Source organism: Amphiura filiformis, chromosome 4 (assembly GCF_039555335.1).
Source record: "Amphiura filiformis chromosome 4, Afil_fr2py, whole genome shotgun sequence".
NCBI classification, from domain to species: domain Eukaryota; kingdom Metazoa; phylum Echinodermata; class Ophiuroidea; order Amphilepidida; family Amphiuridae; genus Amphiura; species Amphiura filiformis.
In genome coordinates, this window is record NC_092631.1 from 23019041 (window position 1) to 23091129 (window position 72089).

The 72089-nt window shown below is 37.4% G+C and overlaps 9 protein-coding genes across 12 annotated transcripts; 3 read left to right on the forward strand and 6 right to left on the reverse strand.

Moving 5' to 3' along the window:
* Positions 1-886: 886 nt before the first annotated feature.
* On the forward strand, positions 887-1300 carry LOC140149731 (histone H3, embryonic). Its single transcript, XM_072171789.1, has one exon. It carries the CDS (start codon positions 890-892, stop codon positions 1298-1300), a length of 411 nt encoding a protein of 136 aa, XP_072027890.1. The 5' UTR covers positions 887-889.
* A 2481-nt stretch (positions 1301-3781) lies between these two features.
* On the forward strand, positions 3782-4147 carry LOC140149733 (late histone H2B.2.1-like). Its single transcript, XM_072171792.1, has one exon. It carries the CDS (start codon positions 3782-3784, stop codon positions 4145-4147), a length of 366 nt encoding a protein of 121 aa, XP_072027893.1.
* Positions 4148-6064: 1917 nt separating this feature from the next.
* LOC140149732 (histone H4-like) lies at positions 6065-6376 on the reverse strand. Its single transcript, XM_072171791.1, has one exon. The coding sequence runs from the start codon at positions 6374-6376 to the stop codon at positions 6065-6067; it is 312 nt and encodes a 103-aa protein (XP_072027892.1).
* A 2893-nt stretch (positions 6377-9269) lies between these two features.
* LOC140149734 (histone H1-beta, late embryonic-like) lies at positions 9270-9918 on the reverse strand. The gene has a single exon (XM_072171793.1). It carries the CDS (start codon positions 9866-9868, stop codon positions 9284-9286), a length of 585 nt encoding a protein of 194 aa, XP_072027894.1. The 5' UTR covers positions 9869-9918; the 3' UTR covers positions 9270-9283.
* Positions 9919-14587: 4669 nt separating this feature from the next.
* LOC140149735 (late histone H2A.2.2) lies at positions 14588-15019 on the reverse strand. Its single transcript, XM_072171794.1, has one exon. The coding sequence runs from the start codon at positions 14948-14950 to the stop codon at positions 14588-14590; it is 363 nt and encodes a 120-aa protein (XP_072027895.1). The 5' UTR covers positions 14951-15019.
* A 1093-nt stretch (positions 15020-16112) lies between these two features.
* LOC140149736 (histone H3, embryonic) lies at positions 16113-16526 on the forward strand. Its single transcript, XM_072171795.1, has one exon. The coding sequence runs from the start codon at positions 16116-16118 to the stop codon at positions 16524-16526; it is 411 nt and encodes a 136-aa protein (XP_072027896.1). The 5' UTR covers positions 16113-16115.
* Positions 16527-22424: 5898 nt separating this feature from the next.
* On the reverse strand, positions 22425-22736 carry LOC140149737 (histone H4). The gene has a single exon (XM_072171796.1). The coding sequence runs from the start codon at positions 22734-22736 to the stop codon at positions 22425-22427; it is 312 nt and encodes a 103-aa protein (XP_072027897.1).
* Positions 22737-25176: 2440 nt separating this feature from the next.
* LOC140150711 (histone H1, gonadal-like) lies at positions 25177-26075 on the reverse strand. The gene has a single exon (XM_072172801.1). It carries the CDS (start codon positions 25896-25898, stop codon positions 25302-25304), a length of 597 nt encoding a protein of 198 aa, XP_072028902.1. The 5' UTR covers positions 25899-26075; the 3' UTR covers positions 25177-25301.
* Positions 26076-26796: 721 nt separating this feature from the next.
* LOC140150709 (2-Hydroxyacid oxidase 1-like) lies at positions 26797-52804 on the reverse strand. 4 transcript variants are annotated; one of them, XM_072172798.1, is made up of 9 exons: positions 52603-52804; positions 37226-37348; positions 36777-36928; positions 34809-35070; positions 34312-34478; positions 33037-33128; positions 32029-32205; positions 29973-30042; positions 26797-29372 (listed from the first exon to the last, which is right to left on the reverse strand). In XM_072172798.1, the coding sequence occupies exons 1-9, from the start codon at positions 52632-52634 to the stop codon at positions 29296-29298; spliced, it is 1152 nt and encodes a 383-aa protein (XP_072028899.1). In that variant the 5' UTR covers positions 52635-52804; the 3' UTR covers positions 26797-29295. The 4 variants fall into 4 exon arrangements, with proteins under 4 accessions (XP_072028899.1, XP_072028900.1, XP_072028901.1 ...); XM_072172799.1 differs by lacking the exon at positions 52603-52804 and adding an exon at positions 39779-39912 and having other exon boundaries at positions 36777-36922; XM_072172800.1 differs by lacking the exon at positions 52603-52804 and adding an exon at positions 39779-39912 and having other exon boundaries at positions 32044-32205.
* Positions 52805-72089: the final 19285 nt, after the last annotated feature.

The following is a 72089-nucleotide window of genomic DNA, read 5'->3' on the forward strand; positions in this document are numbered from 1 at the left end:
ACTTTTTAAGACATTTTGAGGGGGGTATGTTAAGACACCCCCTAGAGCCAAATGATAGGGGTTGGTTGAATGTCAATTGTTCCCTGTAATGCCCGGGGTAGATGTTTCCTACAAATACTTAATTTACTTAAATAACTTCAACCACTTGAGAAAAAATGAGAATACAAAATTGGCTTAAATTCAGGAAAAATTAATCCATTTTTAAGGGGGTAGATTGTACCAAAACAAATAAGGGCTATAAACCCTTAACAAGGGGGGGTCAGAATCCTGGAAAAGTTTCAGTGAGAACATTTCAACAAACACCCCTACTACACCCAATATGGGCAAATTCGGACAACCTTGATGTTCCTACCACTGCCTGGTTTTCTCCGGCATGATCAATTAAAGCTTTCATCCTGCAGTCAATATCTTGTCATGGTAGGAGAATTAAGGGTTAACATGTGGCTAATGTGTTTTCAAGTTAATCATGTTAACAGACCAGTTTGAAAACCTTCCTTTTGAAATATTTTATTTTTTTGCAAATTTTAACTAAGCTGAGGTACAGGAATTTGGCCACATTGCTATAGAAACTCCTCTTGTGAGGCATATGTCTACAGTTTCAAATATTTCTATTTATTCTTACCTAAGTGTGATATTTCCATCAGAGCAAATATTTAACTTTTGGTATCGACTTTTCAATCGACTCATCCATCTTTACAATAAGCGCCAACGTTGTAGACCAATCAGATATCTTTCCTAGTTGTCCAATCAGGTTGCTGGTTTAATTGGCCAATCACATTGCTGATTTCATTTTTGCGCAATATTCGGACTCCGGAGCCTTTATTCACAAAGTGTATAAAAGGCAAACTAATTTAGAATTGAAATCATTTCGTGAAAACGATTCAAGAAAATGGCACGTACCAAGCAAACCGCACGCAAATCTACTGGAGGCAAGGCTCCACGCAAGCAGCTGGCCACCAAGGCAGCTCGCAAATCCGCCCCAGCTACCGGTGGCGTCAAGAAGCCTCACCGTTACAGGCCCGGTACCGTGGCTCTTCGTGAGATCCGTCGCTACCAGAAGAGCACCGAGCTCCTCATCCGCAAGCTCCCCTTCCAACGTCTGGTTCGTGAAATCGCCCAGGACTTCAAGACTGAGCTCCGCTTCCAGAGCTCTGCCGTCATGGCTCTCCAGGAGGCTAGCGAAGCTTACTTGGTCGGTCTTTTCGAGGACACCAACTTGTGCGCCATCCACGCTAAGCGTGTAACCATCATGCCAAAGGACATCCAACTTGCACGTCGCATCCGTGGCGAGCGCGCTTAAATCTTGTCTATCTGACATCAAAAAACCGGCTCTTTTCAGAGCCACCAAAATATTCCAAAAAGAGAAATGACAATGTGCTTTGAATTTTATTCAACAAAAACTATCTTTTAAAGCAACAAGCAACCAAATAATAAGGGCTTGAATATGTATCATTCTAATCAGGGTAAACAAAGTTTCGAAACCTTTAAACGTTTTCCGTTTTTCTCTTTTTGCAAAATAAGTGAATCATTAATAGTTTGGTTAAATATCGTGTTATTTTTTAAATATTAAAAGATAACCATTCTTTATACTTTTATAAACATTTTGTTAAACTTCAAAGTAAAAGAACTTTGTTAATTTTCTCATTAAAATGGTATATCATAAGAACAGAATTTCAAATGGTATCATTAAAAATTGAGAGGAAATAAACATTGAGCTATTCCATTTTCCTTAATCTCCCACACAGGGGATGTAGATTTCAAATAGAGTCATTCATTCAGTTAAAATTCACTCTCCCTGTGTGGAAGATTAAGGTCATGTCTCCCATATGGGGGTGTATGGATTTCAGCTGGAATAGCCCATTGCTTCGTGCTTATTATACTTTTTGGCGCATCGTTTTACCTTCAAAATCGATGTTCCTATTTTTGAATAATAGCCCAGCACCTACCAAATGTTTTACAGATACCGTTTAAATGTAGGGGTTGACAAATATTTTAGTGCAAAAATGTTTGGAAAATATTTTACAATCACATTCGTCAAATTATTTTTGAGTGTTTTATCATTTATAATTATAACGCATTTAAAACATTTTTGTGTGGCTTGATAGAGGTAACATGTTCATAGAAGATTAACGCAGATTTAACATTTCGGTTTTACCTATTTCCATAATTTTACACAGTGTTTATTGTAGCTTACATGTGCTACTCTTTTGTAATGTTTCTTTGCTATGGGAATACCAATAACTGTTCGCGCTATAATTTTATGTTCTGGCACAAAAAGACCGTTATAAATCAATTAAAACTTCACAGATCTATACCGTGTACAAAATCATTACGAACATGCTCTGGGTATTGGTTTCATTCCCGGTTTTATTGTATTCAGATATCATATTATGCATTTAATATTATGTTTCATCAGTCAATTACATTTGGTAAAAGTTTTGACAATATAGGAAATTATCTTTGCAGGAACATCATCTTTTACCCTAAGATTTCTAAATCCTACTATTTATTTGATCATGGAAGGAGGTCAACAGAGTACTAAAGCAACGTCCTGTGACTTATATTTGGTATACGGTATTTACAATAATGATGAGTAATAAACTCTAAAATGCTGTAATAGTTGTACAACAAAAGTTTTTTAACATTATGCTCTTTGACCCCAGGACTTAATTTAATGGTAAAAGTCATAATAAGTCATTTTACTTTGGCTAAACTGACTTTTGTCTTAACAGGCCATACGCATAAATCAATTGTGTATTTCTGACATACGACTTGTAGTGAATGAACATTGTATGCGCGTGGGGGAGAGAGATAGGGTCCGTTGTGGATGTGTGGATGTGTGGATGAGCGGGATTGTATGTGGGTTGATTGTTTGTTAGTTTGGCAGCTTTTCCGAGGTGCATTAGTCAAAATATTTACAGGATCATGCTCATATTAAACTTGCCTTCTCCGCATAAAATTATCATGCACGAATGACGCCCCTCTTGTATACTTTTTGAAAAACGTTGATATCAACAGGGTTTTTGTTTTAAACAGATATAACTTCCCTTAATGTCTACATAGATCCTTTTGTACTTTTGTACGTCATAACCAACATGAAAAATAACTTTTGGCGCTATAATTTTATTTTATTTTCCTGGTGCAAAATGACCGTTAGAAATCAATATGAACTATATAAATCTATATATCATGTAGAGATCCATAGCCTTCGCTCTTGATATAAATTTGGTTCCATGGGTTCAATTTGCAAGTGTTCACTTGAGTTTTACTCTCATTCATATTTTATTTCTATAAAAAAGTACAACAAAAACCCGATTTATAATATTTATCAGAATGTCAACGTTTTGCTTGTATAAATGGGAAATGAAAATGTGATGAAAACACGAAAGGGTTATATTTTTACCAGAGCCCGGGACCAGAGCAAATTAAGACTGCCGAATACCAATTATTTATTTTAAGGTAGACGTATGAGCTCAATGGAGTATTAAAGAAACGTCTATAATTATTAAAAGATAAACACAAATCCAGGTCAAATCCAACAAGCTGTAAAAACTGTCAAAACATTTGAAGCTGTGTGAGTTTCAACAACATTTTTTCCTTGTATTCTTTCCTCTTTTTCCCCGGTAATAGATTAATCAATTTTGTATTTTTGGAATCAATATTGTGTTACATGTACTTGTTGCATGTAGCTGTAGGATCCCTAATTTGCATACGGAATAATATAAATACGGTGCTTATTCTAGGACGGATCATTCTGTGTTGAAGAAACTTAATCGACAACATGCCTGCCAAGACTAGCGGAAAGGGAGCAAAGAAGGCCGGTAAGGCCAAGGGTAGTTCAGTAGCTGGCAAAAGGCGTAGACGCCGAAAGGAAAGCTACGGCATCTACATCTACAAGGTGCTCAAGCAGGTGCACCCAGACACTGGTATCTCCAGCAAGGCCATGAGCATCATGAACAGCTTTGTCAACGATATCTTCGAGCGCATCGCTGGTGAGTCTTCCCGTTTGGCTAACTACAACAAGAAGGCAACCATCAGCAGCCGTGAGATCCAGACTGCTGTCCGTCTTCTGTTGCCTGGTGAGCTGGCCAAGCACGCCGTCAGCGAAGGCACCAAGGCTGTCACCAAGTACACTACCTCCAAGTAAATAGTGTACTATCAGACCCAAAGGCTCTTTTAAGAGCCACCATATCTTCCAAAAAGAGATATTGACATGTTTCGGTGATAACTCAGTTCACTTTGTATAATTATATTTTAATATAAAAGTAAACATGGTAAATACTTAGCAAGTAAATTTAGTTGGAGTGATTTTATGCAGTTGGTCGTATTTTTGTAATCATACAATGGCTAGAAAAAAATCGAAACATTTAATTTTGAATTGCCCTTACATACGAACCTTACACACTGCAAAACAAAAGGTCCCGCCAAAACATTTGGTTTGTATTGCCATAATTTGCTATCCGTAATCAACTATAGAGGTGATGTAGCTAAATCAATAATGATATTGGTATAAAGATGACATCAAGGAATTGAATCGCGGGAGAAGGTTTGAAGTACAATGTTAATAATTGATCTGGCAAAATTGAATAAAATACCATTAAAAAACTTTCTTGATAGTTTTGAACATTTTAAAATGAACTAGGAACTTTTATATAGAGAATGTCATTTTATTTTCATTGGCTTTGTGCATCTTACCTAAAATCTATCAACGAATTCAATTGTGCAATTCGCAAACCCGTAGTAAATTAAGTGTTTATTTCGTTTTCACAAAGAAGTGGAACTTTTGGTGGGATTAACAGAATATAGATTATTAAAACTACCAAAACGAAACAAAGCAAATACAACCGTGCATATTAAATATGTTTCGGTGGAAACTTTACTTTGTATTATATTTTGATATAAAACTAAACTTGGTAAATGCTTGGAGAGTAAACTTTTTGTAATCATAAATACTTAATTATCCTTACCATATGATAACCATAACAACTATAATCATTGCAAAAGAAAAGGTCCCGCCAAAACATTTGGTTTGTATTGCCATAATATGCTATTCGTAATCAATTCATGTAGTTGAATCGATAATGATATTGGTATAAAGATGACAAGAGGGAATCAAATGGAGGAAAAATTCTAAAGCAGATTATTTTTATTAATCTGGCAAAATTGAATAAAATACCATTGAAATCTTTCTTGATAGGTTTGAACATATTTTTAAATAAACTATTAACTTTTATATAAAGATTGTCATTCTTCATTGGCTTTGTGCATCTTATCGAAAATATATGAATGAATTCAAATTGCGCAATTCACAGACCCGTAGTCAAGTTATTTACACTGTTATGGAACGAACATCTACCAGAAAATGACATGCATAAATGTTAATTTCGTTTCCACAAAAAAAAAAAAAATAGTTCCCGCCAAAACAATAGTTTGTATTGCCATAATTTGCTAGCCATAATCAATTCATAAAGTTGAATCAATAATTATATCGGTATAAAGGCAACGGGAAAGTTATAAAGCACAATTAATAATTGATCTGGTAAAATGAAAGAAAATACCATTAAAAAACTTTGTCGATATGTTTAAACACATTTTAACGAACTAGGAACTTTTTATATAGAGTATCTTTTTTCATTGGTTTTGTGCATCTTACCGAAAATTAATTCCAATTATGCAATTCACAAACCCGTAGTTAAGAAAATGACATCTATGACGAAGTGTTTATTTCGTCAGTTCGTTATCCACAAAGACGCGAAACTTTTGGTGGATTAACAGAATATCTATTATATAATATTATTATCAAAGCTACAAAAACCAACCAAAGCAAAAACAACTGTGTATTTTAAAGACCTTATTGTACTTTCCTAGATTTTACATTGTATTAGTTAACATGGATACTATAATAATAAATTCATACGTGCGAATAATGTATTTGTAAAATTTGAAAATTACCTGCAGTTTTACATGGACAACATAGTTTTGACATAAATAGGCAATTGGTCTCTTTTTAGAAGTTATGGTGGCTCTCAAAAGAGCCGTTTTTGTGTTATTTAAACGTAACAATCTAACCGCCGAATCCGTACAGAGTACGTCCCTGGCGTTTCAGAGCGTAGACAACGTCCATTGCTGTGACGGTCTTTCTCTTGGCGTGCTCGCAGTAGGTAACGGCATCACGGATGACGTTCTCGAGGAACACCTTCAAGACACCGCGGGTCTCTTCGTAGATAAGACCAGAGATGCGTTTGACACCACCACGGCGAGCCAAACGGCGGATAGCAGGCTTGGTGATACCCTGGATGTTATCACGCAACACCTTACGGTGACGCCTGGCGCCCCCCTTTCCGAGTCCTTTTCCTCCTTTACCACGTCCAGACATTATGCTTTCTTGTCAGTTCAAGAAATGATGAATATGGTTCAAAATATACCCCTTTTATGGGTTCATTGTGGACGTTGTAGGGAAAATGTGTCTATCGTAGAGGGCGACTACCACGATAACAACGAATAGGCAAAAAAGATCGACTCCTTAAGGACTTATTGATCAAACTTCGATAATGTTTTATTAGCCCATGCGATTTGTATAATTTTATGTAGCTACCTATAAAAACCAAAGGACAAATGTTATGTGCAATTCTACTCATCTGATCAGAGTCCTCGCACAACCAGATTATCACTCATCATCCGAAACGTGTAAATCCAAGTCTCATAAGCTTAGCTATTTCCAGAGCACTGTTACCATGTTCCCAAGTTAAATTTGTCGCTTGGCCCATTCCATGTCAACTCCAGGGATGTGCACCGCAGCACCTCTTCAATTTTTTTTCTTTTTCTGTGTGGTGGTAGATATTGATGAGAAAGTAAAATCCCGAAAATTTGAGCTTCATACTCCATTTCGTTTTCCCGTGGCATCAATTTGAAATTTAGAGGGGTCAGCGTAAAAAATGTGTCGCAACGCGAAAGACGATGTTTGGAGGTCCATAAATGTATAAAGGGGTACTTATTTGTGTAGAATTCAAATCTGGCATCAGAAAACTTGTAACTCCTTTACTTTAAAAGATATAGGGCCCTCAAAATGCAACTTCGTCCATCCGGGACCAACTTTGGGGGGTCAAAACTCCAAAAGTAAAAATATTTTTTTGTCCATTTTTTTGCTAGTCAGAGCCCTTTGGTAGGACATTACTCTTATCCAATATTGAGCCTATTAGAATACTTTTAGCTGAGATATTACCTATGCAAAACCCCAATTGTACATTTTTTGTAAATTTTGACCCCCTGAAAACCAATGTCAGACATTTTGCCCCACCATGGGTCGCTTCTTTGTACTTAAAGCCATATTATAACATTTGCTGAGGAGGACGCCCTCACTAATTTTTTAAAGTTCATTTTTTACACGATTATATTGTACTTTATTAATACCCTGCAAAAATCAAGACTCTAGGTGCGGTAGTTTTGTCAAAATCCGAGATTTTGAATAAAACGATGGAACCGGCGTTTTATTATTACGATGGAATTATTAGTCGAACGCATACACTATGTTCATAACACACAGTACGTACACGGCGTGCGGGACGGTGATCTACACAACAAAGGGTCGTACCATAACATGACCAAAGGAGTGGTACGTATTGGCGACATATGCGCTGGTAGTAAAGTCAAAGTTTCTTTGCTTTGCCATAGTTGTTCGGCTCAAAAATAGAAGGGGATATATCTGTCAGTAAAAACTAACATTTTATGGCAAAGAAATGCTAATCTATTTTGTATGAAAATGTTATAATATGGCTTTAATCAAGTCTCAGGTTCGTGATTTTTTTTATATCCGGCAAGGTCCGCAGAGCTGACATAGTATTTTGTTCGCGGGCAACTCAACTCACTGACCTCCACGTCGTGTCGGATGGGTAACACTAACTTGGGCAATGGGGAACATGCTTGGCGGAGGATCGTGTATGAGTTTTGGCCACGTTCTAACCCTTACTCGGCTGACTCAGCCTGGTGTGACTCTGAAAAGAGACTGTTTGGTTTTTAACTACGTCTGCAAGGTAATGAAATTGGATTCACCGTACGAGTATACAGCAAGAGACATACAACGAGGCATCAAGAAGATAGTATAACTAAGATGCGGTGAAGCATAAAACGTTTTGTGATTGAACAAATATATCCAGGTGAAATATGACAAGGAGTGAGTACTGGCTGGCGCAAATAACCCTTTGAGTTGAAAGCGCCATTCAAATCTACAAAAAACCGAAAACGATTTTTTTAATTTCCGTGTTTGATTCGGATGATGTTTACAATTGCAAATACCCTAGGTGTAGGCAAACATCATTTCATAACAATTTAGACTTAAAAATGTTAGGTCTTTTGGGAAACTTCATGTATTATATTAAATACAAAAGGTCAAAATTGTCATAATGATGGTCAGCTTTTCATCCCAGCTACATACACTGTAAGTACATACATGTATCATTAGATTCATGATGTTTACTTTGAGGACTGTTAAATGTCAAAAATGTAAATTTTCCATAAAATTTGTATTATATTCGCGAATTTCAAAATATCTAAGTTATTTGATATCAGGAGGACATTCCTCGTTATTTTTTTGTTTTGTTTTTTGTTTGTTTGTTTTTTGTTTTGGATATTTGAATATTGCCGCATCCGAAATATTCCGGCGTGCATAAATAAATCTGCGTTCGGGATATTCTGAATTCCACAATATTCTAAAAAAGCCTATAGTAATTATGATAAAATGTATCTTTCTAAGTTTACCTAGTAAATAAATTTAGTGACGATTTCAACGGTCGAAAAAAATCCCTAATATCCGCTATATAAGAGCGATGATGCCCACTAAAAGACCTTGGGCCGGGATCAATATTGGCTAAATAATTGTGATCAATTTAAGATATCGGTAAATGGAGTAATAATAGATTGGTTTACATTAGTAGAACATTTCGCGCTATTGGTGACAAATTAGCGCCATTTTATTATTGCCAAAGTAGCCTGACATTATATTCGTTAAGTTTCGATATTTAACCATTGTTAATGTCAAATTAACTCAAAGGAACAGAAAAGACATGGGTTACATGCGAGATCAGTGCTTAATGGAGATGAATTGTAATTGATAAGAACAAATAAATAAATTACTTACTTAGCTATATTAACATGTATACTCTATGATGTAGGCAAAACAACTTTCAATATTTTAAAAAGCAATACAATGACACAAAACTCATTTTCTCTTTCTTGAAAATGTGGGTGGCCCTTAAAAGAGCCTTTTAGTTTGCTTGATGTAAGCTGTTTACTTCTTTTTGGGTGCCGCCTTCTTTGCTGCCTTCTTTGCTGGCTTCTTTGCTACCTTCTTTGCTGCCTTCTTTGCTGGCTTCTTGGCTGCTTTCTTTGCTGGCTTCTTGGCTGGCTTCTTTGCCTTCTTTGCTGCCTTCTTGGGCTTCTTTGCCTTCTTCGCGGCCTTCTTTGCTGCCTTCTTGGCCTTAGCAGCAGCCTTCTTTGCAGCAGCCTTCTGCTTCTTAGCCTCACGCTTCGCCTTTCTCTTTGCTGCAGCCTTGGCCTTGGCAGCCTTGCGGCGTTCTGCGGCCTTAGCTTTCTTTGCAGAGTCGGTCGTCTTGCCAAGCTTGAATTTACCGCTTGCTCCCTTGCCAGAGGCCTGTACGAGGGCGCCGCTAGCAACTCCTTTCTTAAGGGCGGCCCTAAGAGGAGCCTTCATCTTAGCTGGGTCGACCTTGTAGTTGGCGGCGATGTAGCTCCTGATCTTCTGAGCTGATGAACCACCTCTCTCCTTGAGAGCTACAATGGCTGCTTGTACCATGACAAGGTATGTGGGGTGAGCTGCTGGCTTCTTGGCAGCCGCCTTCTTTTGTTGAACCATGGTGAAGTTGTACGTGACTTGCTACTCAAAATGAGAAACGTGTAAACAGGGATACAGATAATCTGTAAATAACAAAGCTTCGGTTAGTGAGTATACTTATTGACGTATTGCGGACGTGCTTGTAATCACCTGCTGTTATCGATCACAACAGCCCGCGTTCTTTACACATCGCTGTTTTTATCAAAATCTCAAAGAAATTGTGCTAGTGACCCTGTTTAGAATGGTTTTTATGACTGCGTGGTATGCATTAATTAAAATTTTCTTTGTGCTATTTAGCTTGCTGACATCAAAAGCTTTCCAGCAACAATAGATTTTATGACTTTAAGTATGATTGCAGGAAGTTTAATTAAATTTTGTCACTTATTTGTTCAAACTGCAGGTTTTCTCCCCAAATTTGTCAAAATTTCACCAATAGATATTATTTTGTTCAATATAATGCTAATGTATGTTCAAACAAAATATATAGGCAGTATATCTTTGTAAAAGGATAATGTTGTTATGTTTGCTTTCTTGAGATGTGAAGGTCTAAAGAGGTGACTACAAAAACGCTTACCACAAGAATTGCGCCATTTCTCATGTTTCTTTATTGCCCCGTTAGTATCAGGCGGACGTCGTCTGATACGCGATATATACAAATTAGTGCGCTTTACGTTGTTTTACCTTTTTTGCAGGATAACAAACGATTTGATATTCTTCATTAAAAACATATCATCGTGATATCATAAGCAAGCGGTTCACATTGTTCAAAACTGAATAAAAAGTAAATTCTAAATCATTGAAATACATAATATGCCGACATGTGATTTCACGATATTTTAGGTGAAAAACAAACTTAAGGTTAAGCACTCACGGTTATTTTACCGCCAATTTCTCACAGTGTCGCATAGCCACATTAGCCAGGGGCAATGTGATGGATTTTAGAACATCTTGCCTCTCACTTCTTGATTATTTTGAGAATGGAAATGCTTTTTCATGATAAAAGGTCATTGTTAAGATTATGTCAAGAAATCATGATATTCGATTAGACTATGATAATGTTTACGGTACTTGGCTTGAAAAGAGGTAGACGCAGGCAGGATACGCATCTGCTTGGTTCAGAATGGTATTTAGAATATTAAATTCACGTTCATATTATAATTTCAAATTAAATTTGTAAAGATTTTGACAGCTTATGATAAAAGAATTTCTTCGTCTACTTTTGAATTCAATTTGACTATTGGATTACAAAATCTGGAAATTCTTTTAGTTCAAAATTAAAATTATTTGTAGTGGTATGTCATCTGATTGTTAGTTTTGTCGATGGGTTTTTTTCTGCCAAATTATTAACAAAGATTACAGAAGAAATTAGTATCACACAATCCGTCCAAAATGCCTTTAAAATATTATTTTATACCAATTTTTATATTTATTTATTTATTTATTTATTTATTCTTTCATTCTTTTATTTATTTATTTATTTATTTATTTATTTATTTATTTATTTATATATTTATTTATTTATTTATTTATTTATTTATTTATTTATTTATTTATTTATTTATTTCCTTAAAAATAAATTTAGGAAGAATTAAATTGGTCAATTTCTCCGAGACAAATTCGCACCGTAAAACTGATGGGCACGGCAGCTTTAAGACATTTGTTTTGCCTAACATAAATCCTTAGATATGCGTCCCACATTTTGGTATAATTACCTTTATAAATGGGTAATGTTTCCGCAGCTCGAGCAGTACACCCCATCGACCCCCCGAAATTGAAATCAATCGCACACCCCAGGCGTGTTTACAATGGTAAACACGCCTGTGCTTCTATCTATTCTAGTTACGGAAGCTAGAAAATGAATCGCGCAGAAGATCAATTAATTTTAGACAATAAATTAAATAAAACAATAGATTGTACCAATTCACATCAAAATACTAAATCATTATGAAAACTTGAATGTTGCAGGTTCAAATCTGAAATGGTCGCTATTTTTTACAGTTGTAATTTACTATACCAGTGTCCAATTTGTTTACATCAATTTGTTACGTTGTGTTTGCACAGATTAGTCAAAATATTATCGCGTCACCATCATATTGCTTTGCATGCTAGCCATACACTGCCATAGGCTTCTACTTAAAAAGTTTTGAGATATTTTCTTAAAAAAAGAGCTATCTTTAAAACCACTGAACCAATACTAGGCTTGTTTATAATCATTTTAATGCACTTTACATGCTGATTCCGCATAAAGACATGAAAATGTACAATTCTGAAATTTTTGACTTTTGCTTTTAGTTTTATTGAAAGAGTTTTGAAACAATTAATTGAAATGATAATACATGTATATCCACATGATGTGAGAACAAGAAAGACGAGAGGGGGAGTCAGTGAGTGGGGGAGAAATAGAGAGGAATTGAGGGAAAGGGGAGGGGAGAAAGACCATAAGCACCGTGTACATATTTCTATTTCATGCTTTTTTGTCTCTGCATATTTATATTTGCATATTTTTTTTATTTTAATGCAAGATTTCAAAACATTGAACAACCATTAAAAACCACAGTCAAGCTGCAATAAAAATCAGAGAAAAATAAAAAGTTGTCAAAAGGCAACAAAAAGTATTAACTGCCAGACGCATTTGAATGAAACCCACACAAACAATACAAAAGCACAAAAACAATCACACACCAAAACAAAAAACACAGCCAACTATAACAGCAAGAAATCACAACCACCTGGAAAGTACATGCAGATGAAGTATGAGAACATACATGCAAACAAAAGTATAGGGCCTACATAATATAAGCAAAAAACACATACTATAGAACGTGGGAGGCACAAGATACATCCCCCACCGGGGCCTACTCACACAAACAAAGAAAGATCAAAACACAAGAAATTAGCATTAATCGCCGGTACTTTATTGAACAGAGCACTACTGTAATGCTCCATGAAGATGAAGCATGAGAACATACATTTAAACACAAGTATAGGACCTACACACACTGTAATAAAAAAACCTACATACCATAGAACGTAGGGGCGGCACAAAATACATATGGCCCATTCCATGTCAACTCCAGGGATGTGCACCGCAGCACCTCTTCAATTTTTTTTTTTTTCTGTGTGGTGGTAGATATTGATGAGAAAGTAAAATCCTGAAAATTTGAGCTTCATACTCTATTTCGTTTTCCCGTGGCATCAATTTGAAATTTAAGTAGGGGTCAGCGTAAAAATGTGTCGCAACGCGAAAGACGATGTTGGAGGTCCATAAATGTATAAAGGAACCCTTTAAAACTTTGAAAAGTATGTATCCTGGGGTACTTTTTGGTGTAGAATTCAAATCTGCTATCAGAAAACTTGTAACTCCTTTACTTTAAAAGATATAGGGCCCTCAAAATGCAACTTCGTCCAACCAGGACCAACTTTGGGGGGTCAGAACTCCAAAAGTAAAAATAATTTTATTGTCCATTTTTTGCCAGTCAGAGCCCTTTGGTAGGACATTACTCTTATCAATATTGAGCATATTAGAATACATTTAGCTGAGATATTACCCACGCAAAACCATTTTTTTTACACATCGCCCCCCCTGAACACCAATGTCAGACAATTTGCCCCATCATCAACTTCAGATATGTTGAAGATATATTCTTGGACAACATTTCTGAGAGATATTAACTTTGAAATCTCGATGAAGCTAACACATCAGTTAGGTTTGCTTCTCCATAGAGTTGTACATTAAATCATCTACCACCACACAGAAAATCAAAATGTGTAAACTCTGAAGAGGTGCTGCAGGTGCACATCCCTGAGTTGACATGGAATGGGCCATATGCGTTTCGCCTGCTAAATCGATGTTCATAGTTTTTGATCAATAGTCCAGCAATGGGCAGCATGAAACTTGAGTGGGAGTGATCAATGAAGGGGAAACAATTGAAAAATGAATAAAAAAATGAAACAAAATAAGATTCACTCTTCTGAGATGTCATATGAAAATTTATTAAAGTGGTTTCCTAATTTAACGGTTTTTTTCTGCAACTTTATATTTAATTTTAAATTCAATTTTAACTAAATTTTAAAAGGGCTGAAAATTGGGGAAAATTTTGAAAGTTACACATGTAAATATAAAACTTGAGACAGAGTATAGAAAAGTTCAAGCTGTGTAATTCTTTGTACTAGTGTTATTAATCTCATACATTTCCTCGTAATTGGACAAAATAATATTTTCACACGTTTAATAATATAAAGAGTTGTGAGTGTGTTGCACAGAGAAGAACGACACACTATCATATGATCATACTCACAACACTTGTGAGCTAAAGATTCATTTGATTTTTTTTACAAAAGAAACACAGACGCGAATCAGTTATACCGATTTTATAGAGGAAATTATTTGTGCAAATAGTAAAAATCTCTATTTAATTCTAATTAACATTGATACTAACTCCAGAATTATATTGTACAAAAATATTACCGGAAGTAGTAGCTAAATGGGATGTTATTACCTTAAGATCCCTTCTTATTGTAATAATATTAACTTTCCTATGAAATAATTTGATAATTCAACAAACCAACAGGTATGTTATTTAAAACAAGCAAAGAATGTCATAATTTGACAAATCAAAAGGCCGTGTAGACCTAATTTAAAACAAACAAACAAAGGAAGTTATACAAGCTCAAGATCTCTTTTTGGAATGTATGGTGGCTCTTAAAAGAGCCTTTACATGTGTAAACTAGCAAGACAGTTTACTTCTTCTTTGGCAGAAGAACAGCCTGGATGTTTGGCAGAACACCACCTTGGGCGATGGTCACACCTCCGAGAAGCTTGTTCAACTCTTCGTCGTTGCGGACAGCCAACTGCAAGTGACGTGGGTTGATTCTGGTCTTCTTGTTGTCGCGGGCAGCATTGCCAGCCAACTCAAGGATCTCAGCGGTTAGGTATTCCATGACGGCTGCCAAGTAGACTGGAGCACCAGCGCCAACACGGTTGGCATAGTTGCCCTTTCTCAAGAAGCGGTGCACACGGCCAACAGGGAACTGAAGTCCTGCACGGGATGAGCGGCTCTTAGCCTTGCTCTTTGACTTTCCTCCTTTACCACGTCCAGACATGATGAATTGTATTTTGTTCAGTGTCGACACAAAATGAGTAGCTTATGCAAATTTCAAGTCGCTTATATATGTTTTAGTGGGATCCCACCGAAGTTTCACAAGGGATTAGTTCTTTGTACATCGACCAATCAGCGAGTGACATTGATCAAAACGTAGATTTAGTATTGACTGGTGCATACTGACGTATTGATAATGTAAAATGACTACACATTTGGCCAACTACTTTCATTTTTTTTAAAAAGGTTTTGGTAATATTTTTCTAAACACGTCTTCAAAGAAGCAGTGTGGTTGGAAGTGGTATAAATATACAATATACTAAAAATAATACCATGTTGATATAAATGAATAACCAACGAAATTAGAACATTTCTTTGATATATTATGATGTCTGCATGCTGAAGTCTCACAAGGAATATTAAGTAGCCTTATTTTGACCAATCAGGGAGTGGCATTGATCAAAACATGTACTAATTGACTGGTATCGGACAAAGTAAATGAATAAATATATCAATCGGAATTGGTAAGCGTTTTTATTTTTGGATATTTTGGTCCATATTCAGAAAATGATGGGATTAGTACAAATAAAGTACATGAAGTACTAGAATTTATGACAAACGAATGTTTACGTTAAGTAGACTATTTCTAAAATTATATGTTCTTATGTGTATGACTTTTGAATTTCGAAAAAATTACAGTTTCGTCCCGCAGTCAATATCTTGTCATGGTAGGAGTATTAAGGGTCAACATGTACCTAATGTGTTTTCTTGTAATAGACCAGTTTGATTTTTTTCATTTTTCTGCCAATGTTACCTAAGATGAGTTACAAGAACTTTGCCACATTGCTAGAAACTCCTTTTTGAGGCATACATCTGCCATTTCAAATTGTATTATTCTAACTTAAGTGCAATATCGTATCTGCGCCAATATTCAACGTTTGGTATCGAGTTTTCAATCGACTCATCCATCTTTACAATAAGCGCCAACATTGTAGACCAATCAGATATCTTACTTAGTTGTCCAATCAGGTTGCTTATCTAATTGGCCAATCATATTGCTAATTTTATTTTAGCGCAATATTTTGACTCCGGAACCTTTGTTTACGAAGTGTATATAAGGCAAACGAATATTCAGAATGGAAATCATTTCGTGAAAACGATTCGAGAAAATGGCACGTACCAAGCAAACCGCACGCAAATCTACTGGAGGCAAGGCTCCACGCAAGCAGCTGGCCACCAAGGCAGCTCGCAAATCCGCCCCAGCTACCGGTGGCGTCAAGAAGCCTCACCGTTACAGGCCCGGAACTGTGGCTCTTCGTGAGATCCGCCGCTACCAGAAGAGTACCGAGCTCCTCATCCGCAAGCTCCCCTTCCAACGTCTGGTCCGTGAAATCGCCCAGGACTTCAAGACTGAGCTCCGCTTCCAGAGCTCTGCCGTCATGGCTCTCCAGGAGGCTAGCGAAGCTTACTTGGTCGGTCTTTTCGAGGACACCAACTTGTGCGCCATCCACGCCAAGCGTGTGACCATCATGCCAAAGGACATCCAACTTGCACGTCGCATCCGTGGCGAGCGCGCTTAAATCTTGTCTCTCTGACATCAAACAACCGGCTCTTTTCAGAGCCACCAAATATTCCAAAAAGAGTATATGACAAGGTGCTTTGAATACTATACAAATTGTATGTCATTTAAAATAACGAACAACAAATATGTAATCAGGTCTTAATGTATATCATTCGAATCAGGGCAGAGAAAGCTTCCAAAAAATAGTAATAATCATTTTGATTTAATTAAGTGAAAGTGAAATTGTCAGAGAAGCTGGTATAATATTGTTTTGATCAAGAAGGCTATATGTAAAAGAAAAATAGCCTCATGCACACGAGTATCTATATAAATAAAAGGAAGTCGCTAAATCTTGTCCAGAAGCAGGCGCCGAGATACTTTCACTTTCAGCTCTGATTTTTGCGTACATTGATCGGGTACATATTGCCATTAAACCATCTGACGTTCATTTTTGCAAAACTATTCAATCACTATGGAAATAACAAAAAAAATGGTTGGTTGCTAGGCCGTTGAGGTCAATAACCTTATGGATCAGGTCATGACAGCAAACGCGTCAAATGCAGTAAGTGGCGAGTCACGCACCTGCGCGTACACGGCACCATAGTTTCACGCGCATTGCCGCGCATGGTATGGACGCATTTAATGTTGGCTTCCGCGCGTAGGCCTAGACAGTGGCGAAGGGGGGGGGCACACTCGAAGTTCTTGCCGCCACCTTTTTGAATGGCCACGAAGCACCATTGTGTCGCGCGCCGTGCAGGGGGTTGTGTCCCCTCAGAATTGAAAACTTGGTGAGTAAAGGCCTTGAAGCCATTTCGGGGGATCATGGGTGTAAGCTGATGAAAAGGGGTTCATTGGGTGACAGATTTGCAAGAAAGTGCACTTTTCAGAGGGAATGTTAAAATGTAGCCAACAGGGACAGAACTGTTCAGTATAGCCCGAAAAGGTTAAATGTTAGGGTGTGGGTGAATGTCCACATTTTGGAAATTCTGCGGCCCCCGCCTCACAATTAAATCCTGGCTAGAATATAGGCCTTGCTATTAACAACACGGAATCGCTTAAAATGTTTTGCAGCAACTTTTAATGTTGCTTACGATTATAACCCGAAATTGAAACGTTTTCTAGCAACCTCTTCTAACCTTAATGTTTTATGTTTGTTGGGATAAAGTTAAAATCAATCATTTTGTCACGAGCTGTTTCAAAAGTAATCTGATGGATTGAATGAGTAACAACATTATCACTGGTCTGGATATTTATGATTATCAAGCTAACATGATCATTGCTATACTGGATGAATAAGATGATCTACACCAAGACACCATGATTATCATCACCGTTTACCATGTTTATTAACCACTCCCGTTTACTAACCGCTCCCGTTTACTCAACTAGCGGGGACCCGCGCGAAGCGCGGGTCTCCCGCTAGTATTGAATAAATTAAAAGTAAAAACTTGGTATTTTATAACAAGGCGGTTTTATAATGATTTCATCGTGAAGTTGTGAAAAATTGAGAACAAATAAACATTGCAAAAACACATTGCCTTCTGCTTGTTATATAATTTTGGTCCACCGTTTAGCCTACAAAATCGATATTCGTATATTTTGATCAATAAGCGATGAGTTTGTTGGAGCATTCTAACGTATGTTTGCTCAGGCTCGTTCGTTCGTTTACTTGTTTGTTTGTAAGACAGTTATAATAATTCAGCTCTGCAGGGTTTTGTAATCTTAAGGGATGGGTTTATATGTGTGTAAATGGAGGAGAAATGGGAGGATTTTGGCATGTTTGCTGTGATTGTTTGCCTAGCAATATTGATCACAAGTACACAATTGATGGTGCATATCAAGGACCAAACTCTATAGTTTTATATTTGAGCACGATCACTTCTGTAAGGTCATGGGAAATTATGTAAATCGGCTTTTATATTTGATGTTGCATATCGGCTCACGCACTTTTTTTTTGTACCCAGTATTTCACAAAGTCCCTGTACTCTGATGACCATATGACTTTTTGCTGGTATGTTGAGCACTTTAAACAATTAATTATAGTAATTACCTCCTACTTTAGGAACATGCATATGCCTTAATGTATGTCGACCATGTCAACAACCCAGTGTAGTTTTACATGGTTGGAAAAGTCTATTTCCTTTCGCTATTTTGCCAATCATAATTCATAAATTGTCCAACTTTTTGACAAAAAGAGTTTTGCAACTATTCCGCCAGCAAGGAAACACAAATTTATGTGTATCCAGTGCGTCCTTTACGTTTAAATAGTTCAGTTTATTGTCAAGTTGTGCCCCTATACGCCATATTTACGGAATTGATGATACGAGCTGATACGGAATTTTTGAACCCAAATTTCTTGAAACATACATTACCTTTTTAACTTCTCGTCACGAAATTGGATTCATAAGAAGGTCAAATACAAGCCTTCCATTATGGCTGGTATCATCATCTCGATTGGTGTCTTGTGTTAGTATTATTCCATATTTTGCTGGTAGAAGTTCAATGAAACCCTCCATAATTCACGACTTCTGTCACTTGTGTTATAAACTCGATGTGTTTACTATATATTGTCGCTCGGGTCCGCGACTAATCGCAGGGACCGGTCTATCATTAGCTATTCTATACACTTTTCAATAGCCTTATTGTGATGTGTGGGAGTTTTAAAAGCCGAGCCATGAACAAAATATAATGCGAGCACCCGGGGGGCATCAACTTTAGAGGTGACGGTATGTGCCTGCCAATATATGCCCCTCTTTGAAGCCGACTATACCCGATGACCAGGCACCTTCAGTTTTCAAAATATTATACCCAATGACCCCTTTTTCATTTTGATTGTACATACTGACCCTTTTTAAATAAAAAAAACCCCAACGTTTTGTACTGATATGCGCCTACTTCGCGACGCTTGTAGGCACAAACACCCATCAATTCTAAAGTTGAGTGCCCCGGGGCGAGCGCATACTGCGGGCCAATGAACAATGAGATAGTGGCTTTTCTGATATCGCTTTGAGGAACTGTTGAAGTATAAATCAGCCAACGAGTAGGTGTGTCCAAATTGCACATCTTGAATTGAGACCAAGACATGCCGTTATTTCAATTGTTATACCGTTCCGGTTGGTTTATTACCTACCATTGCCTACGAGATGCAGTTCTAAGGTGACAGAGGGACAGGTCTGCAATTCGATTCCACAACCATTCATACCTTTCATCTGTTTTATTGTATTATCGTGCGAATTGCTCCGTGGTACCTTACGGGTACCTGAATTTTATTTGAATGAAGATGACTCTGTCATGCTCGACGTCATATTGCATAATTTCTATACAGTATATGCAATAAACCAACCAGAACAGTATAACAATTGAAATAATAGGCAGTTCTAAGATAGGTTAAAAAGAATATAACGTCACAATTCTGTATTATTATTCAAGGTTGTAACGTGTGTCTATGCTGTCATGTAGGCCTACCTGGCAACAGACACGCCCCCGGTACAAACAGATGAAATTTGTAGAAAAGCGTGATTATGACAAAAAACATTAAAAAATGATACTTTGAGGTATTGTTTTTTTAATTTTTTTATCGAAGATCATACATACACATGTGCTGAGGTCAAAAAGGTAAACATTTTGTTTTTGACCCCTGACTCACCTGTCATTCCAAACAACCCCTTAATGTCCGTGTTTGGCATGTGTTTTGTCATTAAATGTCATCAAACTAAATATCTTCGGCAACATATTCAGTATGTGATAGTTGTATGTGATAAATGTAACGTAGAGAAGAAATGAATTTTCGCGCTATAATTTTGTGCTCTAAACAAAATGACCACTACAAATCAACAGGAACTTTTAAAATCTATACCGTGTACAGAATCATTATTCAGAGTTCATTGGTTTCTGGTTCAACACACAGAAGTACTTTTAAATTGATTCAGGCCTAACTTATTGACTGGGAATTGATGAAAGAAACATTTTGGCGTTTAAATAATCTTAATCGGACGTTTCATTCCAGAGATATGGCCTTTCGAGTGTCACGTTTTTTTTTATATAGGGCTGCTAGAACATGTTAAAAAGTTTAAATCCAAAAAGGAATACTAACAGAAAGTGCAATTTGAAGGTGCTTTTTCTTAATGTATTTATTAACTAGCTTTATCTGGAACATTATATTTGCTTATAACAACATGAAATAAGATCATCCTGAAAATTTAAGCGATTTTGTTGACATACAACAAAAAATATAAGACCTCAAAACCCATGGTTTGTTTGGTGGAACCTCAAGTATGATCATAGATGGCTGCCATGGAAAATATCTCCATAGAGGAGCTGAACAATAAGTGCATTATTTCAAATGAATAGCGGCAGTCTTAAACATTGTTCAATATTTTAAGGTCAGCACATTTTATCTTCAAAAATGACTATATTTCAACATGACATAAGTTTGGTAACATTAATCACTACAGATTTTGAGAAATTTGCTCCAACTCAAAGGTTATCTTTACTACGTTGAGTAATATACTGTGTGTGCATGGAAGGCATGATGGGTACTACCCATCATGGCTTCCATGCACACAGTATAATTATCTAAAATGGACATGGTGGTCAGAAGTGCATCTTTTGAGATGGGTTTTGGAAGGCTTAAACATTCTTTAATTTCTTAACATCCTGCACATTAATTGCGTTTCAACACCTGATGCACAGAATGGTGTCACTTCAACCTGTTGTAGTTCTCATCTCATTAATTTTTTCTTTAAAAAAAAAGTTGATCCCTTGCTAAAGGAGTGTCCTCTCTATTTACTGACCAATCAAGAAAGAGTTTGGTTAATGTTTTCTGGTGGATAAGGAATGTCTTGAAACACCGTGTTTTAAGTCTAAATTTGACTACAATATGTAACTGTGCTCCATTTATCAGCTGTGGCACTTAGAGCATGGAGCTGTATTTGCATAGAGAATACATGGATGATTGCTCACATACAATCAGTGGGAAACTGTTCTAGTATCAAACGTGTTGACGATGGATATCCCTACTATTATTCAATGATCAATGTTACTCGTACATGTTAAAATTTAATGATAAAATAGGAAATTAAAACTATATAGAGAGAAAGATTGTCAGAAAGCAGAGATATCATTTTAATCTTACCATACCAACGACTTCAAAATTTGTATTATTTACTTTGACTTGTTTATGATAGAGGAATGAGATCAACAACAAGAAACGCCCTGCGTCTTATGTTTAGAATATTTACAATAATGATGAATATAATTAACTCCATATATTTTATATTTTCCTGTTTTCTTTTCTCGGTCTCCTCAAGAATAAATTTAATGGTAAAACTTGTAATAATAATAACAATGCATGTCAATTATTTTATAAAAAAATTAAATGAGTGACAAATAGTTCTTCATTTGAGAGAGTAGAAGCAGTATTATGCAGCCGGTCGTATTGTGTAATACTAAAGTGCTAAAAACAGTTAGAAAGGTCCCGCCAAAACATTTCGGTATCACCATTGCCGTATGCCGTAATTTGCTACCCGTAATCAATTCATATAGTTGAATCAATATGATTGATATTGATGGCAAAAACAGGGAATTGATTAGGGCGATATTAAGTTCAGGTTTTATTGGTAAAATGGTATGAAATATCGTAAGGCGCACATCTTCATAGTTTTGAATGATTCAAAAATTAATTTTGAAAACAATTAATATCAAGTATGCATCATACCGAAACTCTATGAATTCAAATGCTGCATTTTACAGACGTAGTTAAGTTCTTTACACTGTAACTATGTAACAAAAATCTACAGAAACATGGCATGAAGGATAAGGATAACATAGTTTTGACATAAATAGCCAATTGGTCTCTTCTTAGAAATTCTGGTGGCTCTTAAAAGAGCCGGATTTGTGTTATTTAAGACGTAACAATCTAACCGCCGAATCCGTACAGAGTACGTCCCTGGCGTTTCAGAGCGTAGACAACATCCATGGCAGTGACGGTCTTTCTCTTGGCGTGCTCGCAGTATGTAACGGCATCACGGATGACGTTCTCGAGGAACACTTTCAAGACACCGCGGGTCTCTTCGTAGATAAGACCAGAGATGCGTTTGACACCACCACGGCGAGCCAAACGGCGGATAGCAGGCTTGGTGATACCCTGGATGTTATCACGCAACACCTTACGGTGACGCTTGGCGCCTCCCTTTCCGAGTCCTTTTCCTCCTTTACCACGTCCAGACATTATGCTTTCTTGTCAGTTCAAGAAATGATGAATGTGGTTCAAAATATAACCCTTTTATGGGTTCATTGCGGACGTTGTAGGGAAAATGTGCCTATCGTTGCGGGCAGCACACATGTATAATACTGAATGCTATCACGATATAAATAATGAATAAGCGACATGAAAAATCGACTTCTTGTGGGCTTATTGAACTTTTTCCATGTAATTGAATATATGAATACAAAAGCCACCTAAGTCCATACTTTGGCCAAATTGAGTTAAGCATGGGAAATTGTTGCTATACATAGGCCTGTCATATGCATGAAAGAACAACTCAAATTCATTCTCTGTGTCTATTGGGCATGTGAAAAATAGCATGTATGAAAGAATCACCCAATTCCATGATTTGAGTCTTGTAACACATTGATTGAAATCCAGTATGTATAAAAGTCCACTTGTAACACATTCATTGCTAGAGAATGACTTTTGAACAAAAAATGGGTTTAATAAAGGATAGTGTGTGGTTTATATTACATGGCAGAATGCTTATCAACATTATACATACCTGTGTGCTTTATTTTGTATTATCTTACTAGTGGTAATCTCATTCTAACATTGTTGTCTTTGTATATGATTCAAAAACCACCTAAGTCCAAAATTTAAAATGAACCCCACGAAGTCCCTGAAATGCTAATCGTCATACCTAATACAGGTTAATCCACTCATTTGCACGTAAAACTTACCATATTGACCAGGTAAATCTAACTGAAGGAATTAAAATGATACACGGGTTTTTCTCTCAAAATAACTTCGCATGGACTTAGGTGGCTTTTGTATTCATGTATTCAATTATTACTCTAATGCTATTTGTATATTGGTACCTCAATTTAGGATACAAACCAAAACAATTATTGATAAACCTACTTGCCTACCAGTGCCGAGCAGACGAAATTAAAATAATTTTAATTTACACTCTAAATAAATAATAGTTAAAATACTCAATGTAGAGTAAAAGGGAATAGAGCAACAAAATGAGTCAAATGGAACTCAATGTTGATTAATTTTTACTCAATTTGAGTACAATTTAATCAACATCGAGTTCTATTCACACAATTTGTTGCTCTGTTCCCTTTTACTCAACATTGAATAATTTTTATTTAGAGTGTAAACAAAGCATTCGACACTTTGATTTGCTTTCAAGATATTTTGATATTTACGTAAAAGGATTTTTAATAGTGATTATGATGAAATACGTATATCTTCTTAGGCCTATATAGTAAATAGTACATCGAGGGCTTAGAGCCAGAAGTAGCTATGTCCATAATTACATGTTACTCATTTCGGCAACAAATGGACAGTTAATTATGCCCTCTATAATATAATGTAAGTGACTTTGGGGTATGTACATGGTCACTTGCGTTTAACTAACCATGCTAACTGTTTAACTGTTTAAGTGACCATGCATATACCCCAAAGTCACTTGCATTTATAATGGAGGGCATAATTAACCATCCATTTGTTGCCGAAATGAGTAACATGTAATTGTGGACATAGCTAGTTCTGGCTCTAAGCCCTCGACCTGATGGGTTTAGTCCTTCAAAATATTAAAATTTTAAATATTGAGTAGCGAGGGCAAAGATCGGGCAGCCTCGAAGCCCGGCTTCCCGCCCCACCGAAGAACTGGATGTACTTAACCGTAACTATAATATCTTTTGGTATCAAAATCATGATACTTTTTAAATTTAATTATATATTTGTCGCTACCACGTAAATGACACTTCACTATATCACTTTGGTTCTTATCTTGTAAAAATACGTTGTCATAGCATTTCGTAACCGAACATAGATTTATCCGGTTTGCAGTGGCGTAGCCAAGGGGGGAGGGGGGGGGGGGATAGCTGCCCCCTGTGCAAAGTCTTCCCCCCCCCCCTTACGGGTCTGTCTCCTAATTTATAGAATATCATTTGGTTTGTTCCTTAGTAAAATGGATGAATTACGAAGAGTTTTTTCCAAGTACCCCTTTTATCTCTATTTATTTTGCGGCTAGTGCGATTATTCAGAGACCCTATATTTTGACGATTTCGCGGTCCGCGCTACCGGTCCAAAAATACCCGCGATATTTTGAGCAATCATTTCTTACCCACTATAGTGGCAGGGCCGGGATCAATATTGGCTATATTGTGATCAATTTGTGATATCGGTAAAAGGAGTAATAATAGATTGGTTTACATTACCAGAACAATATTTCGCGCTACTGGTGAGAAATTAGCGCCACATTGTAACTTGCCATTATACCGTATTCACGTTTGAACATTTGAAATTAATATGTATTTAATCGTTGTTAAGAGCAAAATTAACATGGATTCCATGAGATTAGTACCTAGCGTTGATGCTTCGTAAATAATAACAAATAAAAAAACATACGTTCTTACTAAGTCATGTTAATATCAACTATGGCGTAGGTTAAAATAACCCTTTTGATATTTAAAACACAATACAATGTTTATAACACAAAACTCATTATCTCTGTTTGGAAAATTTGGGTGGCCCTTAAAAGAGCCTTTTGGTTTGCTTGATTTAAGCTTTTTACTTCTTCTTGGGTGCTGCCTTCTTTGCTGGCTTCTTTGCTGCCTTCTTAGCTGGTTTCTTTGCTGCCTTCTTTGCTGGCTTCTTTGCTGCTTTCTTTGCTGGTTTCTTTGCTGCCTTCTTGGCTGGCTTCTTTGCCTTTTTTGCTGTCTTCTTGGGCTTCTTTGCTTTCTTTGCGGACTTCTTTGCTGCCTTCTTGGCCTTGGCAGCAGCCTTCTTTGCAGCAGCCTTCTGCTTCTTAGCCTCACGCTTCGCCTTTCTCTTTGCTGCAGCCTTGGCCTTAGCAGCTTTGCGGCGTTCTGCGGCCTTAGCTTTCTTTGCAGAGTCGGTCGTATTGCCAAGCTTGAATTTACCGCTTGCTCCCTTGCCAGAGGTCTGCACGAGGGCGCCGCTGGCAACTCCTTTCTTAAGGGCGGCCTTAAGAGGAGCCTTCATCTTAGCTGGGTCGACCTTGTAGTTGGCGGCAATGTAGCTCTTGATCTTCTGAGCTGATGAACCACCTCTCTCCTTGAGAGCTACAATGGCTGCTTGTACCATGACAAGGTATGTTGGGTGAGCTGCTGGCTTCTTGGCAGCTGCCTTCTTTTGTTGAACCATGATGAAGTTGTACGTGGCTTGCTACTCAAAATGAGAAACGTGCGTGTAAACAGGGATACAGATAATCTGTAAATGACTTCAGCTTCGACTAGTGAGTATATTTATTGACGTATTGCGGACGTGCTTGTAATCACCTGTTTTTATCGACCACAACAGCCCGCGTTCTTTATACATCGCTGTTTTTATCAAAATCTCAAAGCAATTGTGCTAGTGCCTCCGTTTAGAATGGTTTTTATGACTCCATAACATGCATAAAATTAATTTTTCTTCATGCTACTAACTTACTTACTTCAAAATCTTTCCAGCAATAATAGATTTTATGACTTTACCTATCATTGCAGGAAATTTAAGCAAATTTTATCAAAAGTTTGTTAAAACGGCAGGTATTCTCTCCATTTTTTGTCCAAATTTCACTGGTTTAGTAATATTTTGTTCAATATTATGCCAATGCATGTTCAAAAGTAACATATAGCCAGTATATTTTCATAAAAGGATAATGATGTTAAGATTGCTTTCTTATGTTGTGCGGGTTTAAAGAGGTGACTACAAAAACACATATCATGATAATTTCGTACGTTTTCTATATCGCGCGCGCCATCAGTCGGAGGTCGTTGGATGGGTGCGTTTTGCTTTGTTTTAGGCCTACTTTTTGCTATATATTTAAATATAACTTTTCAAAAATATTTTTGTTTCATTGAAAAAAGATCATCGTAATAGTATAAACAAATCAAAAAGTGATTAAAAGAAAATCTTAAATCATGGAAATGAAAATATGCCGACATAACATGGGATTTCACTGAGCACGATACGGAGTGGAAATATGAATAATAACATAGAATAGAATATTCAAAACATCTGTACGGTGCATAACATATCGAATTGAAAAAGAAGAATCACGTTTAATAATTTTATTTAATTGGTTTCGTTTCACAAAATGTCAATTTTATATTATTGTGAGAAAAAAATTAATAAAACTACACAAATCTTCTATATTTTGCAAGACTTGCATGTATCATACGTGTCCAGATATCTCCAAAACGTATGCTCTGATAAAAGGTCCGTGTAAATATTATTACAAAAGAAATTCGTAGAATTTATAGAATTAAACAAAAGTAAACTTGTCAAAAATATTGACATTTTAATAGGTTATCGTGATATCATCAGCAAACGATGGACTTCACTTTGTCCGAATCTGTTTGAAATAGTAAATCTTAGTAAATAGTAAGTGAAATAAAATTATTGTGATTTTACCATTCACGACAGTGGAATCTTTTTTTTATCTATGTCTCTAGAACCACCGTACCTGTTCAGCTGAAGGAAACGCTAATAAAAAATGTTAATACTTATCTAAGATTTCAACGCGTGTATTTCTTTACAATTGAAAGTATAGGAGGCGTTGCATACGATTAACACTTGAACACCTTATATAGATATATCATTAACACTTTAACATGTTAACATCAGTGATATGATCATGCAATTTAAGTGTTAGAAATATCTATTAACGGATAAAGTGTTAATACAATATCTCTATTAACTTGTTAAATGTTAATCGTACTTAACGCCTCCTAAAATTGTAAGTGTAATGTAATAAAAATTAAGGTGTTGAAGTGTTACAAAACGTATTAACACTTGTTTTTAGAGTGCACTACATTTGTACAGGTGCTGTGGTTCTGATATCTATCAACCCCTGGTATCAAAAAGCAAGCGCGAATAAAATTAAGGGTACCGTAGAATGTCCTCTTGCATGTACGGGCATATATCGTTATGAATTCGGCAGAGTGACGAATCGAGAATTTGAGCAAATTGAGTTCTTGTATGCTTATTATTATGTTTCAAGTTATCTTTTATTTCCACCAACAATTATCTTATTCACCGACGTAGCACACCGACATCGCCTGGCTAATAATTATTTGGTGCAGCAGAGACACTAAAATGAATACACGGGATCGATACACGTGAATTGCTATGCACGATTTTGATATCAGATGAAAATCTTCGGATACCGGGTTAGAAAATGATGAATATCTCCTGTAAATGATTTCGTCTCAAGAAACCAGATCTGGTCTCATACACTTGAAAATACATGTTGAACAGATATGATAGTCGCTAGTTTGCGCTTTGAGAAACGGCCGTGAGTCTTGAACTCAAAATCTGACCAAAATCGCTAATTTTATATTGCGTTGGTCCTGTATGGACTACAGCGCGCATAGGTATATTCGTCTCAGAGTGGAGGCAGTATGAATGACCATTGACCGCAATGTCGTATACAAGCTTACTCACACAGCGAGAAATCAATTACCACGGCTATTGTCAGTAGCCTTAGTCAGGTCACTTGGCTAATTATATGCGTCTCATAAGGTCGGAATAAAATGACCTTTCGTGGCTGTGGATTCAACCTACCATGGCGATTTCTACCATGGAGATATCGGGGCGATGACACTGTGCGTAGTTATTGAAATTTTGATTTGGACGAATCGCGACTAAGTGCCATAAATGAATTCGGCAGAGAGACGAATCGTATACTTAGCTGTACAAATCATGTTGATCTATAGTATTGTATAGCGGAAACCCCGAATTTTCTATATTACATGTCATATACTAATATATTTGATACCAACGTATAGCTGTAGGTATTTTCTATCCAGTGATACCAAAAATAAGTACAAACATTCCCCACATGATATTGCTGTGGTTTAATAATGTGAGTGCGCGCCCGGGAAATTGGAAAATACCGGAAAATCGTACGCAAAATATAAGCCAATATTGTTACTTTTGCTTCAAAATCCCCGAGTTTTTGCTAAATATTACAGGGATGACTATATATAACTTATATAGCAACTTAAGTCTACATAGCCTTAGGACAACCAGTAAATTCTACACAAAAGCCCCAAATCCAGAATGCGTGCTATCGTTTACACGTAGTTGAATGCGTATTCGACCTCTCTCTGCGCAGTGGTAGAGACATTTTGGCTACAGCATAAAGCCGAATAGCTGTTAAAACGCGTTTTGAGGGATATATCGATTGTTTCAGAACATGCAAGTATTGCAAATAATTAGTGTACATTCACTTCTATAATATACATTTCAAATGAGTGCTCACGAATGTTCTAAATTTTTAGAAGGCTCAATGGAATGGTACCAAGATTTTTAAACGCCGTTTACTCAGAACAGCAACTTTGCGTATTCGGCACTCTGCCGTATTCATAACGATATATAACCTATTCAGTACTATTCTACCAACCGCACCTTTGAACCTTGCAGAAAACAATTAAAGGAAAAAAAGCAGGGGGTCCTTTGGCCAAAATAACAGGGGGATCTTGTCAGCACTTGCTGACTTGCTGACAGCTTAAATCCGCCACTGATAGCGATATTAAGCTACATTATATTCATACTATTATAGTCGAGATGAAGTTAAGTATTTTGATTCATGGACGACCATTGACGGCTCGATGTCGGCTAATGATGTACAACCTGAAAAGACAAGCACAATAATCATGATAAATAGTCGTGTTTTGTTCCTCTATTGGTTAATTGATTTTGCTTCCTGCTTTTTTATACGAAACACAAATTACTACGAATCGTCCTTAAATAAAAACAATGTGAAATTTTATTTGTTACAATGTGCAGAATATATCAAATTTAAATAAATGAAATATATATTATAATGATTCGCAGAGGATGATTTAAGCACTTCCCACCACGTCACTGTGTTGACTTGCGGTTAGCACAGCTGTGTGAGTGAACATGCATTGACGGACATGGTTAAATTTGAATTTGGACTGATATATTTACAATAAAAACGCATTCACAATGCTAGTCGATTTCACATTTTATGTTACCTACAGAAGGTGTGAATTATCCTTCATGCATACATCACTTTAGATCTGAAATCGACCAAGTAATAATGACACACGCACAATTCTTAAACAACATCTTTTGCACAGAATTCAATGGGATTTGAAAAGTAAAGTGGCAGTTGAAACTCTGGTGATAACACGTTTGCAGTGCATGATGGGGGCTTCCTTAAATCATCCTCTGAATGATTCGTTAGCTGTCTTATTTTAGTCTTACCCATAAGCGCCATAGTTAAACCAAATTCTTCTTTTATGATATTAAGAACTTGGCTCACTCCATTTTCACCCTGCAAATATGAATGAGTGTAACATAATTTTAATGCATTAAGGGAATGGGGTATGAACGTTTATACAGTATTCATTGTGGGACATTAGAGCACATCAGACATATCCAATTGCATTCTGAATACGAAGAATGGCCTTCTGATATCAAATAATTTTGATTTTTTGAAATTCGCAATGTAATACTCATTTTATGGCAAATCATTAAAATTGATATTTTGATATTTAACAGTACTCGAAGTAAACTTTATAAATCTGATGATTTCTACCTAAAGTGTATGTAGGTGGGATGAAAAGCCGACGATCAATTTAAAATTTTGACCTTTCGTATTGAAGATATGGATTTTTTCCCAAAACACCAAACAAAATTAGGTCTTTTTGGGAAAAAAATCCATATCTTCAATATGAAAGGTCAAAATGTTCAATTGATCGTCGGCTTTTCCTCCCAGCTACATACACTTTAAGACTATATCATTAAATTTATAAAATTTACTTCGAGGACTGTTATATCTCCAAAATGTGAAAAATATCAAATTTTAATAATTTGTCATAAAATTTGTATTATATCGTGAATTTCATAAATGAAAATTATTTGATATCATTCTTCGTATTCAGAATGCAATTCGATAGGTCTGATGTGCTCTCATGTCCCACAAAAAATGCTGTCGAAACGCTAAAAACGCTCATTCCAGTTCCCTTAAACGCACATATAATACTTATTATGATACAAATTATTATACACATGTGCATGTACCACATGAATATGCATGTACCACCCCACACCACACAAATACACAAAATGTGCAGGTATACGGACATACACAACACCCATACAAAACCGTCATCAGAGTAGTATTTCCACTGATATTTCCACATCCTGGATACGCTGATATTACATCATTCTTCATACTCCGGGTGACCAGCCCCGCAGCTTTTGTGCGATTTTGGCCCGATAATATGGTCCAGGACCATATGGTCCTGTACCATATGGTACAGGACCATGTTTGACTTATAAATATTTTCAATTTTAATAAGTACATCCTCCGAGCACGTTTCTAATTCAAACATGCTCCTGGAGCATGCTTCTAAGTCAAAAGTGCACCTGGAGCATGTACGTAACAAGCAAGTTATTGGTAGTTAAAATAAAAATATTTATAAGTCAAACATGCATGCTCCTGTACCGTATGTTGCAGGACCATGGTCCTGGACCATAGTATCGGGCCAGAATCGCACAAAAGCATCCCCGGCACGCAGGGCGTGGTTTATAGATGAGTTGACCTCAATGTTTATCAACAAAGGCAAGGGACCGGTACATTGATATGCTTGAGTGAACCCCATGTAACCAGTACACTGTTCAATAGCTTTATTGTGATGTGGCGGGAGTTTTAAAAGCACGAGCCCTGAACAAAATACGATGCGCGCGCATACTGCCAGGCATTGACGACAGAAGTCAACTCATCTATAGTTTGTACATTATGTAATGTGATTGTTTTTTCACAATCTTTTATAGCTTTTTTTTTATCAAGTAACAATATATTGTGTGTGCAAACAAGTCTCCCACCAGAATTGCTGACGTCCGCAGAACGACTCAATGCTTGGTATATCAGCCCTGTATATGGTATCTGCCGATTTAATAATTATGGTCTGAAAACGTGTCTTGAACAAAACATCAGCTTGATACCTAGACGGTAGACCTATATGCTCTTTTAATAACCATAATATAATACTATCATGATTATTAAAAATACCTGTTGAGCAGTGGATTTTACAAAAAATACCACGCATCGTATGAACATATCATATCCTTAACACATAAACCCTATGGAACAGTTTTAGGCCAACGATGCTTTAAGACTTACGAGAATACATTCTAACTTTTTTGTAAATTCAGTTACAGGTGTTTTCTTTTAGTGTTTTATACGGTAAGTAATGTGTCACAACTTGCAACAGCTGTGGTTTCACCATTCACATATCTAAGGGCGTTTCCTTACATTTTGCCAACTTACATCACAAGCTAGTCCCCATAGTATAGGTCTTCCAAGTAAAACTGCTTTAGCCCCTAATGCCAGAGCTTTAAATACATCCGTACCAGTCCGTATACCACCATCCACGTACACCTCCACATCACTGTCTTTTACTGCGTACAGCACTTCAGATAAAGCGTCAATCTATAAAATACATTTGATTCCTATCATGCCTATATACTATTATACTGGTATAGACCAGTGTGGTATATTTGCGCGGTGGGCCCCAAATGGTTTGCACCACAAGAAAGCCACTCTAAAATGTCCATTCCCTCCCAAAATTGTAAGCCCGCGGTAAACACAAATTTCATCTTTATATTGGGGTTATACTGAAAATTGGTCCAGTAAACACAAAATTTCACTTTTTTTTGGCTAAAATAGTGTGAAATTGACCCGTATGAATTCTAACAACGACCCATGATAGGAGTGAGTTGCGGCTATACCCCCATCCCCGATCTATGACAAGCTGACACAACTTAGGCCAATTTCTACAAATTACGTCTTTCAGGAAATCTTTCTTGACAATCCTTTTTGGACGGTAGGTACTCAGTACATTATTTGCTCTAGCCTTTTGGGTATCGAGAAAAAAGTTTCTAAAACCATCTAACACATGCTAAACTGATGTCCAGATTTCCAGTTGAACTCCCAGGGTTGAACTACACAATTGTTGGTTTAAATTTTAAACAACAAGTTAAAACTTTTTAACGCACGTTATCAGAAGTTTAAACTTGTTGGTTACAAATCTTAATAAAGAGCTGGTAATCCATGCATGTTGGTTCAAATTGTAACATGTGTTCTAACAGTGCAAGACAACTGACCCTGATACACCATTATGTAAAATACGTCGACTCGCCACCCCCACTTTTTTTTAACAAAGGCAACACTGGTATAAACTTCCCTATTTATAATTAAATAGGGAACCTTCTCATGAGAAAGTATTGTCTGCACATAACAAAGATAGGGGCTCGGGCTTACCGGTGCAGGCACGCAATCTAACTGCCTTCCTCCATGAGCGGAAACGATGATTCCATCAACACCGCATGAAACGGCTTCCTTCGCCGCCTCAGCTATAAAGAAATCGTGAAATATACCAAGACAATTACAATGATAGTATGTGCCCCGAGTATAAATTTAATTTGACTATTTCGCTTTAAGCTATTTCATGAGAGGTGGGAAACCCCCTTGTTAGTTTGGGAATCCCCTCTCATATCATGCAATCAAGTTGATCAGAAAAACAAATTCAATCATATTCATTTTTGAATCTTGTGTCTCAACGTGAACAAATGTGAATGTGGGAAAATAATAGCTAGGAATTTCCAGTTACAACTTTAGTATATAAGAGAGAGAAGGTGCAGTTTCCATTGTATTGGCAGAACTGAATTAGAAAGTGGATGTAGGCTTTCCAATTTGTTGTTGTATATATGTGCCTTCACAAAAGGAGGTATACCTGGCTCACATGGATATACCCATGTGAGCCAGTCAATTTGGATAACCAATAATGTGCTATTATTCCATCAATACATCGAAGGAGATTTCAAGCGCAATAAAGTGCTCTTCTCTACCCAAAAGGGGAATACATTCTTCGGTCGACTTGCTGAAGTCTGGTTTATGAAACAACACGTCTGTCAATGTAAATGGGAACAGGTGGAGCAACCTTCTATTTGTGGCCTGTTTTCAGTGGTGAAGTGAGTAGTGAAAACGTCACCATTTTGGAGATTGTTATCTGTGCGAGAATTTCATACGCAAAGTATATATAAATTCAAGTCTTCTGTGGACTTCGCTGAACAGTGATCTTCGCAGGACAAGTGAATAAGGATATACATTAGTCATTTAGTGCAACAGAACTTTGAAATCAACAATAAGAAGACTGTCGGATAAGTAACATTCCTAAACAGTGTATTTTAGTGATTCTCAATAATCTTGTGTATTTATGTTCACTCGTAAAATTATTGTTAAATCACACTTTACTTTTCATTAAAGATTCAGATATTGTTAACTTAATCAAACAGTGTGTTTTGTTGTGCATTCTGAAGTGAACTTGGATAAAAAGTGTTTTGGCCTTGGGTCATTAACGACTCGTAACAGTGGTACTTGATTAGCGCTTGATTAATTGATTGATTATCACGATTATTGATTACTTTATTGATTGCTAGATCGTTTGATTGATTGACTGCGTATTTGATTGAATGGTTGACTGACTGATTGATATATTGATTGATTGATTGATTGATTGATTGATTGATAATATACCTGTCAGGACACCTTTGACAACCACTGGTATGTGAGAGAATCCTTTAAGCCACCTGATATCTTCCCAAGTCTCCGAGTCATTAAAACCACTAAGATTATTGGCTTTTTTGTTGATTTTCTCAACATTTGCTGTCTCCTCAGGATCATCTGTTTCTAAGTTAGGAAACCTGGACAGGGAAAAGAAACAGGTCTTACCCAAGAACATTTTCCATAAAAGGTTTAACATTAATAAAACATTTTTGAAATCGTGATGCTAAGCATTCTAACAGAATGTTATTAACTCTTTGTTATTTAACTGTTGTCAAAAAATATTTGCCTAAAATATTTTACAATAACGTTTTAAAAATGTTATTTAAAAAGTTTTGAGAACATTTTTGTGTTTGCTGGGAACGCCGATGGCCTTACACACAAACGACCTTGAAATACATTTATGATGTTTGGTGATTAATTTGAATCTGAATATGAAAGCATGCCTCAATAAACATCGTACTAAATACCTAAAAGAAATCCGTTTCATTGCATAGTCTCTTACTCTTCGCCATTCCATGCGGTTTCCAAGGACTGGACTGTCGACAGTGACAACCAGAGCTTTGAATCCACGTTTTTCAGCCCGTCGTACTAGTCTTTCAGTGATGGCGCGAACGTTGAAGATATGAACTTGCATCCAGTGAAGAGCATTAGGAGTTACGGTAGCGATGTCCTCCACGCTGGTAGTGCTGTGACTGCTTACGATCATAAGTGCGTTGGCTTTGTCAGCAGCTGAATGAGTTTGAGGAAGAACAATTATTATATACACTCAGGTTAGTGATCGGTAACCCTCGACACGGTAACCTTAAGCTAGTACAGTGATGTATACGCGCGGTTGATTTTTTTATATGGGAAAGGATAAAAGTCAAATTGAGAAAATGTATGACTTGCTGTGCTAACCATCCTCTAGACTGCTTTGCATACCCTTTTTGATAAAACAATTAACACCAGCAATGCCATTCCATAAAACATAACACATCCCACCGCCTGCCCAGCGGTTTTCGGATGGGAGCGGCAGTTGCAATCATTGTGAGATGAGTTGATATCATGAAGTATAAATTTCCAAACTGGTATGAAGTAGACTAAACATAATCCTAACCCTACTGCCATACGCATATTGAAAGGGGGGGGGAGGCAAATGTCCTTGACGAAAAAGAGGGGGGAAACTTTGACGATAATGGTCAAAATTTACATAAAATGCCTGGGGGGAAGGCTACTCACAGGGGGCAGCTCTCCCTTGCACCCCTGGCTACAGTAATCCGGTGTTTTTGAATACGTGCCGAACAAGCGGAATGTCTAACCAACTCTAATGTCTAGTGCTGGTTTCATAGTACCATGCCGCTTGCGGCTGAGCGGCGAGGCACACGCGCATTGCAGACAAACTGATACAATCAATGCTTGTCATTGGTTAATACGTCATGCCGCTTCCCGCAGCGGCTTGAAAGTCTGACCATACAGCAGTTACTGTCCGTTTTCCTTTACACAATACACAGAGCTCTCACAATTGATGCGTGGCCTCTACAAGTAGTGTATGTTAGAAGTATAGGCAAGCGCCTAGTTAACGTCACTGTGTGAAAAATAACCGGCCAATATTTTAAGTATTCTCTGAAATTCTAGAAAATATAGTTTTGTAACATGTCCTAAATTTTTAGCTAAATTAGGTGTTTGGAAATACATGTATTCGCACTTTGGTGTTTTAGTGTATGTTATAGGTAATAGGACATTGCCTAGTTAACGTCACTGTATGAAAAATAACCGGCCAATATTTAAAGTATTCTCTGAAATTCTAGAAAATATAGTTTTGTAACGTGTCCTAATTTTTTTGCTAATTTAGGTGTTTGGAAATATTCGCACTTTTGTGTTTTAGGAAGGATATGTAAACGACAGATAACACCAAAAAATATGACGAAATTATTTCCAAACCGTGTTAAGTCTGCAAACCATTATGCTTCTCATTTTCAAGAACGCTGGTTAACAATAAACACACTATTTTCTCATTTCGTAAACAAAAGCCACCACAGTATTGTTACCTTGCGTTCGCTTTATAATCGTTTACCCAACTGAAACTATAATACCAGCTCATTGCACAGGTAAAACAGAAACATGTGTTGTGTGGATTTAACCAGAGAAGATCTGATTTAGCTGTTTTCTGTGTTATCTTGGTTTAATAGCTTTTAATGGGGTTTAAGTCCTGCAAAGGTCGTGGTGAATTCTACTGTAGACATGACTGCACCATACAGGGGCATAACAAGCGGAGGAATACTCCGGGTAATGCTCATGATCGCACCGAGACAAACTGACGTAATAAGAAATTGTCAACAATAAAATCATAGCAGGTGCTGACATGAATTATACCATGTATACCAGGCTCTCACGATTGAATATATATATAGAACAAGTTCTAGCAAAATTGATATTATAGTATAAATTTGACCAACCTTTAGCTGTTGCTAGCTCTCCTTCATGATGCGCACGTTTCTGAAGGGCAGTTGGGGATATTCCTATTGGGAAACTGATAGGTTGTCCCAATACAGTTGTATCCAAGTTCCGGGAAGATACATCCCTTAAAATACGAGGTCTCAATCTGTACCTAATGAATAATTAATATAATTATGTCACTTTCTAGGGATAAAATGGGTATAACCAAATTCTTGATAAAGACAACTTTAAAACAAAAGGAACACTTTTCGTGTTCAACCGTTCAAATTAGCCCGATATGAAAAAGCCAATCTTTAAGGGGGTTAAGTAAACTTTTTGTCTGTAAGCGAATTTATTACAAAAAAGTCGGCACTATGCGCGGAGGTGAGGGTGGCGACGGTGCATTCGGCTTGCAAAATACTATGCGAGCTGGGGTGACTATGAATTTAAATAGTTAGAAATGTATAACCTTTTAAAAGCCGCCCTGCAATCCTGTATAGTTTGCTGATCATCTGCTCCGGTAGCATAATAAATATAATCGGAAAACTGCAGACGTGTTTTGGCTACACTTTCAAAATCATCCAAGCAAATCCTGAAAATAAATAATTATGATACATTAGGCCTATACATACATAATTTATTTCTAATGCGCTTTACTAACTACTGCAGAGAGGGTAGGAAGATTCATACAATACATAAACAAAAGAAAATGAACACCCAAAATGTATTATGGAAACAGATGTGGTTTTAACAATTTTTTTCAAATAACAAAAGAATGGGCTTCTCTGATGCAGTCTGATGGAAAGAGGGATGGCGTTCCAAAGCCTAGGTCCTGCCACATGATGGAGCGATTTGTTTACTGGATACCCCCTCACGCATTATGGACAAACACTCCCCACCGTGCTCCCCACACCCAATGATCATAGCTCCTAACAACTCAGTCTCACCTGATAGTGCAGAATAGAGATCATTGAAGACCCATGCAGTATCAGTGGCGTAGCGTCACAGGGGCACGGGGGGGGGGGGCATGTGCCCCCAATCGTTTGCAAAATTTAGAAAATCCCATAGGAAAATTGCTAAAAAACGGCTTGTGCCCGCTCACCCAATCATGGTCGGTGCCCCCCCAATCGGATGACCCACGCTACGCCACTGCAGCCAGTATAACTGCGATGTTGTGTACTAACAGTATTTATTTGCTTATAGTATAAAAGGAGGGTTTGTAGATTCGGAATATACCGGGTGCCAAGAAGGTACGCTTCAGCAAATTGATTTATTGAGGTCAAAGGTCACATGGGGATTAAATTTGAAAATGCTTTGTTCAAGTTTTATAGAATATCACAAGTTGTTCGTCTGGTTCCCAGGAATAAATAAAAATGCTCCAAATTGAATAAAAATAGTATTCAATTATTCGTCCTTAAAACTGATAATAATGAAAACAAAATATGTATAATTTGCTATTAGAAGCCTTATTCAAGAATATTATGGGCCCAAGTTCGGCAACCCTATGCCTATCATGTCGTAACATTAAATCTAGATTCCGTAGATATAGCAAACTATATTTTTTTGTTTTCTTTTGTCAAGACGGATACTTCAGTTTTAAGACCATTTCAATTGCAATTGGAGCATTTTGAAAATTTTACCCCTCTACAATTGTTTTGACCTTTGACCTATATCTCATTAATTAGGCACCCTAGAGATGACCATGGGACTAAAAAAGAACTTTCATAACTTAATAATCTAAAAGCATTTTTTTAGATTTATTCCCCTTGTGTGGGCCTTGTGTGACCTTTGACATCAATAACTCAATAATTTGTTCAAGGCCAGGGTGCCTTTCCGCACCCGGGGATTCTGAATCTAAATATAAAGTAGCCTATCATGTACAAATGTGACGTGGTATATCGAAAGCAGAAATTTTTGGGCAGGATCGTAAATGGAGAAATAGCCAAAATCTGCCCAGGGGTGATTTTTTTAACAGTTTGGGTTTGTTGCGAATTTGTGATGTTATTAATATTTAAAATATTGGCTGATAGTTTCAGACCGGAATATAACTGGCATCTTGTATTTTTTGAGACATTTTTCAAGGTATTTCCTACTCTCAACTTTGTCAATAATAATTTTAAAGGCCGATATCTCATTTCAAATTTTATAACTACCATAGCTTACAAACTCAATATCTTCGCTCAGGAATGCCCGATTTCATTGTGAAAAAAGTCGTTGTGGAGCAAAATAGGCCTAGTAGGCATAACCTCAAAATTGATAACCTGTCCAAAACCCGGGGGCACTCCAACTTTGGAGGTGACGCGTATGTAGGGCTGTTAAGACCCCTTTTCAGCATCGCTGTCACCCAAAGACCCCATATTTTTTACGAACACATGCTCGCTACGCGCTCTGTCACCCGAAGACCCCCTATTTTTCCATTTGATCTGTCACCCAAAGACCCTTACAAGTTCAATTTGAACAGCAACTTTCATTTATCACTGATTTTGTTACTTATTTTGAAAAAATAAAGAAATTTGAAGCCATTTAGAACTAGAAATTCGATTTTCGAGGTTTTTGTGGCGCTGTTTTGGTTCTCACCCAAAGATTCCATTTAAAAAAAAGGTCATGTTCTCACCCAAGGCCCCCATATTTTTTACATTTTGCTCTCACCGAATGCCAAAAATCATGCTCTCACCCAATGACCCCATATTTTTTACATGTTGCTCTCACCGAATGCCCCTTAGTGCGAAAGCGCCAGCCCTACACCTATATCCATTTCAAATTGAAGTGCCCCCCCCGGGTCCAAAAGTGTCTGTTTTAGACATGACACGTCAAAAATTACAGCGCGCAACTTCACGGCCGTAGCCATTTTCCTCGACTATATATTTAGTTGTTATAATTATAATAACCATGATCAGCCGATAGAAAATGATCATGTTAGACTGACTTCCGCGTAGCTTAGCCCAAGGTCATTACATGGTACAATGGTACAACCTGTAGGCCTACCCTATAATAGTAGTAGGCCTACACTGACTATACTTGCAAGTTACACTCGCACTCCGGGTTCAATTCCATCGATAGTTCGTGAAGTTTTCTTGTCCGCTTGTCTCGATACCTCGGTAGGGCGCCTGTATACCATTACTGTTGGTAATTAAGCTCAACCTTTGTACTCTACAGTAGTCCTATAGTATACATGTATGTTATGCCTGCATGTACATGGACGACCGGTCGTTGCAATATCGTTATACATAGCCCGTAGTACACGCAAGGAGACAGCACACCAAATCCTTCCGCGTCCCGGTAAACCAGGAGGGTGAAAGTGCATATAGGAACAGCGCCACAAACTACGTCACGCTATTGTTCGAGTTAAACTACATCATTCGCCATTTTGTAAATATTAACGCATGATCGTTGTCTAGAGTTAAACTACATCATTCGGTGTGTTACGTAATAGCTACGATGCCTATCCCTTTATATCCCTGGGTAAACGTAGGTCGGTAGTGCAATTGAAGTGAGTGTCCCTTGGGAGCAGGATGAGTAGCCATGATTGTTTATTATAATTAGATTAAAAGATATGCAATTGATCAATGTTCAGAATATCACAAAATGGTGCATCTTGATCTGGTCAAAAAGTTTGGCTCCCGAAACTAATCCGCGTGCGGACATAGTAAGGATCGAGGCATTTGTGCAAGTTGGAAATAAGGGTGGCGATATTCAGGTCCCCGTAGCTTAAAAGTTAGTCTCCACTTGTTTCATAAAACCAATTTTAAATTAAATTTCAATCTTTATTTGGGTGCTACCATAATAATTATGAAAAATGGTTTTACATGGGTAGAGAACTTACTTTCATCAGGGATATAAAGGGATAGGCATCGTAGCTATTACGTAACACACCGAATGATGTAGTTTAACTCTAGACAATAGGCGCCATATTGCAGGAGGGTTAGAGTTCATAGAGGAAACGTTAAAGGTTAGTAGATTAGGTCACCCAGGCACATCACTAATGTGTTTCACGAGTTGTAATACCGACAGGTAAAAACATTGATTTTGTAAAATTCTCCCGATTTTTTTTTTTTACTAAATAAGGTTAGTACTTCAAACCATTCTTTGATGAATCTATGCAATATGACGGTAATTTTTGAAACATCTAAGAATCAATCTTAAACATCTTCATGATATCCATTTTTTGCGCATGGTCAAAGCATGCTCTTGCGCTATCCACAGACTATCCGGTGGAAACTTCAAAGCAACGATCATGCGTTAATATTTACAAAATGGCGAATGATGTAGTTTAAGTCGAACAATAGCGTGACCGGCGTGACGTAGTTTTTGGCATTGTTCCTATATGCACTTTCACCCTCCTGCTTTCATGTACATTTACATGTATTTCAATGGGACTTTATTTAGTGGTGTGCGCCCAGCAACATTGACTGTTGAAACGAACCCGGGAAACGAACATTTACTCATTAGGCCTACTGAGTACTGACAACAATAATCCCCGCAATAATCAAGCAAGTTTTCGAAGCATAGGCCTATGATTTGTAGAATGAACTTTTGCAAAACATCAAAGTGTTATTTTTCAAAAATATTACTGATAGAGTTGATAGGGCCCTATAGCCTAGATAATGAAGATCGAAGCAATGACCAACACTAATTGCACCAGCTTTCAACTTTCTTGTCCCGCAGAATATAGGGCCTACGCATTCCTACAACAATGATGTACTATACCGGTACTCGTATGACGATGTTGCAAATTTTCCATGGCCTTAAATTCTTAGTTTTTTTAGTTGTTGGTGTCATCACTAGGCCTACATGTAGCATATGTTAATTGAAAATTTCTACCTAAAAATTCCACACATTCATCATTGTTCAAAATTTAGCAGGCTTTGAAAGGTCATGTGTATCGAACGTCGGGATAATTAATGGGAACAACACGTTGATTGTTGTGAAAATATTTATATTGTGGTTATTTTCCAAAACGGTTTAAGTTTAGGGGTGGTGCAATAATTATGTGTAGGCCTACCCCCGGGGGGGTGAATTCTCAAAATGGTCTGCCAAAAATCGCTTGCCGCCCCCCCTTTGGCCGTGCCAAAAAACCTTTGCCCCCCCCCTTTCGACGTGCCAAAAACCTTTGCCCCCCTTTGACGTGCCAAAAATCTTTGCCCCCCCCTTACACATGCAAGATTTTGGGGAACCCGAACTTAAAACCTTAAATTGTTTTAACATATAATGCGAGCGCAGCGAGCAGGAAATTTTGCATATTTTAACGTGTTCGTAACGTTTTCCTACGCCCTTTTAGAGCGTAATATAGAAACGGTGCCCAAAATATCTGTGCCAAAAATTGCTTGCCCCCCTTTCGACCTGCCAAAATCGCTTGACCCCCCCTTTCGACCTGCCAAAAATGCTTGCCCCCCCTTTTGGCCTGCCAAAATCTTTGCCCCCCTATAATTCACCCCCGGTACACATAATTATTGCACCACCCCTTAGGGACCGTTCACAAACACTTGTAAGGGGGGCCTGATGCAAATAGGGGTCCTGAAATTTTTTAACCCTCCTAAGGGGGGGGGGGGCTGAAAAAAATGACCACAATTTTTTCTGGGAAAATTGAGTTTATATGCTTTTCTATGGGGTTGACCGATAATTTTCATGTCAAAAGGGGGGGGGCTGGAATTTTCGAGGTCTGTATCAGCCCCCCCCCCTTACAAGTGTTTGTGAACGGCCCCTTATTTATTGAGGAAGAAAAGCTTAATACAAATAGGGGCCTATATAGTGAGCATGCGCGTATTTTTTTTTGGGGGGGGGGCCTTTGGGGGCGCCAGCTCCCCGGGGTAAAAGCAGGGGGCGGCCAAAATGAAGGGGCGGCGAAAGAACAAGGGGCGGCAAAAAGAATTATTAAATAAAAAAGGGCGGAAAAATTTGATAAAGCATAAAATTGTTTGAAAAATGGTAAGGCCTACATCACAATATGTTGCTTTTAGGGCGTTAGCGCCTGAAATCCATTGTTGTTTTGTTTTGCTCTTCACTTTTTCAAACAACCGAAAAAAAATGTGGGTCAACCTTTTCGGGCTTTTGAGGAGGGGGTGGCAAAATTGAATAATTTTCTTCAGCCCCCGGGGTTGGGGCGGCCAGGGTACGCCACTGGTGCAGGGGCTATTTTTACGTGTCTCACTGTCACGTTCGTGCAATGAGATAAAAGTGTTGATGAAGTAGAGTGCATTTCAAAAATAAAAAAATTGACATTTTTACCTGAATAAAAATAAATAAATGTAGACATTTATATAGCGCTTTATGCCGTAAACAGCCTCTAAGCGCTTTACATTTATTCCGCCGTCATTAGAATATGTCGGAACCACGTTTGCAGCCTACAAGTGGCGCAGGGTCCATCAGTACAACGACTGTGACTACCCCTAACTGACCTTTCTTACGGTCACAGGAATGTGACCGTAAGAAAGGCTCTACCATTGTCTACTATTAAAGCATATCTACACGGATGGTTAATTGTCACTGCACGAATATTTTATCTCGTCACGTACGTGACAGTGAGGCATGTTAAAATAGCCCCTGCACTGGTGAGATTCATCAAACCGATGTTTTTGTACAAACGTAATCAGAGTATTTTTACCCTTCCCGCTAAACGAAACTATTTTCGTTTATCTTTTGGTTTGTTCCCTAATGAAACTCCGATGATAGCCTGATGATATACATGTGAAATATAGAGCACCGTTTTTTCCCAAGCCAATCGTTGATTCGTTGGTGTTTCGCGAATCGCGTTTCGTTATCTGAAAATACACCTAATTTAGCGATTTTTTGACGGGCATGAGTAGGCCTACCCGCGGATACACGGGGATACGCCTTCCGTGTTGTCTTTTTCAGGTAAAGCATTTTATTACCCCATCCCCCACAGGCTTGAAAGTTCTAATTTATAGGGTGTGGCAGGGGCTTTTTTAGAAGAAAAAAATCACTGCACGTTAGCAAACGTAAAATCTAAAAGATCAGCTAGCGGAGATAAGCTTTAGGGGAAGGAGTTGCTGGCAGAGGAGGCTGTCTCCCCCCTTGAGTTCTGTAAACCTTTACAAATCACGCGTTACAATCACACATTTTACTGACTCATTTTTGACGTTAAGGGCTGAGAGCTAAGAGCACATCACTCAGACATACCAAATTGCATTCTGAATACGAGGAATAGCCTTAACTGATATCAAATGATTTTGAATTTTGAAATTTGCGATATAATTCAAATTATATGACAAGCTATATTAAAAATGACATTTTTGACATTAACAATCCCCGAAGTAAAGTTTATCAATCTAATGATATGCACTTAAATTTGAAAATTGATTCATGTCACTAATGTATTTCACTAATTCATTTCATTTTTAATTACCTACAGCTACATGACAGTACACACTAGGATCATAAATGTTATTAAGTTTATGGTATTGATGGTATTGATATGCAAAAACGAATACAATCTCTGCAAAATGAATAAAATGCGCACAGGTGCCTACAATTGCACAAATTAATATCTGTAAAATATAATAATAATATAAAAATCCTTTTGATTTACTTAGAAAGGTAATAGGTTTCATTTAAAATATCATTCCATTTAATTGAATTGTCATTATTGAAAACTCCATTAAAATACACAGAACTCAGTTTATTTTCTACAAGCAATATACAGGGTGAGTCCAAAAGTGCAATAGTGCAAAGAATCCATCTTTATTTTATAACCAGATTGAACTTTTAGGATTTAAAACACATGATATATTCATTAGTGGCCTTGTGTGAAAAAAAACGAAGTAATTAGCACTTGCCGTTCTGTTTTTATGACACATTTGACAGCGATACCCAATTTTAATGCTTGTCCACGAGACATCTAAACTTTGAATGTCAGCATACTATACTATTATACTATTTGGAACAACTGCCACTTTCTTAACCTCATTGGCACTGAAGTAAAATGGAGTTTTATTGTCCCAAAGTTTTATTGTCCCTGGTCTTGTATAAGTAGAGGAAACATTGCTTTTATTTGTTGTTATTTTCCTATTTACCCTTACATTAAAAATGTTCATTCTCTATAAAAGAAATATATGGGCGGGTTTTTCAAATGTCAAAAGGAATGTGTGCAAATTGAAGTGGTGTGAATTACAAAATATCCAGTATAAGTTGGACACATTACAGGGAATTGGAGTTAGGTGAGGTACGAAGGACTTAAGTTTAATATTAAAAAGTTAGTTTGAACCGAAAACAGGAATTGAAAGAACGCAAAAAACAACAACCTTGATTTAAGTTAAAGCCAGTTTAAGATCTGGTGTCCATATTTCGCATTGTGTGCCCCCCCCCCCCCAATCGGATGACCCACGCTACGCCACTGCAGCCAGTATAACTGCGAAGTTGCGTACTAACAGTATTTATTTGCTTATAGTATTAAAAGGAGGGTTTGTAGATTCGGAATCTACCGGGTGCCAAGAAGGTACGCTTCAGCAAATTGATTTATTGAGGTCAAAGGTCACATGGGGATTAAATTTGAAAATGCTTTGTTCAAGTTTATAGAATATCACAAGTTGTTCGTCTGGTTCCCAGGAATAAATAAAAATGCTCCAAATTGAATAAAAATAGTATTCAATTATTCGTCCTTAAAACTGATAATAATGAAAACAAAATATGTATAATTTGCTATTAGAAGCCTTATTCAAGAATATTATGGGCCCAAGTTCGGCAACCCTATGCCTATCATGTCGTAACATTAAATCTAGATTCCGTAGATATAGCAAACTATATTTTTTTGTTTTCTTTTGTCCAGACGGATACTTCAGTTTTAAGACCATTTCAATTGCAATTGGAGCATTTTGAAAATTTTACCCCTATACAATTGAATACATGAATACAAAAGCCACCTAAGTCCATGCGAAGTTATTTTGAGAGAAAAACCCGTGTATCATTTTAATTCCTTCAGTTAGATTTACCTGGTCAATATGGTGAGTTTTACGTGCAAATGAGTGGATTAACCTGTATTAGGTATGACGATTAGCATTTCAGGGACTTCGTGGGGTTCATTTTAAATTTTGGACTTAGGTGGTTTTTTGAATCATATACAAAGACAACAATGTTAGAATGAGATTACCACTAGTAAGATAATACAAAATAAAGCACACAGGTATGTATAATGTTGATAAGCATTCTGCCATGTAATATAAACCACACACTTTCCTTTATTAAACCCATTTTTTGTTCAAAAGTCATTCTCTAGCAATGAATGTGTTACAAGTGGACTTTTATACATACTGGATTTCAATCAATGTGTTACAAGACTCAAATCATGGAATTGGGTGATTCTTTCATACATGCTATTTTCACATGCCCAATAGACACAGAGAATGAATTTGAGTTGTTCTTTCATGCATATGACAGGCCTATGTATAGCAACAATTTCCCATGTTTAACTCAATTTGGCCAAAGTATGGACTTAGGTGGCTTTTGTATTCATATATTCAATTGTTTTGACCTTTGACATAATATCTCATTAATTAGGCACCCTAGAGATGACCATGGGACTAAAAAAGAACTTTCATAACTTAATAATCTAAAAGCATTTTTTTAGATGTATTCCCCTTGTGTGGGCCTTGTGTGACCTTTGACATCAATAACTCAATAATTTGCTCAAGGCCAGGGTGCCTTTCCGCACCCGGGGATTCTGAATCTAAATATAAAGTAGCCTATCCTGTACAAATGTGACGTGGTATATCGAAAGCAGAAATTTTTGGGCAGGATCGTAAATGGAGAAATAGCCAAAATCTGCCCAGTGGTGATTTTTTTAACAGTTTGGGTTTGTTGCGAATTTGTGATGTTATTAATGTTTAAAATATTGGATGATAGTTTCAGACCGGAATATAACTGGCATCTTGTATTTTTTGAGACATTTTTCAAGGTATTTCCTACTCTCAACATTGTCAATAATAATTTTAAAGGCCGATATCTCAATTTCCAATTTTATAACTACCATAGCTTACAAACTCAATATCTTCGCTCAGGAATGCCCGATTTCATTGTGAAAAAAGTCGTTGTGGAGCAAAATAGGCCTAGTAGGCATAACCTCAAAATTGATAACCTGTCCAAAAGTGTCTGTTTTAGAGATGACACGTCAAAAATTACAGCGCGCAACTTCACGGCCATAGCCATTTTCCTCGACTATATATTTAGTTGTTATAATTATAATAACCATGATCAGCCGATAGAAAATGATCATGTTAGACTGACTTTGGTTGCGCGCGCATATCCAATATGGCGTAATCGCTGATTGCTCTGCTAAATTTGCAAGTTTTCTACAGTTTTTAAGCCTCTGAAAGCCTTTCCCAGCACTCTTTTGTGGAGAAAACATCTCTGAGGAAACATTTGGTGTACTGTTTGAACTACAATTTCTCCTGTTGTATGGTAGTGTATGAAATCATCACCACTGTCACCACAGGCTTTTTGCGTTCTGCTGAATTCGGCAACCCTGGTAGCTATAGCGACCAACGAATATACGGTAGGAAATCTTGAAATATCTGTCATCCCCTGCATGTGATGAGCCTATCCCACGTACCTTTGTATGTACATCCTTACCAATACCAATCCTATGTTATGTGTCACCCTCCATCCTACAACTCTCTCCATCCTTCGTTTGTAGATTTGTGATGTCATCCATTGTCAGAACTTGACTGGTTGTACTTGTAATTTGCATAATGACTTTGGCGTACTGCTGAATTCGGCAACCTGGCAGCGATAGTGGTCAACAAATATCTGGTAGGAAATCTTGAAATAACTGTCATCCCTTGTATGTGATGAGTTTATCCCATGTACATGCCTACCAATCCTATGTACATGTATGTGCATCCCTACCAATACCAATCCTTTGTTATGTGTCACCCTCCATCCTACAACTCCCTCCATCCTTCGTTCGTAGGCTTTGTGATGTCAATTGTCATTGCCAGTTGTAATCTAAATTGCATTTATCATGACATGAGTGATTTCATCTGTTGTTGTGTTACCATATGCATCCCAAATGGGCCATAAGTTGATTGATTAGTCATATGTCATGTATGTACAATCCTTATGTGATATTTTACTGCTATGTGAAACCAAAGCGTACCATGTGACTACACCAGTGACTATTCTTGATTATGTAATTATTATAGCCGGTGCTATTATTACCAGTACTACCTTAGACTTTGCCTTAATCACTCCAATGACATTGTCAATGTCATTTCATCATGATTCTGTGCTACAATTAATGTATATCATATAGTTCGGTAGGTTACACACTGCTGTTCACCCTCGGAGTGGGACTGCTTACATGTTTGTCCGTGCTCGCGTTGGTCCTCTACTCAACCATCAAGCAGGCTGGAGACGTGGAGACAAACCCAGGCCCAAGAACACCGAAATATCCATGTGGTGAGTGTAGTAAGGCTTGTACGAACTATAAAGGAGCAAAAGCAAGCATATTGTGTGAAGAATGCAACACCTGGTACCACACAGAGCTACACAGGTTGTGTCGGTATATCCGAGACTGTGCTCTCCGCGCTAACAAGATCTGATCTACCTTGGGAATGCTCCAAATGCGGCCTCCCGAATCTATCAGCTAGCCTCTTTGACTCCTTCATCATTGGCAGCGATTCTGGGAATAGTGAAAACAGCCACCATAGCTCTGTGAGTAGTACTACAAGTTGTAGCTCCCTAAATCCAGGCTCTCCAAAAGCGCAGTCATCCCCATCCAGACCGCCTAGCTCAAATAGTAAAAGAACAACAAACTTCCGTACTCTTACAATCAACTTTCAGAGTATCTATGGGAAAAGAGTGGAATTCTGGAGCCTTATTGAAGCCGTGAAGCCAGACATTATCTATGGGTGTGAGACTTGGTTAACACCTGATATCAGCCAAGGTGAAATATTCCCACCTACATATAACGTCTACAGGAAAGATAGGAAAGACGGCCATGGAGGAGTCTTGCTTGCAGTTCTTGTTAGTCTCACCAGTTACCAGCTCAATATCAAAACCGATGCTGAATTCATTGCTGCCAAAATCATCAACGGGAAGCAAAGCATTGTTGTGGGAGCCCTGTATCGCACTCCAAACAGAGACTTGTCCTACATGGAGTCATTTGTGATGTCATCTCCAATGTATGTATTACAAATCCTGGAACACCAGTGTGGATTGGTGGAGACGCAAACCTACCAGATATTGATTGGACGACAGAGCAAATCTGCGGTCATCAGTACCCGAAAGCAATAAATGAACAATTCCTCCAAATGCTGTCACGCACCGGGTTGGATCAGATCGTTGATTTTCCCACGCGCTTGGACAATACTTTGGATGTGATACTGACAAACAGACCTACATTGGCAAACCGTTGTGAGGGGATGCTGGGACTAGGTGATCATGACATCGTCTTTTTGGACATGAACTCACAAGTTAAGAGAAAGAAGCCCATATGGCACAAGATCTACCTATGGAAACAGGCTGACTTCACCAACATAAGGACGGAAACCGACCAGTGGACTCGGGAGTTTGTGAAGACCAACTCTACCAGTACACCTGTGGAAACACTAGCTGATGAAATACAGAAACATCTGGACACTGGTATTTGTAATTTCATACAACTAGTCCAAAAATTTCCACTTACTTGCAGACGTTTCGGAAACTCACAGTTTCCTTTATCGATGCTATTGTTGCAGTGACGATCTGTGTACAGCAGATGATTTTGCTGCTTAGCAACCGAGTTGCCAGTTGATTTCTCAGCTATCAGATCGTCAAAGACGTGACTCAAGTTGTATTGCCCCTCGTCTCGGTTCATGGTTTTTCCCCGCTTTCTGATGGTGATTGCCTCCTTAATCCATCTCTTATATCTATCACTCTCTTTGCCTACGATTCTGGCCTCCTCCCAATTGATGACGTGGTTGTTGTCTACTACGTGGTCGGTGATGGCTGATTTGTGAACTACCGATTGGGATGCCTTTCTAGTGGCTCTGGTCTTTATATTGTCACCAATTTTTTTCAGCCTCAGTTTTATGCTCTTCCAAGCGTTTACCGAACTTTCTTCCTGTCTCCCCAATGTATGACAAGTCACAATTATTACATGGGATCGAATATATCACGTCCGTGGAATGGTGGGGATCTCGCTTGTCCTTGGGATGAACCAGGAGATTTCGCAGCGTACAATTGGGTTTCATGGCGGTTGAGATATTGTAAGATTTAAAAACTCTCGAGATGCGCTCTGAAACACCCTCCACGTACGGTATAACAACTAAGCCTTTGGACTTGGTGGAATCGTCTTTCTTTGGTTTGTCTTTCTTAGGTTTAGGCTTAGCCATCTGGTCTTTCACTTTTTCAATACTCCATTCTGGGTAACCACAAATTTGGAGAGCCCCTTTGATGTGCGTTTCCTCGTCTACTTTGTCTTTCTCTTCCGTGACTATTTTGTTCTTTCTGTCAAGGAGGGTACGCACGACGCCAAGTTTCTGGTGGAGAGGGTGATGTGACCTAAAGTTCAAGTAACAGTAACAATAGCATCGATAAAGGAAACTGTGAGTTTCCGAAACGTCTGCAAGTAAGTGGACTAGTTGTATGAAATTACAAATACCAGTTTAACATGAACAGTCCTGATGAACATCTTCAAGAATCTGGACACTATATTGAAAGAACATGTGCCCACCAAATTCAGTAGTACGCGGTTTAATCAACCCTGGCTCAACACTACCACAAAAAGATCGTGTAGAAGGAAGGCCCGAGCATACAAGAAGGCACGGAAGACGAAGAAAGATCGTGACTGGCTCCGCTTTAGACGCCTCAAAAAGGAGACCCAGACTGCATGTCGTCAGGCGTACAACAACTACCTGAAAAACATAGTCTGTAGCGAACCTGGAGGGAATAAACGACTCGGCGCTCTGATAAAGTCCAAAAGATGTGACAGGACAGGTGTATCTCCGCTCAAAGATTGGAACTTCCTCCATTGCGACCCGAAAAAGCAGGCAAACATCCTCAACCAGCAATTTGCAAATGTCTTCACTGATGACAGTTCTGCAGAGTTGCCAGACTTAGGACCAGCCTCGTGTGCACCCATAACTAAGATACATGTTAATTGCCACGGTGTAGCTAAACTACTGAGGAACTTAAAACCACACAAAGCATCTGGTCCAGATGGGGTCCCAGCCAAGCTACTTAAGGAAGTTGCTGAGGAGATAGCACCAGCTGTGACTATGCTCTTCCAGGCATCTTTGGACCAAGGCACCGTCCCCTCAACTTGGAAGGAGGCTGTAATTGTCCCAATATTCAAGAAGGGTGACAGGTCATCAGCTGCAAACTACCGGCCGATATCACTAACCAACATCCTCTGCAAACTCTGCGAACACATTGTGAACTGCGCAATCATGGACCATCTAACTGCGTACAACATACTTTCAGATGCGCAGCACGGTTTCAGAAAGAAGAGGTCTTGCGATACCCAGCTGATTCTGACACTGCATGACCTAGCTAAGGGCCTGGACGAGAAAAGCCAGACAGACCTACTCTTACTTGACTTCGCTAAGGCTTTCGACAAAGTCTCTCACCGACTGCTGTTACACAAGATGGAGCACTACGGTATCCTTGGTAACATCTTAACATGGATTGAAGACTTCCTAAGCCAGCGCACACAGAAAGTTGTTGTCGAAGGTCAAATCAGTGAAGAGGCCAAAGTAACATCAGGAGTTCCCCAAGGCAGCGTCTTAGGACCTCTCCTCTTTACAATATTCATCAATGACTTGCCAAACTGTGTGAAGAATTCATCAACCAGGATGTTTGCAGACGACTGCGTACTGTACAGAAAGATCACCTCAACTAATGACACGCAGCTCCTTCAAAGAGACTTGAACGCCCTACAGCAATGGGAACGAACGTGGCTCATGAATTTCAACGCGTCAAAGTGCCAAGTTGTGAGAGTGACCTGCAAACGCAATCCTGTAACCGCCGACTACAACATCCATGGTCAAGTGCTGGAAGTAGTTGACTCTGCTAAGTACTTGGGAGTGCCCCTAGACAGTAAACTCAACTTCAACAACCACGTTGACATAACAACAAAGAAAGCAAAAGGAACTCGTGCCTTCCTGTCCCGAAACTTCAGCAAGTGCAGCCGTAAGATCAAAGAGGCAGCTTTCATGACATACGTTCGGCCAGTAGTAGAGTATGCTGCAGCGGCGTGGGACCCGCACACCCAACGAAACATACGCAAGGTGGAACAAGTACAAAGAGGTGGTGCAAGGTTCGTTCTGGATAACTTTGATCGCAAAGCAAGTGTTACAAGCATGTTAAAAGATCTCGAATGGCCAACCTTGCAGAGCAGAAGATTACAGACTAGACTTTCCATGCTCTACCAGATCCGCTTCGGCCTCGTGGACATCAACTGGAACAACTACCTAGTGCAATCCACATCACGCACCCGAGGTCACAGCACCCGCTTCCAGACGCACCATTGCAGCTCACAAGTCTTCCTCTCTTCATTCTTTCCAAGAACTTCTAGAGACTGGAATTCACTCAAACTGGAGCCAGCACAGCAGCCATCCCTTAATGCCTTCAAAGCGGCATTGAAGGGCAGCCTCACATAGACACCACAAAACCAACTTTTTAACTGCACTCACCTGTAAATAACTGCACCTGTAGTTTGAGACTGCGTCCACATGAGGACGTGCGCGCGCTACCACTTGCAGTGTGAAATCTTCAGTACCTGAAGTCTACACTTTATAGGAAGAAGAAGAAGACTTCCGCGTAGCTTAGCCCAAGGTCATTACATGGTAAAATGGTACAACTTGTAGGCCTACCCTATAATAGTAGTAGTAGGCCTACACTGACTATACTTACAAGTTACACTCGCACTCCGGGTTCAATTCCATCGATAGTTCGTGAAGTTTTCTTGTCCGCTTGTCTCGATACCTCGGTAGGGCGCCTGTATACCATTACTGTTGGTAATTAAGCTCAACCTTTGTACTCTACAGTAGACCATTTACGTATTTTTTAATGTGCTCCTAGTCCTATAGTATACATGTATGTTATGCCTGCATGTACATGGACGACCGGTCGTTGCAATATCGTTATACATAGCCCGTAGTACACGCAAGGAGACAGCACACCAAATCCTTCCGCGTCCCGGTAATGCAATTGAAGTGAAGTGGGTGTCCCTTGGGAGTAGGATGAGTAGCCATGATTGTTTATTATAATTAGATTAAAAGATATGCAATTGATCAATGTTCAGAATATCACAAAATGGTGCATCTTGATCTGGTCAAAAGTTTGGCTCCTGAAACTAATCCGCGTGCGGACATAGTAAGGATCGAGGCATTTGTGCAAGTTGGAAATAAGGGTGGCGATATTCAGGTCCCCGTAGCTTAAAAGTTAGTCTCAACTTGTTTCATAAAACCAATTTTAAATTAAATTTCAATCTTTATTTGGGTGCTACCATAATAATTATGAAAAATGGTTTTACATGGGTAGAGAACTGTCTTACTTTCATGTACATTTACATGTATTTCAATGGGACTTTATTTAGTGGTGTGCGCCCAGCAACATTAGAGAGCTTGCGAAATGACGTTACGTTAACTTTAACTTTAACTTCTAGAGGATTATAGAGGAGTATGTATTCAAAACCAAGATGGGTTTGAATGCATAATCCTCTATAATCCTCTAGAAGTTAAAGTTAAAGTTAACGTAACGTCATTTCGCAAGCTCTCTATTGACTGTTGAAACGAACCCGGGAAACGAACATTACTCATTTACTAACAGTGGCGTGTCCAGGGGGGCTTTGGGTGCTGAAGCCCCTGCACTTTGTTAAAAATCCATGTAAAAATCAGCCGGTTTTTGGCGATTTTAGCCATTAAGCCCCCCGCATAACTCTGAAAACCCCTCTGAGCCCCCCGCAGGAAAAGATCCTGGACACGTGACTCACACGTCAGTGCATTAGGCCTACTGAGTACTGACAACAATAATCCCCGCAATAATCAAGCAAGTTTTCGAAGCATAGGCCTATGATTTGTAGAATGAACTTTTGCAAAACATCAAAGTGTTATTTTTCAAAAATATTACTGATAGAGTTGATAGGGCCCTATAGCCTAGATAATGAAAATCGAAGCAATGACCAACACTAATTGCATCGTGTAAAACGACCAGCTTTCAACTTTCTTGTCCCGCAGAATATAGGGCCTACGCATTCCTACAACAATGATGTACTATACCGGTACTCGTATGACGATGTTGCAAATTTTCCATGGCCTTAAATTCTTAGTTTTTTTAGTTGTTGGTGTCATCACTAGCATATGTTAATTGAAAATTTCTACCTAAAAATTCCACACATTCATCATTGTTCAAAATTTAGCAGGCTTTGAAAGGTCATGTGTATCGAACGTCGGGATAATTAATGGGAACAACACGTTGATTGTTGTGAAAATATTTATATTGTGGTTATTTTCCAAAACGGTTTAAGTTTAGGGACCGTTCACAAACACTTGTAAGGGGGGCCTGATGCAAATAGGGGTCCTGAAATTTTTAACCCTCCTAAGGCGGGACCTGAAAAAATGGCCACAATTTTTTCTGGGAAAATTGAGTTTATATGCATTTCTATGAGGTTGACCGATAATTTTCATGTCGAAAAAGGGGGGCCTGGAATTTTCGAGGTCTGTATCAGGCCCCCCCCCTTACAAGTGTTTGTGAACGGCCCCTTATTTATTGAGGAAGAAAAGCTTAATACAAATAGGGGCCTATATAGTGAGCATGCGCGTATTTTTTGTGGGGGGCTTTGGGGCGACAGCTCCCGGGGTAAAAGCAGGGGCGGCCAAAATGAAGGGCGGCGAAAAGAACAAGGGCGGCAAAAAGAATTATTAAATAAAAAAGGGCGGAAAAATTTGATAAAGCATAAATTTTTTTGAAAAATGGTAATATACCGTAAAACCCCGTCTACAAGGATATACCTAAGAAACGCCCTCAATAAAATTGGTTGCTTTTTGTATTTGGAGTTTGAGCAAATATATACTGGCACTGGGTGGCTATGCATTCCATCTAAGTATGTTGTAACACCAATCAATTGTATTGACATAATAACGACTGTTTCGTATATCAGGATCGTATAGCTCAATTGATAGAGCGTCAGACTTTGGAACTGAAGACATGCTGAAGAGAGCATGGTCCGGGAACCGGTTCCATTTTTTCATTCTCGTTTAATTTTAACTTTTTGACATGTTCTTTTTATCTTTCTTCAAATCTACCTTTCTACTTTTAATTTTAGGTGTTTTATTTTTGTTTTTTAGTTTTTTTATAGTTTTATAACTATAGTAATTTTGTGGTTTTATAGAAACTAGTAAAAGCATTTATTCTAAAAAATAGCGAAACCCACGGTTAGACAGATGTGTTGTAACTACTTGTCTGTCCTCGTCTTTGCAATAAAAACCTATGTTGCACCTTTGTGCCATCCCAATTCTTGAGGAATGGTAGGTAGGGTGCGTTTTTGGCTTAAGCACCATTTTGTTTCTACTTGAAATGAAATCAAAATACATATTGTTCTGTTGCCACAATTGCAGTTTTTTCAATAAAAAAAAAATAGATGAGGAATAATAATTATTCCATATTTGAATCTATTGTCCCATCAAGAATAGAGTGTCTTCAAAAACTTCAATCAATTCATCTGACAAAGGAAACTATTCTGGTCATTCAATTTTGTTTCGCTTGCACCTGTTATATCACAGGCGTTGGTAGAGAAGGCACACTTCTCTTGTCTTCACCGAAGTAGTGATGTAAACACTAACATGATTAATTACCATAGCTAGCAATGGACATACACTATTTTTTGTTCCACTTGAACCCATACTCATAGGCTATTCGCTGTCGATGTGACGTAACTAATCGGATTAACTACCATAGCAATTGATGAATACAATTTCGAATATATAGCCCTGCACTTCATCGTTCACGTGGCACCTATGCATTGAACCATAGTTGTCAAAGAAATGCTAATCACTCGCCATGTAAGATTAGTATTAATGAAAAGAGTGGTATTCAATCTATGTTTGGTGACATACGCGGGTGATTAGTGCAATCTGCTTGATGGTAGTTATTGCGATTATTACGTTACTTCGACAGCGAATTGTAGTATAGACGAATCCAACAAGCCAAGTGATGGTCAGAATTTATTCGGCCATTATACGCTGGTGAAGTTACGTAATTAATCGGATTAATTACCATAGCAATAGGTGAAAACAATTTTGAACATATCGCGCTGCGCTACAAGCAGGTTACACTCATCACCTGTACTGTGTATGTCTGCAATCATAGATTGAATACAATACTGGTCTTTTCAAAGATACTAATCTTACAGGTGCAGCATGATATGGTTCAATGAAGAGGTACCGCCTGAACGTATCAGTGTATAACGCGGTATATTCAAAATTGTTTTCACCTATTGCTATGGTAGTTAATCCGATTATTACGTAACTTCGCCAGCGTATTGGAATAAAACAGGAGGATGTGAGTTCATAAGGGCAATGTCGGGGATTATAGGTCACAATCGATGTGGGAGATGAGAGGTCCGACCAACAGCCATAGCGAATGGTTCATGTTCAACTAATTCCAGCGGACGGTCTGTGGCTAGTAAGGAATCGTCTTTGACCACATGCGCAGATCTGTCTCGTCAGGAAGATATTTAATATCCCGAATTTATAATAGGCCTATGCCTACCAGTTCCATCCATGATGCAGTCATGTCTACAGTAGAATTCATCTCGACCTTTGCAGGACTTAACCCCATTAAAAGCTATTAAACCAAGATAACACTCATTGAAACAGCTCAACTGATTAAATCGGATCTTCTCTGGTTGTGCACAAGTGACTGTTTTCATGTGCGATATCGCAATAAAGCTGGTATTCATAGCTTCAGTTGGGTAACCGATTATAAAGGAAACGAAAGGAAACAATGTTATGTGTGGCTTTGTTCACGAAATCAGACAATGGCGTGCTTTTTGTAAACCAGCATTCTTGAAAATGAGCAACATAATGATTTTTGACTTAACACGGTTTGGAAATAATTTCTTCATATTTTTGGTGTTATCTGTCGTTTACATGTCCTTCCTAAAACACAAAAGTACGACCCTCTCCAAACACCTAAATTAGCTAAAAATTTAGGACATGTTACAAAACTATATTGTCTAAAATTTTAGAAGAGTACTTTTAATATTAGCCGTTTATTTTTCACACAGCGACGTTAACTAGGCAATGTACTATTACCTATAACATTAACTAAAACACCAAAGTACGAATATTTCCAAACATCTAAATTAGCTAAAATTTAGGACATGTTAAAAAACTATATTTTCTAGAACTTTAGAAGAGTACTTTTAATATTGGCCGGTTATTTTTCACACAGCGACGTTAACTAGTCATATCCCCATACTGTTAACGTAGGGCTATTTGTAAAGGTCACGCGTCAATGGGAAAGAGCACTGTGTATTGTGTATGGGAAAACGGACAGTAACTGCAGTATGCGTATAACCGATCTGCTAGAGAATATTTGTTACCATGTTTAATAAATTCGTATTTATCGTATAATAAAATGTAGCCAAATGTATATTATGTGTCACACGGTTTTCTGCTGAACCACTAGCAGGCTATGTTACCACATCTATGACAATGACAAAGGTGAATTTTGATGATTTTTACGATCGTCCGGATGAGCAAATAACTGAATGGGTCTTTAGTTCCCTCCTCTCCTTATCCTGCCAATATTATATGAATCAAAGAAAAATAAAGAAAAAATAAAATTAAACAAGAAAAAAAGACAAAGAAAAGAAACAATAAAAGAAAAACAATAGAATAAATTAAACTAAATATGAAAAAAAATGATCACGAAAGGAGTCTTTAGAAAATGCAAGAAAATATAAATGAAAAGTTTGAACAATATTTTGTTTATAAAAGTTTGTGTGACCGTGATGAGGCTCGAACTCACCATCTTCCGATCTAAAGAACCAAAGTCTTATGCCTTGCCAAGTGAGCTATGCTCGTGAGATGCGAAATAAAGATAAAATAATACATTGTATACCTGCTTGTGTCGGTAAATGATTTGCTCAAATTCCATAATGATATAATATTGTGGAGGGCGCTAGCGTGAAATATGCTATCATCACAGTCGCTACTATTCCTTGTAGACGGGTTTCTACGGTAGGCCTACATCAAAATATGTTGCTTTTAGGGCGCTAGCGCCTGAAATCCATTTTGTTTTGTTTTGCTCTTCACTTTTTCAAACAACCGAAAAAAAATTTGGGCCAACCTTTTCGGGCTTTTGAGGAGGGGGTGGCAAAATTGAATAATTTTCTTCAGCCCCCGGGGTTGGGGCGGCCAGGGTACGCCACTGGTGCAGGGGCTATTTTTACGTGTCTCACTGTCACGTTCGTGCAATGAGATAAACGTGTTGATGAAGTAGAGTGCATTTCAAAAATAAAAAAATTGACATTTTTACCTGAATGTGACCATAAGAAAGGCTCTACCATTGTCTACTATTAAAGCATATCTACACGGATGGTTAATTGTCACTGCACGAATATTTTATCTCGTCACGTACGTGACAGTGAGGCACGTTAAAATAGCCCCTGCACTGGTGAGATTCATCAAACCGATGTTTTTGTACAAACGTAATCAGAGTATTTTTACCCTTCCCGCTAAACGAAACTATTTTCGTTTATCTTTTGGTTTGTTCCCTAATGAAACTCCGATGATAGCCTGATGATATACATGTGAAATATAGAGCACCGTTTTTTCCCAAGCCAATCGTTGATTCGTTGGTGTTTCGCGAATCGCGTTTCGTTATCTGAAAATACACCTAATTTAGCGATTTTTTGACGGGCATGAGTACCCGCGGATACACGGGGATACGCCTTCCGTGTTGTCTTTTTCAGGTAAAGCATTTTATTACCCCACCCCCATCAGGCTTGAAAGTTCTAATTTATAGGGTGGTGGCAGGGGCTTTTTAGAAGAAAAAATCACTGCACGTTAGCAAACGTAAAATCTAAAAGATCAGCTAGCGGAGACAAGCTTTAGGGGAAGGAGTTGCTGGCAGAGGGGGCTGTCTCCCCCCTTGAGTTCTGTAAACCTTTACAAATCACGCGTTACAATCACACATTTTACTGACTTATTTTTGACGTTAAGGGCTGAGAGCTAAGAGCACATCACTCAGACATACCAAATTGCATTCTGAATACGAGGAATAGTCTTAACTGATATCAAATGATTTTGAATTTTTGAAATTTGCGATAAAATACAAATTTTATGACAAGCTATATTAAAAAATGACATTTTTGACATTAACAATCCCCGAAGTAAAGTTTATCAATCTAATGATATGCACTTAAATTTGAAAATTGATTCATGTCACTAATGTATTTCACTAATTCATTTCATTTTTAATTACCTACAGCTACATGACATTACACACTAGGATCATAAATGTTATTAAGTTTATGGTATTGATGGTATTGATATGCAAAAACGAATACAATCTCTGCAAAATGAATAAAATGCGCACAGGTGCCTACAATTGCACAAATTAATATCTGTAAAATATAATAATAATATAAAAATCCTTTTGATTTACTTAGAAAGGTAATAGGTTTCATTTAAAATATCATTCCATTTAATTGAATTGTCATTATTGGAAACTCCATAAAAGTACACAGAACCTCTTTATTAAATGCTGAATGAAATGCACACGTGTCCCTACCATCTTTTAACCTGTCGCACAGTATCTTATAGTCGCACAATGTGAATGTGATAAACTTTCTGCAACTTCAGTGATATGATGCAAAGGTGCATAAGTTGTCGGCAAATTGCATAAAAAAGTTGTATACAAATTCATTACAAAAGATTAAACACACTCTTCTATATAGTGCTCAACTTAAAACACTAGATGTTCAGTCCATAAACAGGGTGTTTATTTTCTACAAGCAATATACAGGGTGAGTCCAAAAGTGCAATAGTGCAAAGAATCCATCTTTATTTTATAACCAGATTGAACTTTTAGGATTTAAAACACATGATATATTCATTAGTGGCCTTGTGTGAAAAAACGAAGTAATTAGCACTTGCCGTTCTGTTTTTATGACACATTTGACAGCGATACCCAATTTTAATGCTTGTCCACGAGACATCTAAACTTTGAATGTCAGCATACTATACTATTATACTATTTGGAACAACTGCCACTTTCTTAACCTCATTGGCACTGAAGTAAAATGGAGTTTTATTGTCCCAAAGTTTTATTGTCCCTGGAGAGTAGAGGAAACATTGCTTTTATTTGTTGTTATTTTCCTATTTACCCTTACATTAAAAATGTTCATTCTCTATAAAAGAAATATATGGGCGGGTTTTTCAAATGTCAAAAGGAATGTGTGCAAATTGAAGTGGTGTGAATTACAAAATATCCAGTATAAGTTGGACACATTACAGGAATTGGAGTTAGGTGAGGTACGAAGGACTTAAGTTTAATATTAAAAGTTAGTTTGAACCGAAAACAGGAATTGAAACAACGCAAAAAACAACAACCTTGATTTAAGTTAAAGCCAGTTTAAGATCTGGTGTCCATATTTCGCATTGTGTGCTCTCATTCAAATTATGGTGCCTCGTGGAGAAAGAGTTAAAATGGGTATCGCCGTAAAATGACTCATAAAAGTTTAAGGGTTATTATATGGTCTTTAAAGGTTTCCTTGAGCATGTGGAGAAAAGCCGCGCTTTTAGCCTTTTTCACATTAATTTGGCCATAAGTATTGTAAATTTTGATTATAAAAAGTCCCGTTGCCCCCGTTACCAGGTCTGCATGCCGTATAGGCTGCGCACTTGTTTTTTTATTGGTGTCCCCGGTGGCATATCAGGGGTGAGCGGCGATGAAAATGTTCCTGATGGTCATAATTTTTGGTCCGTTTTATTGGGACAATTGCGCACGAAGCGCGCAAAACCTTTCCATTTTACACTATTTTAGCACAAACAAAGGTGATATGTTGTGGTAATTTGCAACATTACACTATTTTGCCCTAAATTAAGGTGTTTAATGGTCTAAACAAGAAGACGCACAGGCCAATTCTGGACAATTTCTGTCCGGTATATGAAGCTGCCCCCACGCCTGTTGCGGATTTTCTCGTCCAGTGGCTTTGCACGACGGTGACCAAAAAATTGGGAGGAGAGGGCGTTACCAGAGGCGTTGTTCTTGATTTCCCTTGCATTGAATGTTTGACTGATCGCCACAAACTATACATAGGATTTCCCGACTAGATCAGACTTGCTTTGTGGAGGAACTTCTTTAATTTCTTAGTCATTTTTTCGGGCCGAAACTAGTATAGAACTACTTTAAGCACGGAATTTTGATTCTCACTGCACGGATTTCTATTCTAACTGCACGAACGTGCCAGGAGGCACCTGGGGTGTGGTGCATATTATAGAAATAGTTTGCGAATCTCTAGTATATCGTTACTACCCATCCAACGCTTTGCTTACGATAATATTTGCAACCAATACAATGTCTGATGCTTGGCGATAGCACCAAAAGGGGAGAGACTCGAGAGAGGCACGGTAAAAACTGTAAAATTTAATTCCATTAGGGGTTGTGCAATAATTAAAATAAAATTTCCAAACGGCTCGTCAAAAATCGCTCCCCCCCTCTCGGCCCGCCAAATATCGTTTCCCCCACTCTCGGCCCGCCAAAATTTATTTGACCCCCTTGCACATACCAAACTTTTGGTATCCCAATTTACAAACCTTAAATGGTCTTGATACATGTTGCGAGCGCTGCGAGTATAAAAATTCAAAGCGTTTCCGTACCGTTTTCCTAATTTTCCTTTTTAGCGCGTTTTATTTAAAAGGAGTCCCACGAATGTGTGCCAAAAATCGCCTGCCGCCCAAATTTTACCCTGCTCAGGGTTCATAATTATTGCACAGCCCCTTATAGGTTGTTCCGAAGTTTGACCTATTAGGCCCTACTATACTGGGTCCAAGAATGGGCGCACTGAAATATGCAAAACTAGCAACACGGAATTAACATGCGAAATTTACTCGCGCTTCTCGCACTTCAGAAGATAACTTCTATATGCAAAGGTACGTGTATCAATAACGTAAAGTGTGACGGAAGGCTAATTTATGCATTTACGTATTTGACGCCATATGTCTCATAATATACAATGACTAAAATATCGTACATTTTGGAGATCAATATAACTGAATGAATATTTTACCTGCTTTACGACACAAGAAAACTTGTAGCAATTAAGGGAAGGGGTATGAACGTTTGGATAGTATTTATTGTGGGACATTAGAGCACATCAGACATATCGAATTGCATTCTGAATACGACGAAGAATGTCCTTCTGATATCAAATAATTTTGATTTTTGAAATTCGCAATGTAATACACATTTTATGGCAAATCATTAAAAATTGATATTTTTGATATTTAACAGTACTTGAAGTAAACTTTATAAATCTGATGGATTTTTTTCCCAAAACACCAAAACAAAATAGGTCTTTTGGGGAAAAAAATCCATATGTTCAATATAAAAGGTCAAAATTTTCAATTGATCGTCGGCTTTTCCTCCCAGCTACATACACTTTAAGAATATATCATTAGATTTATAAAATTTATTTCGAGGACTGTTATATATCAAAAATTTGACAAATATTGTGAATTTCAAAAATGAAAATTATTTGATATCAGAAAGACATGCTTCGTATTCAGAATGCAATTCGATACGTCTGAGGTGCTCTCATGTCCCACAAAAAATACTGTCGAAACGCCATAAACGCTCATTCTAGATCACTTAATGTCCCTTTTTTTTCGTTTGGCTGCCAATGTCACACACCCACATACTATCATGACTAATAAGACTGGTCTGCTGTATAATAAATCAAATAAGTGTTGGCAGACTTCAAAAAATGATTTTTCTTCCAACTTTGTGCATGGATGCACCTTGGGTCAAAGTCAACAGGAATGACATTCATGTCGCCTGCACCTTTGGTTGCCATGGCAACCGCCAAAATGTAAATTTGCCCAATTTTCAGCATTTTCATATGTAACAAAATGTAGAAATATTTTAGGTCAGATTTCAGGATGAAGGAAATCATGTTCAGTACCCTTCTTTTATACAGTAAATAAGATATCCTTCCTCTCTATTAAAATCATGTAAACACAAACAAATCACTTTCAGAAGTGGGTGAAACCATTATGTAAAATAGGGGTGTTTTTCATTATTTTCGGCCATGCCAAAACTTGTGTTGGGAAAATTGATGTAACCCCCAAAGTAACACTTTTCTCACAATTATCTGCTCATGGTAAGTAGATAAGATGTTGGTCTAGTAATATCATGAAAAAAAAGTTTTGGTAAACTTCATACGTGGGAGCAGTGTTGCCAGGAAAATTGCACAATTTTCAGTTTTTTAATTTAATATATTATGAAAAATAAGGGCTTTTATCCACCTAGGGGATGATGATGCATTTTTATGATATTAGTATGAAGACATTACCAACTGTAGTGCATGAGTATCAAGTATTTCTGCCTAAGTGTTGCCAGAAACCTCTCTTTTTTGACGTTTGAGCTTTTATTTACAATGGAAAATGCTGATTTTAACAGACAACTCTCTTGTTAATTTTATGCAACACTCTAGTATTGTTATTTGGATTAAGTGCATGGTATGACATGATTTGCATTGGTTTCAACGCTAGTGTTGCCAGTAGCGTTGCCTTTTCAGGTGCTGTTATAAAATAATTTTCATACGTGGGAGCAGTGTTGCCAGGAAAATTGCACAATTTTCAGGTTTTTAATTTAATATATTATGAAAAATAAGACTTTTATCCACCTAGGGGATGATGATGCATTTTTATGATATTAGTATGAAGACATTACCAACTGTAGTGCATGAGTATCAAGTATTTCTGCCTAAATGTTGCCAGAAACCTCACTTTTTTGACGTTTGAGATTTTATTTACAATGGAAAATTCTGATTTTAACAGACAACTCTCTTGTTAATTTTATGCAACACTCTAGTATTGTGATTTGGATTAAGTACATGGTGTGACATGATTTGCATTGGTTTCAACACCAGTGTTGCCAGTAGCTTTGTCTTTTCAGGTGCTGTTATAAAGAAACAGCGAAACCAGTTTTGCTAGTAACATTGTCTATTCAATGAAGTATAACGTGAAGTATAGCGGGTCCTGGACTGCTATTATTCACATGTCAACAACAGTGTTGCTAGAAATTTACTGTTTAAATTAAGTGTAGTATACTTTACTTTGCTCGCTGTGATTTCAACACCAGTGTTGCTAGTAAGCTTTTCAGTTTATTTGCGACGGCGAACCTGATGAGTTCGAATTTCAAGCAGCCTAATCATGAAGCTCCCGTGGCCAAGCGGTTAAGGCGTAGGTCTCGTAACCCTGAGGTCCTGGATTCAATTCCCAGGCGGGATCATTTTCTCTTCTTGTCTCCTTATTATTTGCGAAGGCGAACCTGATGAATAACAATGTTTATTTATATAATTCCCGTCGATCCTGCCACTGTTTTTCCGTGTAATATTTGTAAACTTGTAAAAACTAAGAGTCTGATCAAGCAAACTGTTTCAAAACTTAAGGACATATGCATATACCTCAACATCGACACCTAAACGTCTGTAAGAGCCCAATACGTAACAAAATCCCAGTACGTATCAATTTGATACGTATTGGGCTCAACCTCTTCTACCTAGAACAAAAAGTGGCAAAAAATAATTCATCCCGCCCAATACGTAACAAAACTAAAATTTGATTAAAATTACTTTATTCATACTCCCTCCCTCTGTAGTGGTTTTTGTTACGTATTGGGCTCTATACATTTTTTTGTTACGTATTGGGCTCCGGTTGTTTTTCAAGCAAATTATGGATATTATGTGCATGTGTTTTTATAGAAGTACTTTATATTGACCCAGTAACTCATTTTGAGTCTTTCTAGAACAAAATATTTGACAGTGTTTTATCTCTAGACTTGGAATTTATTTGTTACGTATTGGCCTCTGGTTATTTTAAAAGGACATTATCATGATTAAATGCATGTTTTTGTTATAGAATTACTTTATATTGACTTAGTAAATCCTTTTGAGTCATTTTGAGTCTTTCTAGAAAAAAAAATTGGACAGTGTTTTTCTCTAGACTTAGAATTTTTTTGTTACGTATTGGGCTCTGGTTATTTTTAAAGCAAATTATGGGTTTTAGGTGCATGTTTTTGTTATAGAATTACTTTATATTGACTCAGTAAATCCTTTTGAGTCATTTTGATTCTTTCTAGAAAAAAAATTTTGACAGTGTTTTTTCTCTAGACTTAGAATTTTTTGTTACGTATTGGGCTCTTGTTATTTTAAAGCAAATTATGGGTTTTAGGTGCATGTTTTTGTTATATAATTACTTTATATTGACTCAGTAAATCCTTTTGAGTCATTTTGAGTCATTCTAGAAAAAAATTTTTGACAGTGTTTTTTCTCTAGACTTAGAATGTTTTTGTTACGTAATGGGCTCTGGTTATTTTTAAAGCAAATTATGGTTATTAGTGCGTGTTTTTGTTATAGAATTACTTTATATTGACCCAGTAACTCATTTTGAGTCATTTGTGACTCTTTCTAGAGTCATTTTGAGAATTTATAGAACAAAATATTTGTCAGTGTTTTTCGGCTGGATTTTTTTTGTTACGTATTGGGCTCTATATATTTTTTATGCGTTTTGGAGGTTACACTGTCGGAAAAGCTCTTTTATCCGGATTTTTTTCGCATATATGGACATGACTTGACCTCCGGTTAATATTTATCGAAGAAAGAAAACAATTCCAGTGGGTCTAGATTTTTGTTACGTATTGGGCTCTATACATTTTTTTATGTGTTTTGGAGGTTACACTGTCGGAAAAGCTCTTTTATTCGGATTTTTCGCATATATGGACATGAGTTGACGTCCCCGTATGTTTTATCGAAGAAAGAAAAAAATTCGAGTGGGTCTAATTTTTTGTTACGTATTGGGCTCTTTACATTTTTTATGCGTTTTGGAGGTTACACTGTCGGAAAAGCTCTTTTATCCGGATTTTTTCGCATATATGGACATGACCTGACCTCCATTTAATATTTATCGAAGAAAGAAAAAAAATACGAGTGGGTGTAATTTTTTGTTACGTATTGGGCTCTTTACATTTTTTATGCGTTTTGGAGGTTACACTGTCGGTAAAGCTCTTTAATCCGGATTTTTACGCCTATATGGACATGACTTGACCTCCGGTTAATATTTATCGAAAAAAGAAAAAAATTCGAGTGGGTCTAATTTTTTGTTACGTATTTGGCTCTATACATTCTTTATGCGTTACACTGTCGGTAAAGCTCCTTTATCCGGATTTTTTCGCATATATGGACATGACCTGACCTCCACTTAATATTTATCGAAGAAAGAAAAAAATTCGAGTGGGTCTAATTTTTGTTACGTATTGGGCTCTTTACATTTTTTATGCGTTTTGGAGGTTACACTGTCGGTAAAGCTCTTTAATCCGGATTTTTACGCCTATATGGACATGACTTGACCTCCGGTTAATATTTATCGAAGAAAGAAAAAAATTCGAGTGGGTCTAATTTTTTGTTACGTATTGGGCTCTATACATTTTGTATGTGTTTTGGAGGTTACACTGTCGGAAAAGCTCTTTTATCCGGATTTTTTCGCATATATGGACATGAGCTGACCTCCAGTTAATATTTATCGAAGAAAGAAAAAATTCGAATGGGTCTAATTTTTTGTTACGTATTGGGCTCTATACATTCTTTATGGGTTACACTGTCGGTAAAGCTCCTTTATCCGGATTTTTTCGCATATATGGACCTGACCTGACCTCCAGTTAATATTTATCGAAAGAAAAAAAATCGAGTGGGTCTAATTTTTTTTTACGTGTTGGGCTCTTTGCCGATTTTATCCGTTTTTGGAGGTTACACTGTCCGAAAAGCTCTTTTATCCGGAAGTGTTCGCATATATGGACATGACCTGACCTCCGGTTAATATTTATCGAAGAAAGAAAAAAAAAAAATCGAGTGGGTCTAATTTTTTGTTACGTATTGGGCTCTATACATTCTTTATGCGTTACACGGCCGGTAAAGCTCTTTTATCCGGATTTTTCGCATATATGGACATGACCTGACCTCCAGTTAATATTTATCGAACAAAGAAAACAATTCGAGTAGGTCTAATTTTTTGTTACGTATTGGGCTCTTTACTTTTTTATGCGTTTTGGAGGTTACACTGTCGGAAAAGCTCTTTTACCCGGATGTTTTCGCATATATGGACATGACCTGACCTCCATTTAATATTTATCGAAGAAAGAAAACAATTCGAGTGGGTCTAATTTTTTGTTACGTATTGGGCTCTTTGCATTTTTTATGTGTTTTGGAGGTTACACTGTCGGAAAAACTCTTTTATCCGGATTTTTTCGCATATATGGACATGAGCTGACCTCCAGTTAATATTTATCGAAGAAAGAAAACAATTCGAGTGGGTCTAATTTTTTGATACGTATTGGCTCTATACATTTTTTATGTGTTTTGGAGGGTCGGTAAAGCTCTTTTATCCGGTTTTTTCGCATATATGGACATGACCTGACCTCCATTTAATATTTATCGAAGAAAGAAAAAAATTCGAGTGGGTCTAATTTTTTGTTACGTATTGGGCTCTATACATTCTTTATGCGTTACACGGCCGGTAAAGCTCTTTTATCCGGATTTTTCGCATATATGGACATGTTCTGACCTCCAGTTAATATTTATCGAAGAAAGAAAACAATTCGAGTGGGTCTAATTTTTTGCTACGTATTGGGCTCTTTGCATTTTTTATGTGTTTTGGAGGTTACACTGTCGGAAAAACTCTTTTATCCGGATTTTTTCGCATATATGGACATGACCTGGCCTCCATTTAATATTTATCGAAGAAAGAAAACAATTCGAATGGGTCTAATTTTTTGTTACATATTGGGCTCTATACATTCTTTATGGGTTATACTGTCGGTAAAGCTCCTTTATCCGGATTTTTTCGCATATATGGACATGACCTGACCTCCATTTAATATTTATCGAAGAAAGAAAACAAATTCGAGTGGGTCTAATTTTTTGTTACGTATTGGGCTCTTTGCATTTTTTATGCGTTTTGGAGGTTACATTGTCGGAAAACCTCTTTTATCCGGATTTTTACGCATATATGGACATGACTTGACCTCCGGTTATGTTATGTTACGTATTGGGCTCTATACATTTTTTTGTGTTTTGGAGGTTACACTATCAGTAAAGTTCTTTTATCCGGATTTTTTCGCATATATGGACATGAGCTGACCTCCAGTTAATATTTATTGAAGAAAGAAAACAATTCGAGTGGGTCTAATTTTTTGTTACGTATTGGGCTCTATACATTCTTTATGCGTTACACGGCCGGTAAAGCTCTTTTATCCGGATTTTTCGCATATATGGACATGACCTGACCTCCAGTTAATATTTATCGAAGAAAGAAAACAATTCGAGTGGGTCTAATTTTTTGCTACGTATCGGGCTCTTTGCATTTTTTATGTGTTTTGGAGGTTACACTGTCGGAAAAACTCTTTTATCCGAATTTTTTCGCATATATGGACATGACCTTGCCTCCATTTAATATTTATCGAAGAAAGAAAACAATTCGAATGGGTCTAATTTTTTGTTACATATTGGGCTCTATACATTCTTTATGGGTTATACTGTCGGTAAAGCTCCTTTATCCGGATTTTTTCGCATATATGGACATGACCTGACATCCATTTAATATTTATCGAAGAAAGAAAACAAATTCGAGTGGGTCTAATTTTTTGTTACGTATTGGGCTCTTTGCATTTTTTATGCGTTTTGGAGGTTACATTGTCGGAAAACCTCTTTTATCCGGATTTTTACGCATATATGGACATGTTATGTTACGTATTGGGCTCTATACATTTTTTTGTGTTTTGGAGGTTACACTATCAGTAAAGTTCTTTTATCCGGATTTTTTTCGCATATATGGACATGAGCTGACCTCCAGTTAATATTTATTGAAGAAAGAAAACAATTCGAGTGGGTCTAATTTTTTGATACGTATTGGCTCTATACATTTTTTATGTGTTTTGGAGGTTACACTGTCGGTAAAGCTCTTTTATCCGGTTTTTTCGCATATATGGACATGACCTGACCTCCATTTAATATTTATCGAAGAAAGAAAAAAAAATTCGAGTGGGTCTAATTTTTTGTTACGTATTGGGCTCTATACATTCTTTATGCGTTACACGGCCGGTAAAGCTCTTTTATCCGGATTTTTCGCATATATGGACATGACCTGACCTCCAGTTAATATTTATCGAACAAAGAAAACAATTCGAGTAGGTCTAATTTTTGTTACGTATTGGGCTCTTTACATTTTTTATGCGTTTTGGAGGTTAAGCTGTCGGAAAAGCTCTTTTACCCGCATATATGGACATGACCTGACCTCCAGTTAATATTTATCGAAGAAAGAAAAAAATTCGAATGGGTCTAATTTTTTGTTACGTATTGGGCTCTATACATTCTTTATGGGTTACACTGTCGGTAAAGCTCCTTTATCCGGATTTTTTCGCATATATGGACATGACCTGACCTCCAGTTAATATTTATCGAAGAAAGATAAAAAATCGAGTGGGTGTAATTTTTTGTTACGTATTGGGCTCTTTACATTTTTTATGCGTTTTGGAGGTTACACTGTCGGTAAAGCTCTTTAATCCGGATTTTTACGCCTATATGGACATGACTTGACCTCCGGTTAATATTTATCGAAAAAAGAAAAAAAATTCGAGTGGGTCTAATTTTTTGTTACGTATTGGGCTCTATACATTTTGTATGTGTTTTGGAGGTTACACTGTCAGTAAATCTCTTTTATCCGGATTTTTTCGCATATATGGACATGAGCTGACCTCCGGTTAATATTTATCGAAGAAAGAAAAAAATTCGAATGGGTCTAATTTTTTGTTACGTATTGGGCTCTATACATTCTTTATGGGTTACACTGTCGGTAAAGCTCCTTTATCCGGATTTTTTCGCATATATGGACCTGACCTGACCTCCAGTTAATATTTATCGAAAGAAAAAAAATCGAGTGGGTCTAATTTTTTGTTACGTATTGGGCTCTTTGCATTTTTTATGTGTTTTGGAGGTTACACTGTCCGAAAAGCTCTTTTATCCGGATTTTTTCGCATATATGGACATGACCTGACCTCCGGTTAATATTTATCGAAGAAAGAAAAAAAAAAATTCGAGTGGGTCTAATTTTTGTTACGTATTGGGCTCTATACATTCTTTATGTGTTACACGGTCGGTAAAGCTCTTTTATCCGGATTGTTCGCATATATGGACATGACCTGACCTCCAGTTAATATTTATCGAAGAAAGAAAAAAATTCGAGTGTGTCTAATTTTTTGGGCTCTATACATTTTTGATGTGTTTTGGAGGTTACACTGTCGGAAAAGCTCTTGTATCCGGATTTTTTCGCATATATGAACATGACCTGACCTCCGTTTAATATTTATCGAAGAAAGAAAACAATTCGAGTGGGTCTAATTTTTTGTTACGTATTGGGCTCTATACATTCTTTATGCGTTACACGGCCGGTAAAGCTCTTTTATCCGGATTTTTCGCATATATGGACATGACCTGACCTCCAGTTAATATTTATCGAACAAAGAAAACAATTCGAGTAGGTCTAATTTTTTGTTACGTATTGGGCTCTTTACATTTTTTATGCGTTTTGGAGGTTACACTGTCGGAAATGCTCTTTTACCCGGATGTTTTCGCATATATGGACATGACCTGACCTCCATTTAATATTTATCGAAGAAAGATAACAATTCGAGTGGGTCTAATTTTTTGTTACGTATTGGGCTCTTTGCATTTTTTATGTGTTTTGGAGGTTACACTGTCGGAAAAACTCTTTTATCCGGATTTTTTCGCATATATGGACATGACCTGACCTCCATTTAATATTTATCGAAGAAAGAAAACAATTCGAATGGGTCTAATTTTTTGTTACGTATTGGGCACTATACATTCTTTTTGGGTTTATACTGTCGGTAAAGCTCCTTTATCCGGATTTTTTCGCATATATGGACATGACCTGACCTCCAGTTAATATTTATCGAAAAAAGAAAAAAAATTCGAGTGGGCCTAATTTTTTGTTACGTATTGGGCTCTTTACATTTTTTATGCGTTTTGGAGGTTACACTGTCGGTAAAACTCTTTAATCAGGATTTTTACGCCTACATGGACATGACTTGACCTCCGGTTAATATTTATCGAAGAAAGAAAACAATTCGAATGGGTCTAATTTTTTGTTACGTATTGGGCTCTATACATTTTTTATGTGTTTTGGAGGTTACACTGTCGGTAAAGCTCTTTTATCCGGATGTTTTCGCATATATGGACATGACCTGACCTCCATTTAATATTTATCGAAGAAAGATAACAATTCGAGTGGGTCTAATTTTTTGTTACGTATTGGGCTCTTTGCATTTTTTATGTGTTTTGGAGGTTACACTGTCGGAAAAACTCTTTTATCCGGATTTTTTCGCATATATGGACATGACCTGACCTCCATTTAATATTTATCGAAGAAAGAAAACAATTCGAATGGGTCTAATTTTTTGTTACGTATTGGGCTCTATACATTCTTTATGGGTTTATACTGTCGGTAAAGCTCCTTTATCCGGATTTTTTCGCATATATGGACATGACCTGACCTCCAGTTAATATTTATCGAAGAAAGAAAAAAATTCGAGTGAGTCTAATTTTTTGTTACGTATTGGGCTCTATACATTTTTTATGCGTTTTGGAGGTTACACTGTCGGAAAAGCTCTTTTATCCGGATTTTTTTCGCATATATGGACATGACCTGACCTAATTTTTTGTTACGTATTGGGCTCTATATATTTTTTATGCGTTTTTGAGGTAACAATGTCGGAAAAGCTCTTTTATCCGGATTTTTTCGCATATATGGACAGGACCTGACCTCCAGTTAATATTGATCGAAGAAAGAAAAAAATTCGAGTGGGTCTAATTTTTTGTTACGTAATGCGTTTTGGAGGTTAAACTGTCGGAAAAGCTCTTTTATTCGGATTTTTTCGCATATATGGACCTGACCTGACATCCAGTTAATATTTTTCGAAGAAAGAAACAAATCCGAGTGGGTCATATTATTTGTTACTTTATGCGTTTTGGAGGTTACACTGTCGGAAAAGCTCTTTTATCCGGATTTTTTCGCATATATGGACATATATGTTAA

What these genes read in the sequence shown, in the direction of transcription:
- LOC140149734 (XM_072171793.1), bottom strand. Translation starts at nt 9,868, where the DNA reads ATGGTTCAACAAAAGAAGGCGGCTGCCAAGAAGCCAGCAGCTCACCCC.
- LOC140149731 (XM_072171789.1), top strand. Translation starts at nt 890, where the DNA reads ATGGCACGTACCAAGCAAACCGCACGCAAATCTACTGGAGGCAAGGCT.
- LOC140149737 (XM_072171796.1), bottom strand. Translation starts at nt 22,736, where the DNA reads ATGTCTGGACGTGGTAAAGGAGGAAAAGGACTCGGAAAGGGAGGCGCC.
- LOC140149735 (XM_072171794.1), bottom strand. Translation starts at nt 14,950, where the DNA reads ATGTCTGGACGTGGTAAAGGAGGAAAGTCAAAGAGCAAGGCTAAGAGC.
- LOC140150711 (XM_072172801.1), bottom strand. Translation starts at nt 25,898, where the DNA reads ATGGTTCAACAAAAGAAGGCAGCTGCCAAGAAGCCAGCAGCTCACCCA.
- LOC140149733 (XM_072171792.1), top strand. Translation starts at nt 3,782, where the DNA reads ATGCCTGCCAAGACTAGCGGAAAGGGAGCAAAGAAGGCCGGTAAGGCC.
- LOC140149732 (XM_072171791.1), bottom strand. Translation starts at nt 6,376, where the DNA reads ATGTCTGGACGTGGTAAAGGAGGAAAAGGACTCGGAAAGGGGGGCGCC.
- LOC140150709 (XM_072172798.1), bottom strand. Translation starts at nt 52,634, where the DNA reads ATGGAATTGAACCCGGAGTGCGAGTGTAACTT. An exon ending in TGCAGGGCGGCTTTTAAAAG is followed by an intron (nt 36,929 to 37,225) that starts GTTATACATTTC and finishes ATTATTCATTAG; the next exon opens with GTACAGATTGAGACCTCGTA. An exon ending in TGTCAAAGGTGTCCTGACAG is followed by an intron (nt 33,129 to 34,311) that starts GTATATTATCAA and finishes ATTTCTTTATAG; the next exon opens with CTGAGGCGGCGAAGGAAGCC.
- LOC140149736 (XM_072171795.1), top strand. Translation starts at nt 16,116, where the DNA reads ATGGCACGTACCAAGCAAACCGCACGCAAATCTACTGGAGGCAAGGCT.